Here is a 71,589-nt window from a genome sequence, read left to right as displayed (position 1 = left end):
TTGGTAAGAAATGTACGCATTATCCTGCCCATGCAATTGTAACCCCTCTGTACAGTTTGTTCACAAATAAAATAAAATAAAATTAAAAAAAATAATGTGGTATGGTCTTTTCAATTTCTATGTGTTTAGTTTTTTTTCTTGATCTAATGTAGTATTAAGTACATGTCTTTAAAACACTGAATAGGAATAATGAAGTCAGGCATCTTTACTTTGGCCCCAATTTTAAAATAAAAGCTTCAAATATTTTCTTAGTATTATTTTTATTATAGTAGTTTGTTTTATTTAAGGCTGGATCCTTTTCAAAGTCCCATACAACATTGTTTCCTGTTCATTGCCCGCCTTCCCCCCCTCCCCCCAGCCTTCCATCTTTTGATTATTTCATTGCTCCTGACCCTCCACTTTTTCTTTAAACTTGAACTCAAGGTCTCACACTCTCAGTTGGCTTTTTGCTCAAGACTAACACTCTTATCACTTAGGTCATACCTCTATTTCTGGCTTTTTACTAGTTAATTGAAAATAAGAGTCTAACTTCTCTGCCCAGGCTGCCTTTGAACTGCAACTTTCAGATCTCAGCTTCCTGAGTAGCTAGGATTACAGGTTTAAGCCACTCACCTGGCTAGCCTTTGAATTTTGAAGGCACTTTCTCAAGCCCAGGAAGCTACATACTCACATAATGGGTTGATTCCAGATAAATGTGGGGAATATCATATGAATTAAAGGCCAAATATGTTTCATTCAAAATATGTTTCTGCAGTGTTCATTCCTTATTACTTTCCCCAAGCTAGCCCCTATCTGGCCACACTAGATCCAATGCTGTTACAGATTGTGATTTTAAGATGTGTTAACTTGGTTAAGTTTCAACTACATTTCCCAGAATTCCTGTCCCTTACCCTTGGCAAGGCCTCAAGAGAACTTGGTGTGAGATTTGGATGCCATCAGTGAAGTAGCTGCCAGGATATTGTGCTGGTTCTGCAGCTGCTCATGTGTGTTGTGGCCAATCTGCTGGCTCATGGGGATGTGAAGCTGGCTTCTGGCAGCTGCTGCCAGATCTCGTTCATCGTTGCTGAGTCCCGAGCCTGGCACGTGCAGCTGTACAGTGAAGGGTGCAGACAGCTTCTGCAGCTGACTTGTGCAGCTGAGAAAGCACAGAGACAGGGTGGGCTGCAGGTTGTCATTTGTGTTCCCATTTGTTCTCATTTGGCTTCACAGATCCCAGTTCATTCTCTAGTTTCAGTTTCTCCTGTTTGAAGTTCATCCTTGTTTCTGCTGGTCCTGCCAGACCCTTCACAAATGCCTCTTCATCAGCTCCCTCTACTGCACCATCCTAGTCCTGGTGATGCATGCTGCATTCCTTCTCACTCACTGTGATCTTCCTTCCCACCTGCACTCCATAAGCCTTCTCCACCTGCACACATTTGCTGTCTCTCCCTCTGCCTAGATAAGCTGTATACCAATACCCTCATACTTCTTCAAGTGTCCATTCTACTGTTTTGTTTGTTTAGTATGGGTATTGGGGCTTGAACTTGGGGACACTCTCCTTTGTTTTTCATTTTTATTTTTCCACTCAAGGCTGGCACTATGCCAACTGGGCCATACCTCCACTTCCAGCTTTTTGCTGGTTAATTGGAGATAAGCCTAATGAACTTTTCTAAGCCTAGGCTGGCTTGGAACCGTGTTCCTCAGATCTCAGCCTCCTGAGTAGCTAGAATGTAATCTTTCACCAAGATCAACCTTTCCTTTTGAGCTCCGAATTTCCTTCCTTCCTCCTCTCTCAAGGTAATCATCCTCTCTCCTTCTATCAGTAACATTATCTGTTTTGAAGTGAATCTATTATCTCAGCTTAAAGCACTCTCAGCTATTAAGATTTAATTGCATAACTCTTAAGCACAGAAGTATCTCCATTGTCTATTTCCTTTTCTGCTTCCACTTATAGTGCAATACCTCAAAAAAATTATCATATTTCCTGATTATCACCCTCTCACCCCAGATTACTCTGCTGAACTACTCTAGGTTGTCTTAGAATTCTATTGAAATAACTCTTGACAAAGTCACAGCCAAACTGTCAAATCCAATGGTCCTCATTTAATCTCAGCAGTTACATCACAGTTGGCCTCTGGGCACACATGTAGGGATATAAATGTCTAGGTTCGTGTGTGTGTGTGTGTGTGTGTGTGTGCTTGCGCGTGTGCAGCATTTGGCGGCAGGGTGCAGGCAAAACCTCCATTTAAGCCGCTAGAGGATTTGTCTGTTGCTAGCAACTGAAGGTTTTCCTTTCTGGCTTAGCAAATTTAGTCTTAAAAAAGTCTCAAGCAGGGCTGGGAAAGTGGCTCAGTGGTATAGTGCTTGCCTTGCATGCATGAGGCCCTCAGCACCACATAAACACAAAAAGCCAGAAGTGGCACTATGTCTCAAGTGGTGGAGTGCTAGCCTTGAGCTGAAGAGCTCAGGGACAGTGCCCAGGCCCAGAGCTCAGGCCCCACGACCACCACCACCACCAACAAAAAGTTTCAAGCAGCCGCATGCTGGTGGCTCACGCCTGTAATCCTAGCTACTCAGGAAGCTGAGATCTGAGGATCACAGTTCAAAGCCAGCCCAGGCAGGAAAGATGGTGAGACTCTTATCTCCATTCAACCACCAGAAAACTGGAAGTGATGCTGTGGCTCAAGTGGTAGAGTGCTCACCTTGAGCTGAAGAGCTGAGGGACTGTGCCCAGGCCCAGAGTTCAAGCCCCACGACAGAAAAAAAAAAGTCTCAAGCAGGGCTGGCAAAGCACTTGCCTAGCAAATACAACGTCCTGAGTTCAATCCACAGCACACACACACACACAAAAAGACAAAAAGTTAAAAAAAATTACAAAAACTCTCTTGCAAAGAAAATGAATTATAGTATGTGTGTGTGTGACTTGAGTTGGGAGTCCTGCTGTACGTCCTCTGAGTCTAGCCTGGATATTACTCTGTCCAGTTCACTACACTTCAGAAGTTATTTATAAATATGAAGTGAAGATGTTTTATCTCTAATACTGGTGTTCTATATTTAACAAATTTTGCTTATTTCCTCTCAGGTCATGCATAAAATCAAGAGCATGAACACAACTTCTGATTTAAAATAAAACTACAGATTGAATATTTTTGCTTGAGATACTAGAAAAAGGAAGATCAGTGTCAAAATGATTTCCACACTGATGATCACTTTGGTACCTATGGCTATTGTGCAATATAGGAACCCATGACTGAGACAAGAGGTAGTAACCATTTTCTTTGTGAAGTTCTTTCTGTACCATACCAACTAAACATATACTTTGGCAATTAAAAAATAAATAAATAAAAGGGAGGACTTCAGCTTCCCAAAGTTAGATTAAAGGTATTTATGTCTTCTGCTAAGTGCAACTAAAAATATGGAACATTCAGAATAAGCTGCTAACTTTGTCAGCAATTTGTTCCAGCAGCTTCAGGAAATTAATACATGTGATGAAGAAAGGGTGAGAGCTGCCCAAGCAGTACCAAGGAGGTCTAGCAAAACCTCACAGAAGAGTCAGTGTAGTGGCATGAGTCCCCCCCCCTGCCCCCCCCGAAACCTTCTATAACCTAGAGGTACAAACAGAGTTGACAGAGCTAGAGGTACAAAGGGAGAGTGCTGGAGCATTGGCAAGGAAGGCGAGGAAGTAGAGAAACTTAGTAGAGAGTAGACAGAGAGGAAAGAGGGAAAGCGACCAGAAGAAATGAGGGAGAGTAACGAACGGAAGAGATGTCCTGATAAGATCAAAGAACGGACATAGTTAAAAATATCAAAACAAAAGAGCTGAAAAAAGTCAGGTTAGGTCAGAAAGAACTGAGAGGCAATTAAGGTAAATAGGCTCAGGTATGGTCATGGAGGAGCGTGAATAAAATGCAATAGAGACAAGGTAAAAGCAGGGCATGTCCCAGGTTCTAGAGATGGTACTGTGATTAGAACGCTAATTGGTCATTTGAGATCTCTTAATGGGGTCTTGTAGTCTTCTCAGTTCTAATGATAGATCAATAAATTTTGTAAAAAGACTTAAACTGATGTAATTGAGTTATTTTATGAAATAACATAGCATGCTTAGAATGCCTGCATGGTTCTCATATGGCAAAACGGCCCGCCACTTATTCCTGTGAGCTACAGACAGGCAGTTTCTAAGGTAAAAAACAATCTGCACCATCCTTTCTCCAGACCAACTGCTGTGTTCAAGTTTGAACATGCATACAAACCACCTATGCATATATGATATGCCTACACAAGTTCAGTATAGCATGAGTACCATCAAATTTACACTACACTGTCCATTCTAATAATACATAAGATTTGAAGCTGGGCTCTGGTGAGTCATGCCTGTAATCCTAGCTACTCAGGAGGCTGAGAACTGAAGATCAAGGATCAAAGGCAGCCCAGGCAGAAAAGCCCATGAGGCTCTTATCTCCAAAAAATTACCAAAAAAGCCAGAAGTAGAGCTGTGGCTCAAGGGGTAGAATGCTAGCCTTGAGCAAAAAAGCTCAGAACAGTGCTCAGGCTGAGTTCAAACCCCAGGACTGGCACCAAAAACAATAACAGCAGCAGCAGCAGCAACAACAAAAACAAAAACAAACCAAAACCAAAACCCAATCAAAATTGATTAATATCATTGTGGAACAGACAAGTGGGAAATACCAGTTGAAATAAATTGGTCAAAGTAATATGATTATATTTCTACATGACAGTATAGCAACTACCACAAGACATATATGGTCACACCTATTTATTCTTGCCATTTGTATGGATTTTTGCTTGTATAGAATATTTACAGGTGTAGCCCATGATTGCTGGTTGAATTATGAATATGTCTAGATTCAGTAAGCCAGTTTTGTTTATGTATAATTGATATGAAATCAATTGTATGTCTAAAGCATACAATAAACCCAGAAACGTCATGAAACTCACTTACATCAAGAAAATGAAGCTGTGTCTGTTACCATCCATTATTTCCTCCTGCCACTGCCACCCACCCTTCCCATTTATTTCCCAGAAGCCAGTGATGTGTTAGGTTTGCATACTGATTTTATGTAAATGGATGCATGCCAGTATGTATATTCTTTTTGAGATTTATTCTATATATATTTGAGATCATTTTAAGCTTATCACAAGCTCATACCTTTTTTATTCCTAGTGTTCACTGTGTCTATTATCACAATTTGTTTATACATTCATCTGGTGAATACTGGTGCTATCTGAAGCTTTGGGCTAATACAAATAGAGCTGCTATGAACATCTTTATGTCAGATGTGATGGTACATGCCTATAATCCCAAATCTGGGGAAAATGAGTTAGGGAGATTCCAAATTCAAGGCCAGCCTGGGCTACATAGAGACCTTGTCTCAAGAAAAGAAAATACCAATGTCTGTGTGAACATATGCCTGCTACTGTAAATAAATAGGCATACAATAGGCAAATCATATGGCACAAACGTTTAACTCTTCAGAAACTACTAAAGTGATTGTGCCATTATGCACATACTGTGAATAGCTTAAAGAAAACAGGTATCTTGAAGACATTAAAAAGGGAATTCAAGACATTAAAAAATATGCCACCATCAAGATAATGCTAAAAAATAACCTTAGGCATGATAAAAACAGAAGTTAAAATAATATAAGCTATAAATTGGGAAAGATGAGTACACCTGTCAAAGGCTTTCTATTAAGAACACAGAAAGAGCCCAGGCCCTGGACTGAAGCTTGCCCCAGGACTGGCACCAAAACAAAAGCCCAAACAAAACAAAAACCAGAAAGAGCACCATAAATCAATAGTAAAAAGAAGTCTTACAATATGAAAGTTAGCAAAAGATATATGAGTAGTTAAACAGAATAAGCAAAACGCTGAGTAAAGGTTAAAGAGCTCACCAACTACAATAGCGAAAAGAAACACAAATTCAAACATCCAAGACAGTATTTCAAGCCTAGATTGGTTAACAGTCGAGAATATGGAGCAACAGAAACTCTTACATACTGCTGGTGGGAGACTAAATTGACAGAAGCACTTTGCTAAATAATTTTGCAATATCTAGGCTACAACAGAAAAATATGAGTATTTCATGTCCTACTGATGTCCTAGAAGCAGCATCAATTTCAATAATAATTCAAATATAATAATGATTTCAGAGCTGCTTATATCAGTGGTAAATCTATCTCATTAAGAAAAAGGTTGTACTTGTAATGTTTTCTTTTTTTTAAAAAATATAACTATAAAAATAAAATATAAGCCGGGCGCCAGTGGCTCACGCCTGTAATCCTAGCTACTTAGGAGGCTGAGATGTGAGGATCGTGGTTCAAAGCCATCCTGAGCAAAAATGTCCTGCCCAGGCAGGAAAGTCCATGAAACACTTATCTCCAATAAACCACCAAAAAGCCAGAAGTGGCGTTGTGGCTCACTTGGCAGAATGCTAAGCCTTGAGCCGAAGAGCTGAGGGACAGCAGCTAGGCCCAGAGTATAAGCCCCATATACAAAAACAAAACAAAACAATAAAGCAAACAAACAAACAAAAAGCACCAAAAAAAAACCCCTAAGACTTTTTTTTTCCCTTTGCCAGTCTCAGGGCTTGAACTCTGGACATGGGTGCTATATCTGAGGGGTTTTTTTGGTTCAAGACTAATGCTCTGCCACTTGAGCCACTGCTCCACTTCTGGCTTTTGGGTGGTTTATTGGAGATAAGAGTTTCACGGACTTTCCTGCCTGGGCTGACTGCAAACTGTGATTCCCAGATCTTAGCTTCTAGAGTAGCTAGGATTACAGGTGTGAGCCACCTGTACCTGGAAAGAAATCTGATTTCTAAAGAAGCCAGAGGCCTTGTATGCCCGAAGCTCTTTCTGATCCTCAGCCCTCAGCACCACCCTCTCTCCTCCTGCCTATTAAGTACACCAGATACCATAAATATTAGTAAATACAGTAAACACTTATGGAGTGTGTATGATGTGAATACTGCCACATGGACTTTATATTTTTTTACTCTAATTTTTGTCTACCCTGAGATCAGTACTTTTATTTTGAATGTTACAGATAAGCAAATGGAGATATACAGAGGATGATGTGCCTCAAGTTTCCTAGCTAGTAAATGGTGTAAGTACAGGCAGGTAGGCTGCACAGCCTGTCTTTTTGTGTGTGTGCATGTGTCAGCACCGAGGCTTGAACTCAGGGCATGGTACTGTCCCTTAGTTTTTTCACTCAAAGCTGACAATCTATCACTCCAGCCAGTTCTACTTTTTGCTGGTTAACTGGAGGTAAGAGTCTCATGGACTTTCCTGTGTGGTCTGACTTTGAACCTCAATCCTCAGATCTCAGTCTCCTGAGTAGCTAGGATTACAGGTATAAGCCACTGGCCACAGCATATACTTTTTTTTTTTTTTCCCCAGTCATAGGGCTTGAACTCTGGGCCTAGGTGCTTTCTTTGAGCTTCCCTTGCTCAAGGCTAGCACTCTTATCGCTTGAGCCACAGCGTTATGTCCAGCCTTTTCTGAGTAGTTTATTGGAGATAAGAGTCTCATGGACTTTCCTGCCCAGCCTGGCTTTAAACTGAGATCATCCCAGCCTCCTGAGCAGCTAGGATTGATTACATGTATGTCACTGGTGCTGGCTCACAGCATATACTCTTAAACAGGAATCTTTACTACTAACTGGATAGTCCACAAGAAAAGGTATATTAAGAAAATGTAGAGCTGGGCACTGGTGGTTCTTGCCTGTAATCCTGGCCACTCAGGAGACAGATTTTAGGATTGTAGTTTGGAGCCAACCCAGGCAGTAAAGTCCATGAGACTTATCTCCAAATAACCACCAAAAAACAGAAGTGACTCAAGTGGAAAAGCCCTAGCCTTTAGCAAAAATAACTCAGGTACAGAGTATCCATGTCCTGAGTTCAAGCCCCAGGAAAGGCATGTGTGGGTGTGTGGGTGGTTATAACCCCCACACATAACACCCCCCCCACACACACACAAGTAAAAAAAGAAAACATAATCTAAGAATTATTTTTAAACTGAGTACAAAACTGCCTATTATACAACATAGCCATGGTAAAAAATTTTTTTTAAAAAAGAACAAAACCAGAAATGGTACTGCCACAAAAAAATCATGTTGGGCCAGGTGCCAGTGGCTCACACCTATAACCCTAGCTTCTGGGGAAGCTGAGATCTGAGGATCACAGTTTGAAGCAGCCTGGGCAGGAAGATCCATGAGACGCTTTTCTCCAGTTGACTACCAACTAGCTGGAAACAACCCCCCAGGCCCTGAGTTCAAGCCCCAGGTCCTATATACCTCTCCCCAAAAAAGTCCTTGAGACTCCATCTCTAAAAAACCAGCCTAGAGGCATGGCTCAAGTGGTGGAGCACGAGCTAAGCAAGCAAAGCCAAACAATTGTGAGGCTGAGTCTAAACCTCAGCATATTTTATTTTTTTTAAAAAAAGCAATGAATTAGTGTAAGGATTCAGAACTAGGCTCACAGCTATTAACTACCTGACTCTTGACAAAATGCCGAAAATGTTGGAGATACGATAGCCTCTCCAATGAGGTGCAGAGTAACTGAACATCACCTTTTAAAAACTGAAAGTAGATCTCTATCACCCTGTACAAAAATCAGTTCAAAATGGAAAAAAAAATCAGTTCAAAATGGATCTCAGACTTAATGTAAGACTTAAAACTACCACTGAAAAATACTTCAAGGTACAGACTTTCTGAATTGGACTCCAAAAATTCAGGAATTAAAAGCAAAGACTGACAAATGAAGTCGGGTCCAAGTAGCCAGCCCACGCTGATGAGTCTGAAAGACTTCAAAATAGCCACCAGCTCCCCACAGAAAAGTCTAACTGAAGGAGTGGCTCAAGTGATGAGTGCCAGCAGACTAAGCAAGGTGAGCAAGGCCCTGAGTTTAAACTCTAGCACTGGGGGGGGGGGGGGGGGGGGGGGGAGGAGGAGACAAATGGGACTGCATCACATTAAAAAGCTTTGGAAAAAGTTTATCAAAGCAAAGGGCCTACAGCAGAGTTTAGTGGTCTAAGTCTACATTTCCATCTATGCAGGAGGAGAAGGCTAGCTGGGACAAGAATTCACATGATACTATCTTAGCAGAGGTAAGAGGATCTTGGGTTTGGGGCTATCGCTAGGCAAAACTACAAGACTGACAAAATCAAAGCAAAAAGTGCTGGGACAGGCCTCAAGTAGTAGAACACCTATCCAGCAATAACAGGCATAAGGCCCTGAATTCAAACCCCAGTTTAAAAAAAAAAAAAAGAGGGAAACAGTCGACAGCTATTCATTTGAGAAGGGATTAAATACCCAGAATATGTAAAGAGCTCAGAAAAAATTTTAAACACCCCAAGAACTAAAATATCCAATTAGCAAGTGGGCAAATGAGTATTTCTAAAAGAATAATTATAAATGACCAATAAGCCAGAATGATGTGCCCAACATTCCTTAGCCATAAAGGGAAATACAAATCAAAATACCTCTCCTACTCAAAATGGCTGGAGAGGATGTGTGTGGAAGGAATTACCCAGTTTATAGGCCAGCCACTATAGAAATTGGCTCCTCAAAAAACCACAAGTACAGCTACCACATGACCCTGTTATATCTCTCTTGGGACTGAATACCCAGAGGAATCAAAGTCAGCAGAGATGTCAGCACAGGGATACTTCCACATTCATGTTTATTGAAGCAGAATTCATTCACAAGTCAAGCTATTGAATCAGGCTTGGTGCACTACAATTGATGAATGGATAAAGAAAATGTGGCATCATATACATTGTTATTAGTCATAAAGGAGAATGAAATAGTCATTTCAAGTAAATAAGTGGAACTGGAGATCAAGTGATGTGAAAAAAGCCAGATTAAGACTAAGAAAGACCAATAGCACAGGTTTTGTTTCACAGGGGAAGCTAGATCTAAAGAAAAAATAAGAACATGAACATAAAAATGGTCTGTTTGGGAAGGGACCCAGCAGGTGGGAGGGGAAAAAGTGAGGGGAACAGGGAATATGATCAAAGTATATGCATGCATATATGAAAAGGTCATACTGAAATATTTTTTAAAACTGTAAGTTTTTTTTTTTTTAAGGGTGTAGGAGGAGGTCAGGACTCATCTGAGGATTGTGATTTGAAGCCAGCCCAGGCAGGTAAGTCCACAAGACTTATCTCCAATAAACTACTTAAAGAGCTGGAAGCTGTGGCCCAAGTGATAGAGCGCTAGCCCTGAGCAAAAGCAGCTCAGGGACAGGGCCTAGGCCCCGAATTAGCCCAAAAACTTGCACATGCACTTGCCTGTCTGCGTACATAGAGGTGTAGGAGGAAGATAACGAAGTTATAAAAGTGGTGACTATGATCAAAATCTATTATATATTGGAATTATCACAGGGAAACCCTCACATTGTGCAATTAATATGCACTAATTAAAAATAAAATGAGCCACACACTGGTGGTTCATGCTTGTAATCCTAGCTGAGATCTGAGGATCTCAGTTCAAAGCCAGGCAAGGGCAGGAAAGTCCTGCGACTCTTATCCAGTTAACCACCAAATATAATTTTTTAAAAAGCCAGAAATAGAGCTGTGGCTAAAGTAATAGAGTACAAAAGCTCAGGGACAGTGTTAGACCCTGAGTTCAAGCCCAAGGTCAGCATCTAAATAAAAGGCAGGCAAGCAGGCAGGCAGGCAGGAAGGAAAAGCAGAACCAGTGTTCAAAGCACTTTTGTCTTGTTCTTTTCCTTGTCAAACTCTTAAAAAAACATTTTTGTAATTCTGTTTCCTGCTTTAAAAGTCAGTTCCATTTTGCATTGCTCATGGCTTAAAGAATTATTTGTAATATATCAATCAATGTGCATTCTTTCTTTCAACTTGTTTATTATTTGTTGTGTAAAACATATACATTCTCACACTGACATTTTTGCAACAAAAATAAGGCAATCGCAAGATGTGCTTCACATATAAACAATCATCTTGTAAGAATAGGAAGTTGGATCCCTGCATAACAGAAAGATCATGAAGCAAAATAATGAATAAGCACTGCATTCAGAATATACCCAAATGTGAGTGAAAGACAGTACATAAGTAAAACTCACTTAGGTGCCTTTATGATGCATAATTCCTTAATCATCCATTTGTGAAGTAACAAATAATATCAATAAACATAAAATCCAAATTGCATTTATTTTCATAATATCAATGCTAAACTCAAGTAGCAACTTCATTGACCTTAAATTTTAATGTTTCAAAAGTAAAAAGGTAATCTTAATTTTCCTTAACCCCCTAAAAAGGGTCTGCAAAAAAGAAAAAAAAAGGTGAAGATGGAGTTAACAAAAGATAGAAAACAAGTAAGAGAATGCTCACATGGAAAAACACCTAGCTGAGCAATGTTCTTTTTATTTACACAGTAAGCCTAGGAAACCCCCAGCATAATGCAAGTGTGAATCTCAAGTAACAGAAGTGCTAAATGAAATTTGAAGTCTCTGCTCCTAACAGGGTTTTTAGTACTCCCATCAAGTACAGCAGGTCATTTAGAAAAATAGAAATAAAAGTTACACCTTGTCTTTGCAATTAAAAAATTGTATAACATGAACAATGCTCAGACATAAAGTTTGAACTAATTTTTTTCTAAATGATTTATGTAATCAAGATTTCCTTAAACAAAGACAGGTCTTAGGTATATGATCTGTACAAACTTACAGTAGTGTATATAATATTCCAAATATTTTCTTCCTATTATGAAATGAGAATGTAACTGTTTTCTGAGTGAAGCAACACATTATGGCTTAAGGTGTAAATACTTTGGAAAGCAAACAACAATGAAAAAGTTATTAATTTCAAAATGTGAATCATCTCATAATAGGCCCCTGGACTTTCAAATTTACATGTAAGAATCAATTTACATCTTAAATTTCAAAGAAAGGCACTAGTTTCATATAAAAAGCAGCAAAATTTAAAACCCACCAATTTATTGAAAAAGCCATTACTTTTATTAGGAAGAAACAATGCTACTCAAGATGTTGGCAACAGGTTTTAGTATAGACACATATTTCCCACAGTGTAGCTCTCCCTTTAATTACATTCCAGCTGGAGGTGACGCACTTCCTGTGTGGGAGACCGAAGGATTTGATGGACTATGTAGGCTGGTCTCCTTGTATACAAACCAAGCATTTCCTCCCCAAAGGATCATATTCAGAAAGCCAAAGATCTATGAGAGAAAAGTATGTATGAAAATCTAAGATTTACTTAGCAGTTTGCAGTTTTCCTGTAATATTAAACTTTTTCAAGCAGTACATCATTACTTCATTTTAATACCACATACAAAGAATTTTTTCAAAGGCTATTTCCAATGTATAAAATTTGGATAACAATTTCCTCTAAATAAAGCTAAACCCTACACATCAGTAACATATAGAAAGATACCTGATTTTTTTTTATTTTCCCATGATCATTAACAAAAAGATAGGATTAAATTTGAGAGACCAGAAACCTGCTTTTATCCTTTGTAGATCTGTTGCTTCCGAGTGAAGTGGAACAGAAGGGAGTCAAGCTTCCTTCTTTCAGGGCTTTCATCTTTCTGCCATTCAGAAAGGTTATTAATCACCCTTATGCATCTTCTCTATTTCCTTTCTCCCCTCTTGCAATCCCTCCTACTCAATCCATAACTTTACAACCAACCAACAAAAAATTAAGTCTTCCTAAATAAAATAACCTATTCAGCATACTAATGTATTTAATAATAAACATCTACAATTTGGTTAAATAACAAAAATATTTAATACTTTATATGCACCTAAATTGTACATTTAAGAAACCATAAGGGTAGTGTTTGCACATATTATTAAGTGAAACTTACAGGCCAGGCTCTAAAGTCAAATCTAGTTCAAATCTTGTCTTGCCATTTACCCATTAGGGGAATTAATATAAGGACCACATTTTTTATGTATAAAGAAGTTAATTAATACTATCTTCCACATTCCTTTTAGGATGCCTGGATGGCTACCAGGTAATTTCAACAGAAGTTAGCAACAATTTTTAGTGTATTCCAGGTGGATTTAGTGTATTCCTTGTGGATTTTAATGAGACATAAGATTCAATTAAGATCTGCTCAAACCTTTACACAGGTAATAATGTCAAGAAACTTTCCTTCACTGTTAAAACTAGGACTGACAGTTTACTATAAATAAAAACCAATACATATATCCACGAATTAATGAAAGCCACTGCTTTCTTAAATTACTAGTAAAGTTTTTCTTATGCAAAATTAAAAGTTTTATAATAAAACAAATATACAATAAATACATATTACATATACAATACATATTAAATATTTATATATATAAAATCTTTGTGTCCCTATCTCCATGCAGAAATTCTGCTACTTTTTTTCCAGTTTTCCTTTCACTTTGAAATAAATGTACTCCATTTACCATAAAAAATTATATAAATAATGTATACATACCACAGACACATTTAGGGATCCCATAGAAGTCACAGAGCCAAAAAAACACTTCACATCTGTGTGACTACAAGGTGCAAGTTCCTGAACAATACTGGGTCCAGTTGCTATTTTAATATCTGTAAGAGCTTTAGCCCAGGCCGAAGAGCTTACCAACCACAAAAACGTGGCAATAAGAGTAACAATGAAGTCCTAGAGTAAAAGTAGGTATTAATCAACGATCCATCTACTAAATTGCAAATCAATGATAAAAAACTCAATTACATTTAATTTTATGGTAGTGAGAAATGTCCATGATAGTTTATTTTAAACTCTTCATAGTAAACAAGGGCACTTAAAGATACTAGCACCATGCCTGAGATAGAACCATCAACAAGACTTAAGTCTAAGTATTTTTATAGTAGAAACCAAGGTTTAACATAGCTGTCACCATAATCTTGCCTCAGCCATGTACTCTGAGCGTCATACCTTACACCATGCCATAGCTGTAACTATATTCCTCATAATCTCTTTTAATCATCCCAATCTCAATCCCAAAAGTCCTTTTACATATCCTTTCCAAATATCTACAATTTGACCATATCACGTTTTTTACTGTTTCACTCAGGGCTTCATTTCTCTTAATTATATTCTAAGTTATAATCTCTTACATGTTCCCTCAACTCCCTTATCCTTCTCCTGCTTCCTCATACTGTTCTAATTTAAGTTCTAATTTGAGTCAAATCTAATTCTCCATGAAATGGATAATGAAATGGGAAAAAAAAGAACTAGATTTTTTTTTTTTTTTGGTTGCCACTACTGGAATTTGAATTTAGGGCCTTATGCTTGCTCAGTATTGAGCCACACTTCTAGCTTGGCCTTTTTTTCTCTCGATATGTTGGAGATTGTTTCAGACTTTTCTGTCTAGGTTGGCTTTGAATCACAGTCCTCTGGATTTTAGCCTCCTCAGTAGCTAGGATTACAAGTGGGAGCCACTGACTAATGACTATGAAATTTAAAAAATATTCATATTAATTAAAAGGACAAAAGAATCTCTCTTAAGATGCTTTATTTCTAGTAACTTTCTAATGAATCTATTGCTGTTTATTACTTCCAACAATATAATTGAAGGTTTTAATATTTTGGATAGTTGCTCATTGCACAAACAAGACAAAAATGGGGAGAAAAAATTTTCTCTTTACTTAATCTGCTCTGCTAGGGAACGATAGAATGTTATAATGGTTACGAAGATTTAAATAATACTTTAAGTATAAATTTACATAAAGTTTAAGTCTCTTTTTCATTTTGGTCTTCCTGTAAATTAATGATCAAAGTGAAAATTTATAGATTTGACACTACTCTAAGCATATGAAATATTCAAGGCTATGAGCTTTTACACATCAGCAACCAACATTTCTACAAGCTCAGAAATGGGTTTTAGGGTCAGGGTACTTGGGGGAGGGCTCATTCCTATGTTTCTAGCTACTTTGGGAGGTTTGAGGAGAGGGCAGAAAAAAGTTTGAAAATACTCTTTTCTAACAAATAACCAGCAAAAACAATGTCAGAGGTGTGGCTCAAGTGGTAGCTCATCAGCCTAGTAAGAATTGAGTCTAAACTCCAGTTACCCAGCCCACACCAAAAACAAACAAACAAAAATCTTAAGGACTTACCTCCAAAATGTACATTTTAAAAAATAAACACAATTTTAATTATTTAGCTAGCTATCTTTTAGTTATTTAGAATAATATTTTTTTTTTTGATGGTCGTGGGGCCTGAACTCTGGGTCTGGGTGCTATCCCTTAGCTCTTCAGCTCAAAGCTAGCGCCCTGCCACTTGAGCCATAGCACCATTTCTGGCTCTTCTCTGCTTATGTGGTGCTCAGGAATCGAACCCAAGGCTTCATGCAGACGAGGCAAGCACTCTACCACTGAGCCAACTTCCCAGCCCTATTTAGGTAACAGAAGCTATGCTATTTAGCTTTCCCCTTTGGCCAAGACAACACTGAATAAACACTGTGATTAGAAAAGACTAAAACCAAGTTCTAATTGTACAAACATAGAACAATGTTCATTTTGCCTTTGAGCTCTCCACTAATACTGGTCCTCTTAAAAAATGTAGATCTCAGAGAAGAGGAAAGTAATATTATATGTAGATTTAAAATGTCATAATAGAAGCATTCCTAGGAATACCTTAGTACAGAATTGAAAATAATACTTTAAGAGTATAATCTTGTTAAATAAACAGTACCTAAAAATTAATGTTGTACCTGGTTATATTTAAAACTTAAGTATCTTGAAAAACCAATTGTATTTATGGTTAAATTAAAAGGAGACTTTCACAAGATTATTTGCAATGATGAAAACAGAACAATGAATCCTATTGAAATTATTTTGGGAAGAGAAGAGTGGTAGAGGGAGTAAGATTGCCTGGAATACATTGTAAATATATGGAAATGTAACAGTGAAATTTCACCTAATATAAGGTAACCAAAAAAAGTAGAATTCAAAATTTAATTTAGAAGCTAGACATTTACAAGTAAGTCCTCATTATATGTCACATCAACAACAACAAAAATTATAGAATAAGTATCTCTATGGTCACTAACTCATCACTAAGATACAAATTACTTTTTATTAATTAACTAGTTATACAAAGAGGTTGCTATTCCCTGTCAGGTTGAAAGTACAATGCATCTTGACCCTTTCCATTGTTCTTCCCTTAGCTTTCTTCCTGTACCTACCCTCAAGTTATGTAGCTGAATTTTTATATAATGTACATTGAGTTACATAGACTGTATTTGTTCTTTCCTCCATTTATGTAATCAAAATTACTTTTGATTTCCAAAACTAAAGAACTAGATCACTGTATACTGCTATCAGATGTCTAGAAAATTCCTCTATAAAATGTCTGAATATACTTCTGGATTTAATAAAAAAGTGATCTGGGGGATGGGGAGAAGAGGTAATACAGAAAATATCTTCTAATTATAAAAATTTAAAGACAAAACAAAACATAATTATGTGATCAATCAAGTCTCTTAAGATAAAACTTGGAAGTCTAAATGTAGACCTAATTTACTCCTGTTGAATAGCACTGCAAATTAAGTGGTTGATGTCCATCTTTTCTGACAGCTCCTTAATAGCCAAGAAATACTTTATGAAAATGTCTTTATGTTTTTACAAGCATAAGAAACACTCTGCAGTATAAAAGTTACTTTATTTGTTACTTACCATATGTATTCTATGATCCAGGCAGCATAAAATAAGTAAATAAAACCTGTTAGCTAAGAATTTATTTTAAATCTGTAAATTATTAACAAATATCAGGGTTTTCTCATAGCTATAAATGCCTATTATCTCAATGCCTGTCTTCCTTTCAAGTTAATAGCACTGATATTGACTTTGAAGTTTTACTTTTATAGTAGAGCTTACCTCTGGATTTGTCACTGATAATCCAGAGCAGAGTCTATTCCCTAGATCTCAGAGCTTATTTTACTTCTAGTTCAGTAGCTCTAAGAAGGGCAACAGGAAGGACTCCAAATCCTTACTTGACATGTCAAAGATTCAAAATTAGCATATGGGTATCATTAATAGTGAATATATAAAGAATGCAATAATTCAGATATGAATTAAGGAGTTTAGCATGAAAGCAGTTATACATGATACATAAAGGGTTCAGGTACAAAGGTATTCCAAACATGTAGACAGTGAGTCAGATTTGACCTGTAGGGATCTGCTGATTTCTGATACAGACAACTAAGCTCAATAAGATATTACAGAGGTATAAAAAGGGTTTTAGGAAAAGAGAAAAAAAAATGTAAAAAGTAGAAACATTGGTATGACCTGTAATTCTTCAAGTTAAAGGTATTATTTTCCACTTTATTTTTCTGCTACTGGCAACCTAATAAGCATTCTCACATCTTTGAGTTTTTGTACACTGAAAACAAATTTATGTGGAATACAAAATAGGCTAAAGGAATTGAGCTGAATTTAATAATGAGAGATAGTTCAACTGCATTGCAAACACAAAAATGCAAAATATGTTGAACTGACATGCCAAGAATTTTGACGCCTAGAGTCTGTGGCTCATGCCTGTAACTCTAGCTACTTGAGAGGCTGAGATCTGAAAATCACATTTAGAGATGCTTATCTCCAATTAAACAGCAAAAACCCAGAAATGGAGGTGTAATTCAGGTGATACAGCACCAACCTTGAACGAGAAAAGCTAACGAATAGCACCCTCCAAAAAATATCAACTCCAGGAATAAAACATATTCAACTTCAAATATAACTTTGCTTTAACCACATGCAAATCATTTTTGTATAAAAAGAAATAAAAAAGGTGATTACTTACAATCATTGGGAGTTTACGACTATCCCGGTATATGTTCGTGTAACCAATATAAAGCAGAAGGGCAGCAATGCAGTACAAAAACACAAAGACTGCAAATGTAACAAAGAATTGTGCAGAAGAAGAGTAATCGCCTATGAGAACATGACTTTTCCAATCTATATTACACACATTTACATTTGGAGGTGATTGAAACGATGCTTGATTCAACCTATCAAAAAAAAGGTTCAAATAAGTATATGAATTATTAGACCCTCCCTAGCCAAAATAGAAATACTTAAACAGAATACTGAAATGATGTTAAAAAAAGAAACTCCCTAGATACATTAAAGCATTCTCCTCTAAAACAGAGAAAATTTTAAATTAGAAACTTTCTCCTCTAAAGAAGGGAGTTTAAGTATTTAATTAAACTAAAATGTTCATAATGTACATAAATTATGTACATGTACATAAATTATATTTGGTAACTGGTTTATGGTAGATTGAAATTCATCTATATTCAATCTACCATAAACCAAATGATGGACACTATTTCCCTGAAATAAAAACCCCACCAGATTAGGACAGACTGCAACAAATATTTTACAATCTGAACATATTACATTTTAAGAGACAGAATCTATGTAACTAGGTCTAAGAGAGCCAATTACAATAACTAATATTTTAATCCTAGGTTAATTAGTTGCTAACTGAAAATTTACATTACTTTAAATTGTTCCCATTTATAAACTGTTACACAGGAACTGTAACAGAAAGGATAGGAGATGGGAAGGCATATGATAACCATCTTTCTCTGTCTGTGTATGTGCAAATGTGTGCCTGTACTGGGCTTGAACTCAGGGCCTGTGCTTTTTTGCTCAAGGCTAGTAGTGCTGTACTATTTGAGCCACAGTTCACTCCAGGATTTTGGGTAGCTAACTGCAGATAAGAGTCTCACAGAGGGCTGGGAAGGTGGCTCAGTGGTAGAGCACTTGCCTTGCATGCCTGAGGCCCTGGGTTCGATTCCTCAGCACCACATAAGCAAAAAGAAAAGAGCCGGAAGTGGTGCTGTGGCTCAAGTGGTAGAGCGCTAGCCTTGAGCTGAAGAGCTGAGGGACAGCACCCAGGCATAGAGTTCAAGCCCCATGACCGGACCCAAAAAAAAAAAAAAAATGTCTCACAGATATTCCTCCTGGGGTTAGCTTCGAACCAATATCCTCTGATGTCAGCCTCTGGAGTAGCTAATAGGTGTGAGCCACTGTGCCTGGCTTTGATACATCTCTAAGATTATATTTAATCACAAAATTCTTAAATAGTGATATTTCCAATTTGCTGGACAGGAAATTAAGTCTCAGAGAAGTTAGTAAGCCTTAAACGTTCACTTTTTGTTTCAGTGTAGAAAGTACAGTTTTATACTAGGGATATAGGATTCTTCATTTCATATAAATACATGCCATAAAGCTATATAAAGAATTTATTACTCAGTAATGGCAGAAATATGATAAAATTCCATAAATTCTGTTTGCTTCTCTGCTTATAATTTTTCACTTTATGGTGATAGAGCATTTCCAATCCAATGTGGGATGACAGAATAAAAATGTCAAGAGAATGTATGGCTATGAAAGTTTCTAAATGCTTACTTTGTTATGGTTCAAATGTATGTTCCCCAGAGGCTCTTGTGTTGAATGCTTGATCTCTTGTTATAGTGGTACTATTTTGGGAGATTTTGGAAACCTCAGGAAGTAGAGCCTAGTCTAAGAAGTAGGTCAATCGAGATGTGCCTTTGAAGGTTATACCTGGTCATCACTATCTCCCCTTCTTGTCTGCCATAACTTCCTCTATCTACCACAACGTCCCAATGTCATCATTTTCTGCTTAAATGACTGATATGAAATTATGAGCCAAATAAAAGTCTGCATTGAAATCTAATATTTTCTATCCCCCTCCCAACAAAAATGGTTGGTAATCTTTAAAAAATAGGCTAGCCTGGACTCTTAAAAACTCTTGCCTCAGTCTACAGAGTGCAAGAATTACAAATTAGTGAACCAGCAAGCCAACTCAATATGTAAAAATCTTAACTCAATATAAAAGAAAAAAAAGCTGCTAAATTATTAAAAAGCAGTAACTCACCTGAATGGATAACCAAAAGCAGCTGTAATGTTAGTTTTATTGCTAGGAAGAGTAGAACAAGATACTTGGATTTCTGTTTTGCCCTTAAAACCTCCACAGGTAGCAAAAGCAAAGATGGAAGCAATCTACATATAAAGAGAGAGAAAGAAAGAGAGGAATCATTATTCCATTCAAAACTAGGGTTGTTATTTTTTTTAACATTTTTAAAATTATTATCTTTAAGTAGTTGTACAAAGAAGTTCCCATTCTACAAAACAGTATATGAATACAAGGTATCTGACAACATTGTCATCCATCAACAAGGGTCATTATTAAAAGTTAATTCATTAACAATGCACAAACTGTTAATCATAAACTAAATGTGGACAGAGCTACATTTAAGTTTATTTGCATTAAAGATATAAAAATATAGAAAAAATAAGTTTATTTTCAATCCTCATCAAAAATGACTTTGATTTTCCTCCAAGTAAAAGAGAAATTAATAGGCCAAGTTATATAATATTTATTCATACTTCAACGTATCCACTAAACATGAATATGAAATATTAAGCTTCATCTATTAATATCCAAATCAAAAGGGGGGGGTGAACTGGAGGTTATTTTTATTGAACCGAAGTTATCCATAAACTGTTAGCTTCTATTTCATAAAGTTGTGCAGTCCCATGCCAGCTGCCATGATGCAAGGATACCCAGGTGACTTTTGGAGACTTATGTGCCATCTGCTCAACATGACTAAGCTGGCAAGTGGAACCTCTGAGGTTACATGAAATCCTTAAGATGACTACAACCCTGGCCACCAGACTGACTACAACCTTAAGAGAACCTGAACCCAAACCACCCAGCTATTCTGCTTCCAGATTCCTATGCCACATAAACTGTTAGATAGTAAGTGTTGTTTTAAGGTGCCAAGTCATTCAGCTCATTTATTTATTGATTAGTTATTATTGATTACATAATTCAAGGACTAATTAATTAATCAATGGTCCAAATGAGCTGCAAACTTAAGGGTAAAAAAGTCTTTTTTGGGGGGGAGGGAGACAGTATCAAAGTTTGAACTACGTCTCACACCTGCCAGACAAGTAGGTTACTACTTGAGCCATGTCCATGGCCCTTTCCTGCTTTTAGTTATTTTTCAAATAAGAGCTCATATTTTTTCCCAGGACAGCTTTGGATTGGAGCCCTCCTATCATTATGCATCTTGTGTATCTAAGATTATAGTCACATAGCTTACTGGTTGAAGTGGGGGGTCTCACTAAATTTTTGCCTGGGCTAGCCTCAACCTTCAATTCTCTCAGATCTCCTCCTCCCAAGTAAGTGGGATATACACCACTGTTTGTAGTCCTTAAAAAGTATTTTTTAAAAAAATCTGTGAGGGAATAATTTCTTACAATTTTTTAAAGAAGCACTTCTATAGAAGATGGTTAATTTCAACTACAGAAAAAAATTAAAATCAAAAGTTTTAAAATGTAAAACAAGTTACAAATTAGGTGAAAATATTGGCAATAAATGCGTAATGTGTACTTAAGACATGTACATGGATGTTCACAATGACACTATGTCAAAATATGGAGGAGAAAAGCAACAGGAAAAGTAACAAAAATACAATAGTATATTCTTACAAAGTGAAGTTACATAGCAAATAAAGGGACAGGAACTATAACTACTTATGTCAATATAGATGAACTGCAGAAACCCAATACTTAACTTACAGAGCATGAAACTTTTTTTCATTTTTGTTTAGATAGTGTCTTGCCCTGTAGCTCAAAGCCTTGAACTTCTCATGTAGCCCAGAGTAGCCTCTAACTCCAAACCCTGTCCTGAAGCCAGCTTTTAAAAGCTGTTTATTTATATCACTTATGAAATTACTTTTACTGAAGCCATCATTGTTTTCATGAGGTCTAACCCAACAAACTTCCTCTCATTTGCAATCTCATTCTAATCATCACTCTTTTTTTGGCATGGGCACTAATGCTTCAGTGTCCAATAACACAGGCACCAGCTATTTGTGGAAACAATATTTTAAATGTTCAACCCATCTAAGTGTGATGTGTTGTAAGTATAAAATATACACAAAGTTTTAGCTTTTTTTTTTTTTTTGGCAGGGCTACCTTGGCATGATGTCACATTGATCTGAAATAAAAGTGTGGCCATGGAACCCTGGCTTAAATGGATTTCCTCAATGGTTTTCTAGGCCTATATTAAGATAAAAACAACCTCAAACTTAAACTTGTTATAAATGATCTATCCTCAACTTTCTCTCTCTAGATTTCTCTGCACTATATTCCCTGCCAGATACTGTATCATTCGGTCACCCTGTACTACTTAATATTTCTAAAACAATAATATTTATATATTAGATATGTTCTACCTTCTGCTAGGAATCTCCCATTTTGAAATAAAAACATCTTTGATGCGCTCATTTAATCCCATATTTTTTCCTGGGCTGCTGTGGACATTAGCTCTTACATATAAAATCTACTATAGGCATTTTTTTTGTGTGTAATTTTACCTTTTCAGGAGGCTGAGATCTAAGGATTGCGGTTTGAAGCCAGCAAGGGCTAGAAAGTTTGTGAGACTCTTATCTTCAATTAACTAGCAAAATGCCAGAAGTAGAGCTCTGGTTCAAGGGGTAGAGTGCCAGCCAGCTTTGGACAAAAAGCTAAAGGACAGTGTCCAGGCTGTAAGTTCATACTATTGGCATGCACCCAGATACACAAAAGCAAACCACTAATTTGCAATACAAAAATCAATGAATAAAGGGAATACTGTACTATGTTATTGAGTGCTTTTTTTTTTTTTTAATACTATTGCCTCTACTGCTGGGCTGTCACATCTTTACACCTGGTTTCACTTGAGATTTTAAAAACCTACTTAGCAGAATGCCTGACACACAGCAAATAATGAGTAAAATACCTGCTTAATTCAGGAAAACCATTCATTTCTAGTAACTCTAACTTACTTCATTTTGATCAACTATAAGTTATATACTGGCTGCCATTAGGGAAACCTGGTCTATAGATATACAGTACCTCAGATATATCTGTATAGTGCTTCCAGTAGGGTTTTTTGCATATGTGAGTGTGCCAGTCCTAGGGCTTGAACTCAGGACTTGAACAATGACTGTCCCCTTGAGCTTTTTTGTTCAAGGCTAGCACTCTACCAGTTTGAACCACAGCTCCACTTTCCACTTTTTTGTTAATTGGAGGTAAGAGTCTCATGAACTTTCCTGCCTAGGCTGGCTTTGAACCATAATCCTCAGATCTCAGCTTCTTGAGTAGCTAGGATTGCAAGTGTGAGCCACTGGCTCTGGCTCCAGCAGTTACTTTTAAAATCTGTGATGTTTTACATAAAAAATTTGGATTTCTTTTGAATGTGTATGAATGTGTAAAAATGGAAAAGTATAAAATCAGACTCACATTCCTTTTTTTTTTTAGTGAGCTGATACCAAGATTTGATAAGGGTCTATTGTTCTGGCTCAGTTTGCTTGTTACTGTCTTAGAAACCCTTCCCAGGCATGTTACTAAGCCATTCATACTACTGCTTTTTTTTTGGTTGTGGGGCTTGAACTTGGGGCCTAGGTGCTATCCCTGAGCTCCTTTTGCTCAAGACTAGTACCCTACCACTTCAAGCCACAGCACCACTTCCAGATTTTTGGTCCTTAATTGGAGATGAGTTTCACATCAGGCTGGCTTTAAACCATGGTCCTCAGATCTCAGCCTCTTGGGTAGCTAGGATTGCAGGTATAAGCCACTAGCTCCTGGCTTACTACTGTTTTTCTTCCAAACATCTTGCTCATCCATTTACTTTACAAGGAACATTCTATAGCATTTGTTTATACCCTAGTCTGAAATGAATATTGGTATGATGATTTATATTTCCTTGCCTATTTTGAAATTCAATATCCCATTACTTCCCACCCATGAAAAATTACGGAAACTTACTGACATGAAATTCTATCTACAGAGCAACTAGGAAAAATGCAGGAGCAGAGTAATGGCAAGCTTCTTTTCAGCTTGAAAGGTTCCATATTCATCAAGACAGCCTCAAGTCTGATGCCTTTAGGCTCACCAAACCCACACTGCATGACTTACCACAATACTTCCTCATTTGTGCAGCGATCTGTAACCACAGGACTAATATATAGAAAAGAATATTCCATTTGCTTATGTATAAGATGAAAATACTCAAACGTCTATTTATGCAGTTTTATATTTAAATATAAAATTAAAGCTTCAAGGCAATTAATATAGCACTAAAACCCATGCGAAGGTCTAACAGGCTCATTAGTCAATACAAGGTAAGACATCCCATTCAGGGAAGGAGTGTTTATGTGAGTGAGACAATTCTGAAGGCTTAGGGGATAAATTATGTAGTTATAACTAAACTAACATTTAAAAAATGATTGATGGCCTAAAAAATGTCTACAAAGAAACTACAGATTGATAATACACACTTTAATGTACAAAGGAAAATGCAAGCCTCATTACAATGTAAAAGCAGATTCTACTTAAATTATGAGAAGTTATCAGAAAAGTATTGAAATCAAGATTTCAAAATATGAATGAAATTTAGTTTAACTATACAATATGCCTTAATATACTATAATATTAATTTGTAAATCTAAATTATACTTGCATGCAGGAACACTACAAAATTTTTTACACTGATAGAAGCTCAAGATGAGAAAATCTGAGGAGTGCTGTTATTCCCAATTAGTTTTATGTCCTAAAGCCAGAGTTACAGTTGATACCTACACTCTGATCTTCCCGAGGCTCTACTGGGAAACACAATTCATCTAATTTATGTATGTCATTCACATCTTTCTATTTGCAGGATCTTCACTGCTATTTCTTTTCAGCATTAAATTTAAGTCACCTACTTACATTTCTTTCTGCCCAATAGTTTATGAAAATGATATAACTGAAATCTTTGGAAACAGATATAAAAGTATATAAGATGAGTATAGCCTGTTTTTATTTAATCAAATGACCAGTACTTAATACGGATGTTTCAGTTCATTCCCACTACATAATGAGCAATGCAGTCCCAAAGTGTTTGTTTCAATCTTCTCTCACCATTTATAAACTACAAGCATAGGACATTCTAAACAATCTTTAGTACAGTTTCATAATTCTGAAATGTAGGTTGTAAGCAATAACTGCTGGAGTTTCTGCTAAAAGTTTTGTTCTAACAGCCATTATACACTGAAAACATCTTTATGTCATCTTTATTCCTAAGAACTTTTAGATTAAGTATAGAACTACAAATCTTCAATGAACCTACGTATATTTTAAAATCATTTTCAGACTTTTACTTTTATGGGTTTGAGTGAATTAGTATCTTGATTGTTTAGCTAATTGTCATGAAATAAGCCTGTCATAGCACAGAAAACCAGTGGAATTTACTTTAAGTAAAGGTTTTGTGTGTATTTTTTTTTGCCAGTCCTGGAATTTGAACTCAGGGCTTGGACACTGTCTCTGAGCTTCTTTGGCTCAAAGCTAGCACTCTACCACTTGAGCCACAGTGCCACTTCTGGCCTTTTCTGCTTATGTAGTACTGAGGAATCGAACCCAGGGCTTCATGTATGCTAGGCAAGTACTCTCCCACTAAGCCACATTCCTAGTCCCTCTTTGTGTGTTTTAGGAGGTCTGTAGGGTCAAATTGACTCCCCTGCCCACTTCTATCTCTGTGTAGTAACTTTATGGTCATTTCTAGTTGGCCTTCTGAGTCTAGTTCCCCATTATCCAATCTACCAACACATAAAAATATTCAATTGTCATAAATCCAGATCAGCAAGAAACTGGTCAAAGTCTTTGCTGTTAGTTGGCTGCACTTTTCTTTCTATTCTTCTAAGTACTCAGCTCCAGGTAAATCATAAAATCCAGACTGTAAGCAGGTGAGGCTTTTTTCTGTTCTGTTTCTGGTCTCCAATGATGTTTACCTTATATTAAATCAACAGTCACTGAGAATTCTTCAAGAGTTCATAAAGGCCAAGAATGTTTTCATAATGATACCAAGTTATTATTTATATTTTCCAATATGTTGGCATTTGCATTTATTAAGCAAACACATTGACAGGTAAAACTCACTAAAGTGAGAATTAGCAATAGTATCAAATTGTATTTAATTGCCATACACTTGAAATTAAAAAAAAGCAAGCAAGCAAACAAGCAAGCAAGCAAGCTGGGCATGGTGATATGTGGCTTTAATCCCAGTACTTGAGAGACTGAGACAGAAAATGAGTTAAGAGGCCAGACTGTGTGGCTACTTAGTGAGATCCTATATTAAAGTACTCTCCCCTATCTTGCCCCTGCAAAAAAAAAACCCAAACCAAAAAACACCTAGTTCACTTTAAAAAGTTGTTTTGTTTTCCCTTCAAGTACTAGAGTTTTGAATTTAGGGCCTCAAACCTGTTCAAGTTGCTTGCTTGGCTGGCACTCTACCACTGGAGCCACATCTCCAGCCCATGTGCACACGGGCCTTTATGTATGTGTGTTTGTACACACTCCACTCCTGGGCTAGGAGTATAGGGATGCACCACTGATGCCTGGCTTCCAGCCCACCTTTTGCTGATTATTATGGAGATGGGAGTCTCAGACTTTTCTGAGTGGGCTGACTTCAAAAGGCAATCCCTTCAGATCTCAGCTTCCTGAGTAGCTAGGATTACACATATCAGCCACCAGCATCTGGCCTAAAAATGTCTTTGATGAAGCAGTAAAACTTATTATTATTAAGCCTTGACTCGAGTCTTAATATTTTGTGTAATGAAATGGGAAATGAAAATAAAGATTCTTGCTTTATACCAAAATATAACAACAATATCACCAGAGAAACCATTTAAGCAAGAGAGTTTGAAGGTGAACATGTCATTCTTCTTCATAAACATTACAAAGTTTCTCTCATCTTCATGTCAAATAGCAATCTACTATCATGGTCTTTATTTTCTTACCAGGCATTGATTTAGCCTTCTATAATTTGGCTTCTGATTTCACAGAAGCTGCTCTTGTTAAAAGCCAGCAACAGACTCTTGATTACCAAAATCAAGTCCTAATTTTACTTAACCTTTCACTCGCACCTAACATTACTGAGCACTATTCTCAACCATTCTTTCTTCCTTTTACTGGCAAGATATCTGTGAAGCTCCAGCCCATACTTGAATTGTAAACACTAGGTCTATTCAATTGCCACCAACCTGATCTATCAACATAATATATCTTTATTTACACTTTCCAAGAAAATCCCCCCCAATCAAGTCACTATTAACTCAAGTAGAAATATAGTAATCATCCTTAGAGTCCTTCATAACTCTTCAAACATATTTTAATTTCTAAATCCATTTATCCCTACAATTAATTTTAGATGATTTCTAAAGCAACTGATCTCCTTCCAATTCTAAATCCATTCTTTTCATTTTCACTGCTGACAAAATGAAAATTTCTAAAAGGCAAATGTATTATTCATTTGGGTTCTGGACTTAACTGGACACCATCTAACACCCCACTATTCTATCTGGCAAATAGAAGTTTTCAATAATAACTCCAAATGGGTAAGTCATGTGAAACCCCAAACTCAAACCATTCTCTCTCTCCCAGTCTGGTTCCAACCAACTACTCAAACAGAGCTCTCTATCCAGCAACTTCAACTTTTCACTCCACTAAAATTTAGATTCCTTCCCCCTGAAAAGCCACTCCCCATCCACTAAGTGAACAATCATACATCAAGTGTTCTCTCACCTCAAAGTTCTCCCTAGTCTGATCTCACCTTCCGAAAGCATCTACTATTTTCTGCATATACTTTTACTATAGAATTTATTACATGGCCTTTTTATACCCTTCAATCTAAAAAGTTCAGGAGGAAAAACACTTTTATTATGTTGTATCAGTGTTTCCTACAGTGCTGGGATATAATACATATTAAAGTATTTGTCAGATAAAATATTCACTATATCTGGGTTGAGAATGTGACTTAGTGGAAGAGTGCTTGCCTAGTATGCATGAAGCCCTGGGTTCGATTTCTCAGTACCACATACAGAGAAAAAGCTGGAAGTGGTGCTGTAGCTCAAGTGGTAGAGTGCCAGCCTTAAGCAAAAGAAGCTCAGGGACAGAGCCCAGGCCCTGAGTTCAAGCCCCAAGACTGGCAAAAAAAAAAAAAAATTCAATATATCATTCTCACAAAATTATCTCCTAAGTAACAAAAAGTTGTTCAAGCCAAATATTGTATATATAAATATTCTTAAGAAGCTTAAAAATATTTTTCAAAACACAAAACAAATCCACTTATCACCAGTGCTTTAAGATATTATGGTGTCTATGGTATTTTTAATTGGCAAATAATAGAGGCACAATATAAATCGCTTCTGTTTAAATGCAATTCTAAATTATTATCTTCAATGAGACTAAAACTAGTAGGTATGACTTTTTCTTAACCTTTACATTTGATAAGCCTTGTTACATAATGGGATTTCCTTTCTACAGCTTTGTTTTTGTAAGCGCAAATAACTTATTTTATATTTAGACTTGGACTCGGGTCCGTGTATATAAGTTCGGGAACCTTTAGCTATTTGCTTGTAATCAGCACTATTTCCATTTTCAGAAAACTTTGGAGGATTTTTGTAGAAAATCGGGTGAAGAAGATTTGAGGTTGTATGGAAGTTTTGGGAAAATGGAAGTACGAATCTTCAACTTTATGTAAAAAATAAAAAAGCAGCAACAACAAAGGGTGAAGAAGTCCCAGATGTACATTTCGCTGATGATAAACTCAACTTGCCTCCACATTGGACAGAGGTCAGCTGCCTATTACTATAGCTCTGAAAATCACTAAAACATGTACCGGGCCATTGAGTTTGAAAGAAATATGCAGCGCTTGGTGAATTCACAAACTACTCCAAGTGGACTGAAGATTACTAAAGACTTATTAATAAGTCTCCTCTGATGTTAATGATTGAATGTCTCCAGGAAAGGACTAAGCTGACATTCCACGCAAGATGTTGCCTGCCAGTACCTAAAACAAACCCCGAGTCTATTCTTGGCTTGTTGTTAAATGAACCGAGCTGAATATATGCGCTTTGTGCAAAGGCCTTTTCCCTGCTTCCTTGACCCAGACAATTTTTAAACTCTGAGCCAATAAAGAACAGAGAGCTCGTCGGCTCTCCACCATCACCAGAGGCTGGCTTCCAGGCGGCAACGCGGAACACACGCGTTGGCCGGAGGGTCTCCGCAGGCCCCCGGGTTTCGGTTGGACCACAGCAGGAAGTCTTCTCTTCCTCTGCGGGAGGTGGTGGGGCCCGGGAGAAATGTGGGCTCCCGCTTCCGAAGGCGCCCCGGAGGGAGCCCGACGGGCCGGCGGGCTGCAGGGCGGCTCCGCTTGGGCCGTGCAGTCGGGACCCGGCGAGGCGCAGCCGCCCGGACTCGTGACTCCTCGCCACGCCGGGCCGCGGCCTCCGCCCGGCTCCGTCGGGGGCGGCCTCGCCCGCGCGGGCTGCACTCACCCACTCGAGGACCTTGATGAAGCCGAGCGGCTCCTTGAGCGGGTTGAGGTTGATCTGGAAGGCGGACATCCTCTGAGGGAAGGAGGGAAGAGTCAGGACGCGGGCGGAGGAGGAGGGGGACCCGCACGACCGCGACTGGAGCAGCCCAGCGGCGAGGCAGGGCAGGTAGGGCGGGCGGGAGGCCTCGGAGGCCCGGACGGAGTCGGCGACCGGCGGGCGGGCTCGGAGCTGGAGAGGGTGGGGGGAGGACGGGACGGGGCGGCTCGGAGCTGGGGGGCGGGACGGGACGGGGCGGGCTCGGAGCCGGAGGCGGGGACGGGATGGGGCGGGCTCGGAGCCGGAGGCGGGGACCGAGGCGGGGCGTGCTCGGAACAGGAGGCGGGACGGGAAGGAGCGGGCTTGGAGTCGGAGGCGGGGACCGAGGCGGGAGGAGACGGGACGGGACGGGACGGGGCGGGCTCTGAGGCGGACGCGGAGGCCGCGGGGTGGGGAAGGGGCGGGGCGGCGGCGGTTGAGCCCTGAGCAGAGCGCTCAGGAGGAGTCGGAAAGGGCAGCTGGGGAGGGACAAGGGCGGGTCTAGGGAAAAGGAAGACTTCCCCCGGCCGCACCTGGCTGACCCCGCTGATCCGCTGGCGAACCAAGTATAGGTTGGACGCCATGCTTCGAGCGCCGCACCTCCCTTTCCTGAAGCCCAGCCCTCGGCGCCCGTCTCTCCTGCGCACGCGCACTCCCCAGGTTGGCGCCTCGCTTCCGGTCTTCCGCCTAGAAGCTCCTGCGTTTGCGCAACCCGCGAGCTCCTGTTGCGCACGCGTCCTTGCGCTTCTCCCGGCTCCTACTTCTCTGCTGTGGGCTCTCCGTACTTTGCCCAACTTTCTAGGTGACTTTGTAAGATGTTGGTAGGTAAAGCCGCAATGCAAAGCCTGTGGTGTTGCGGCTTTTAGTGATAATGGTAGTAAGTTATTGCAGAGCAAGTCTTTTGCTCTACGTAGTGTATTGTACATGGAAGAGGTAAACTAAGTTTCATTAAAACAGTTATTAGGATGAACTATACAACTTGTGGATGGTGACGGGAAGGAAAAACAGAAGTAAGGGGTGTCCAAAAAGAAATGTACTCATTACCTGACCTACGAAACTGACCCTTCTGCACATCAACTTTATAATAATAAACATTTAAAAAGTTAGAGCAGATTAGTCCTTGGTTTCCCACCTGCCCCAATCCTTGCCTCCCTGCTGAGAAAGCTGATTTAATTTTCCCTAGGCAGCGCTTCCTTCTGGTACCCGGAATGGGAACCCAAGCTGGTGGTCATTGGCTTTCTCAGTTACTTGAAATGTGCTTAGCTGGCATAGTGGCCTGTTTGTGTATATGATAAGATGGTGAACACTGTGTAACACTTAGCAAACAAGGAAAAAAGGACATTAGCTCCCAGGTACATACCTGACTACTAAGGTGCCTCTGGAGTTATTCTATGGAGTGCTAGTAATCCCCCACTTCCTGTTTTTCTCCCTCTTTCCCTCTTATTTCTGTACAGTTTGCTTAGTGCCTCTTTTTTATACTCCTTAGCTCGTTTCTCAAAACTTTTATTCCTATTTTGTTAAGACTTGCTGGGGTTGGACTGGTGGATAGTAGAATTATTTAGCTTGAATTTCTCAGTCATAAATAATTAAAATTCTGGTCTAAATGTTATTTCAAAATTAAAAAGACACTAAAGGATTAGAAAGATATATATCTGGCAACTTTTGCTGGCACAAGAAGTTGAGACAGAAGGATGACTTGAGCTCAGAAGTTCAAGACTAGCCTGGGTAACATAGCAAGATCCTATATCCTTAAAAAAAGAAAATTAACAAAGGTTAGATTTTTAATCTATTATAAATTAGTAGACCAGTTATTTTGACTTGGACTCCTCCTCTGCTGCCTCCTCCTCTCTTTCTAAGTGTATTGAAGATTTCAGAAACTGGAATGGACTGGGTCCTTACTCAACTTATGGGCTGAATTTTTTGTTGCCTCTCTGCTTCTTTAAGTAACACTTTCATTTACAGCATAAATAAAATGTAAGAACATGTAATTTTAAGTTTTCAAGTATTCATATGTTTAAGCCTAAAACAGGTGAAATATCTATACAATATATACAAAATATTTCATTATTTTATAATGGAACTGTTTAGTTATTAATAGCATATACACATATGTGGTGGCTGCATCTTCAAAATTCACTCTTTGAGCCTCTAGCACAACTTGAAAGTAGCCACATTCCAAAAATCTATAATTCCCCTGAGCACTGGGAGATAAAAGGCCTAAATTAATAAATGGATCATTTTATTCCAGAAGTCAGGATAGCTTTCCCCACCAGCACTTCTGGGGCACAAACAGGGAGATACGACGTTCTGAGAGAGCAAGGAGCTCCCACCCACAAGCATTCAAAGGTAGACCATTGCTTCCAACCTGCTTGTGGGCAAAGGTCAGTCCCTCTTCCAGATAATCAAATAGCAAACAAAGGACAATGGGGCCCCAGGAGGAGGGAGTTTTATGACTTCAGGGTTTTCCACAGCATTGGCCTTCAGGTTAAATGGCAAATTTCTAGTTTTACAGTTTGGCCTTGAGCCCAATGGTCAGGCTATGGATGCCTGTTTTCTCTTGTGGTGTGGGGTACCAATAATATGAATTCATTCCTATATGTATTCAAGTCAACACCATTGAACAAGAGACCCAACTTTAGGAGAAAGTAAAATGAGTGCCTATAGTTGTTACTATTTGCCAAGCAACTTAAAAGTGCTATGTCCTTGAATCAAGGCATCCAGCCAGTGATGCGGGAGTTAGTTATATATAATGTATAACAAGTTTTCCTAAAACTTAATTTGGCTGGTCAGCAGTATAGGCTGAGCTAGCCTTCTGGTTGTTACAATGGTTAGTTGATGACTGATAGGGTGACAACTTGAGTGAGTGGGCTGGACTAACCTGGAGTACCTTGGTTCTCCTTGACATGCTATCTAATCCTCCTGTCTGCTTATGTGGGCTTGTTCTCCTGGAGAGAGCAGGGTTCATTTGGCTTCTGGGGTATCACGGTATGCTCCCTAGAAATCTCCCAGCACTGGCAGGTGACAATGGCCAATGCTGCAGAGGAGCCTCCTAGGACTCCTAGGAAGAGGAGGGGCCTCTCTTCTGCTTCTTGTCTGCTTTTTCTCCTGCTTGTTGTTCAAGCCCACCAGTGGAAGGCCTGCTTGTTGTTTGTGTTCAGGACATCTTGTGCCTAGAGTATGCTCCTTGAACTTTAAGAAGGTCCCTTCCTTGGCACTGTGTGAGTAGTTTTTAAATATAGGACCACTTAGCCTGAGCAGAACCACATCAGGTCTTGTCAGGACTTATTCTCAGATCTGACTGGGCACTGAGGAGTATGACCCTTCAGTGATATAGTGCTATGCTGCCAATCAGGTGGGCTCAGGAGGGCCTTTACCTTCCTGAGAAGGAGTTGGCAGTTGGCTGGTAGAGCTAGAGTGACATTTGTCAGGCAACAAGATAGATGTGATTTAAAAAACAAAATCTCATACCAGTATTTCAGCAATCATTTTTCTTTGAAAGCACAATTCTGGAAAGAATGCTTGGATGACTTTCACATTGACTAAATCCTGATTATTTCCCCAAATCTGAGGAAACAGGCAGGAACTTTTTGTCAAATGTTTCCCAGAGCCATTCTGGAAACAAATACTTTTAATGCAAAAGTGGCTCAGCATGACTAAATTGACTACATAACTTATCTTTGTTTCACTTTCTCTTTGCTCTTTACAAAACATGTGCCATGCTGCGATGCTTAGGATTATCGATGTCACAAAGGGTAGACTAGAGCTATATTTAGGCATATCATATCACTGGCTACTATAATAGTCCTTTGTTTTTCTCAATGGGAATACAAGGTTTTGTGCATTTTATTGGCAAGATAAGACTGTAATTCATTCCCAGTTAATATTTTCCCTTTTCATTGAAAATAATTTTTTTTAAATCAACAACTTCAAATCATGGGTTTTGTTATGCATACAAATAGGTATTTTTCTTTTCTTGTAATGAATTCAATAATTTAACAATAACTGTACAACAGATTGCCTCAATGGATTTATCAAATTAATCTTAAAATAATTAAACCAAAAATAAACTTTTAATTTTTAAATAATTTTGACTTACAAAAAAGCTGCCAAGTACAGTTTTGTATACACTTAGCTCAATTTCCCCTAATGCTAACATCTGATATAACCATCATACATTTGTCTAAACAAAAAAATTGAATGTTGGTATAAAACTATTGACTAAACTATAGACTTTTCAAATTTCAGTAGTCATCCACTAGTGTCTTTTTTTTTTGCTGGTCCTGGGGCTTGAACTCTGGTACTGGGTACTGTCCCTAAGCCCCTTTGTGCTCAAGATTAGCACTCTACCATTGAGCCACAGCACCACTTCTGACTTTTTCTGAGTAGTTTATTGGAGGTTAAAAGTCTCACGGACTGGAGGCTGGGAAGGTGGCTCAGTGGTAGAGTGCTTGCCTTGCATGCCTGAGGCCCTGGGTTTGATTCCTCAGCACCACATAAGCAAAAAGAAAAAAGCCGGGAGTGGCTCTGTGGCTCAAGTGGTAGAACGCTAGCCTTGAGCTGAAGAGCTGAGGGACAGCGCCCAGGCCCCGAGTTCAGGCCCCATGACTAGACCAAAAAAAGAAGTCTCACGGACTTTCTTGCTCTGGCACTTTGTGAACCTCAATCATCAGAACTCGGCCTCCTGAATAGCTGGGATTAAAGGTGTGAGCCACCAGTGTTGGGCTTCACTAATATCTTTTTACTGCTTCAGAAAACTACATTTAATTTCATGAAGCTTTTTTATTTTTATGTTTTTATTTTTAGTGTGTGTGTATGTGTGTGTATGTGTTGGTACTGGGACTTGAACTCAGGACTTCATGCTGTTGTTTAGCTTTTTCACTCACAGCTGGCACTCTACTGCTTAAACCATCTCTGTAGTTCTCAGAAGGTCTTTTTTTGAAGTGTTATTCGGGAGTGAAGGAAAACTACTCCTGAACAAAATCCTTTTCCATTTGTAGCAATTTGAAAGAACAAAGTACTTGAAAAGAATGGCCTTGATCCCAGAAGCCACCTGCCTTGTGGCTACTGCATAGGTGTCAGTGTTATGTCAGTTGCCTGTGGTTCTTTTGCTTTGCTGAGTTAGGAATTATGGGTAGGTGAAGAGAATCATTCTAGTGTTGGCAGACCTGGGCCCTTGAATACACAACCCTTAGGAGCTGGGAGATCCAGAGGCTCATGGGCTTATATCTCTTAGAGCTTGGAGCCTATTGTTCCAGGCTTTAGCAACTAGAGACTACTGGCCCTAGGCACTCAAGTTGGAATTTTTTCTCTGTGCTTTGACTCCAGCAGCTGGGCTTTGCAGCTATTGTAATCCTTGGCTTCCAGTAGCAGTGGGCAGCAGCAGCAGACAGCAAGCAGCAAGAGGTGCCAGCTTCTAGTGTTCCATCTCTCATAAGCCTTAGGCTCTGGGGCCCTCAGTCGTACCGTGACAGGTTTTAAGTGTTGGGCCAAGGCTATTAAGATCCTCAGCTCTTGGCAATGGCTGGGGTTACAGCTCTCAGGCTTGGGTGTCTTAGGCTTTGGTCCTTAGGAATTGGGCTGCTCTCTGGAATTCGTACAGGAAACAGGACCCTCAGTTTCTCTAAGCTAAAGCTCCTCACAGCTCTGTTCTCTCTATCCTCATCGTTTCTTCCCTGACTGCTGTCTGGAATCCTTCAGCTGCCCTCTCCTTGCCACTGTGGTCACTGCTGCTGCTGCTTCTGTCACTACTGCTGCTGATCCACCCTGTTGCCCACTCAGCCCACTTTACTAATGATAAAGATCAAAACTAGGCAGAAAGGACCACTGTAGAGAAGCCTTTTATTGGGCCTAATGTTGTGATACAGGGGACCAGAGACATTAGGAAAAGGATATCTCCTAGCAAAGCCATCCCAACAGCCTGCTAATACAAACAAAGGGGAGGTGGCAAGGGTGTGGGCACCAACCCTGGCAATTCTTCATGTGTGCTTGCACCAGTCACATGCCTTCTGCTGGGCCTCAGGGAAGTATTTCTGGCCTAGGTGGAGATAGCTGCAGGGTCATCTGGAGATCATCAAAGCTTGTGATAGCACAAAGTCTAGCACGAGTAGTTTGAAACAGTCATGGCTGGAACAGTGCTTCAGGAGCTAGAGCTATGCTTTGGCAGCAAAGAGTTGGGGTTGCCATGTTGCTTCTTAAAGAAATTGAAGAGTGTTCAGAGAAGTTGGCACTGGCATAAGAACTAGCATTGGCTGATCGCCCTTTGCTTAGGGCAGCTGGAGCACTGGGAAAAGGTCAAATAGCTATTAGGGAGCCAAATGCCCAGGTCTCCCAAATCAGTCTACTTAAAGGAACAATAAACATTAAAAGAGGTACTTACAATAATAAACCCTTATCATAAACAGTGATGTAACAGTATACAACAATTTTTAATAGTGCTTATCATTTTATTAAGCTGGGCCCATGGAGAGTTTTTTCTCTCTAATCTATCTCATCAGTCCCTGCCCTTCTTGAGCTCCTGAGACTTGGGTCCAGACTTCAGGCTGCAACCTGTTGTACATATGATGAATCTGCTCTGACAGTCCTGCCCCCTATCCTGCCATCATTATGTGAACTATGAGCTTCTAGAAATCTCTTATGCTTCTGCAAGGGTACATCTCAGTGGTTAGAAGCACATTTGTGTTGTCAGCTCTTGGGTTTAAACCGCACCTCCACCTTCTGACTTTCAGTGAGAGTTTAACCTCTCTAAGTTCCATTTCCTCAGCCCCATTTTGCTATAGTGAGGTTTAAATTTTATAATCATAAGATCTTCCGCTGCCTGGTGCAGAGGAAGAACTGAATGAATGCTATTCATTGCCACTGTGTTCCAGAAATCTCCCAGTCTCCCAGTTGGGTGTGTGACGTGTAACAGACTTAGTACTAGAGCAAAACTATTTAAAGACAGACAGTACTAGAGCAAAACTATTTTAAAAATCACTTTTATTTATTGGTTAGGGAAAGTTAGTGTTACAAAGATTATTCCATTGATAAAATGAAATAAATATGTAACTTGAGAATTGAATTCTACAGAGCAAAGAAAAGGCAATTTTTCATGATGATCACTTGGGGCAAGATCATTTTAATCATGTCTCTAGGGATCTAATTTCAATCTGTTTGGTCTGAAGTGGGCTCAGTTCTTAGCACTGTTTCAAGCTTAGCTCACAATTAAGCAATGAACAAATAGAGAAAATGTTCTAATTTGTAGAGGTTAATTATATATTCATCATAAGTACAGTAATTTGGTCTCTAAAGAGAAAAGGCTTAATGTAGAATATCTATTTCCTAATAACATAACTTGGCTTTTGCATAGTGTTTTGTACTTTTTAGGGAACTTTCATGATCATTTTTTCCCACAGATCCTTGAGTTAAAGGAGAGTGTCAGAATTATGATCCACATCTTGATAATCTAGAAGCTGAGGCTCAGAGGGAAGAAAGCATGTGAGGAAGGCTTTCTAGAGGAAGTGACAGTGCTGGAGCTTGAGACATGGCTAAGTATTCTCCAGGCAAGATGCTGCAGCAGGTAGGATAAAGTTATAGAAGGGCAGAGAGGTCTTTACTGGGATTAGATTCTTCCATTTGTTTGATGCTGTGCTTAAGGTGGGTAGTATTAGAGACACACCTTATATGGCATGCTAGAAGTTTAGATTTCATTATCTGGCAAAGGAGGGTAACAGGTTAGATTTTAGTTTAGGAAGGTCACTGGCAGGAGTGTAGAAGGTGAAATGGGAAAGTCTTTAGTTGGTGCATTCATAATAGTTAATCTCCAAATCCATTGATACAGGGATCTCAGGCCCCAGGATGGTGGCAATGAACAAGGCAACTAAATTGGCACCAGCAGCACAATATTGCTTAACAAAACCACTGGCTCCTGCCCTGGAGCATTAATCACTAATTTACTTTGACTTACTTAATCTATATAGTGAGGGCATTTGTTTGGAGCTAGGTTATACGTGCTGATTAACATCAATGGAATACTTGGACAACAAATTAAGACTTGGGAATGAAGACAAATGTGAAGATGTTGTAGGCTGGTCCCAGAATCACACATCAGGGTAGCAGAGTTAGCAGGCTGTCTCAGCTATAGAAGCAGCATCAGTATGGAAATTGTTGGATTCAATTTTGATCTTCTATCAGATGTAATTATTCAGAGGCCTTCCATATTTTTTACTGCATCCCTGGAAAGGATAGCAACCCCAAAGATTTATATGGAGTTTTCAAGTTTAATACTATATTATACTTAAAGATCTCTCTTTAAATCAGGTGGGAAGCAAAACAAAATGTTCACCAGTTCTATTTGAATGGCTTGTTTGTCTTCTGCAGTAACACAGCAAACTGAGTTCCTGCCAAGGAGAGAACAGCAGTGTGATAGATCTTCTGGGCAGTAAACTGGGCTGGACAAAGTGCTTCATTTTAAACATGCTGGGCAGGAAAACCCTACAATCTGAACTCTCAGTATCTAAGAGTGGGAAGGCCTGTACCCACCGCCTGGCTCTGACCTTATAGAATGTATGTCAGAATCATATAATCTTCTGAGTAATATAACACTTTTTAAAACATATCATTGATTTAGCCATTTTCTTTTCTGGTCCTGGGGCTTGAACTCAGGCCATGGGTACTATCCCTGAGCTTCTTTTGCCCAAGGCTAGCATTCTACCACTTGAGCCACATCTTTACTTCCAGCATTTTCGTCAGTTAATTGGAAATAAGAGTATCACAGACTTTACTACCCTGGCTGGCTTCAAACCACAATCCTCAGATTTCAGATTCATGAGTAGCTGGGATTACAGGCATGAGTCACTGGCACCAGTTAGGGTGGCCATTTTTAATGGTGGATCTTCCCATTCCATGGAAGTTTATAATTTTGTCCACTACAGCAGTCTTCTTCTAGATATGATGTAAAGAGGAGAAATAAAGAAGTGATTGACTGGAAGCTGTCCAGAAAAATATTAATTGTGATGAAATGATGACAAATGTAAATTTGTATATGATTTCTCTGGGCATCAGAAGAAAGTACTTTGCATCCTAAGTTGGTTTCTGGGAAGTTAAAAATAAGTGTAATTTTACTTTTAGTACAGTTTGGGTTCTGGCCATTTAAAGGAGTCTTCTGGTGAGCCTGTTTGTGATAATTTTTTGTTGTTGTTGTTTCATAGTTTTGTGCTGCCACCCACCTCCCACTGCCCCAGAGAATTGAAGCCAGTAGTAATTACTGATAAACTTTATCCTCAACCCCTGTCCCCACCCTGCTTTTTCTGAAGACAGAGTCTAAATAGCCCAGTTGGGCCTTGAACTCACATCTCCTGCCTTAGTCTCACCAGTGCTAGGATTACAGGCATGAACCATCATGCTAGCTGACTTCAGTTTTTCAGAGCAATAGTCATTTGTAATTTTCTTGCAAATTAAATAAATTTATTTTCTTCAGTAACTGTTATTTTCCTTGAGGAACAAAAAGCAAAAACACACTGGGCTGAGATCTGAGGATCACGGTTCAAAGCCGGTGCAGGCAGGAAAGTCTGTAAGACTCTTATCTCCAATAAACCACTAGAAAACCGGAAGTGGCACTGTGACCCAGGTGGTAGAGTGCTGGCCTTTAGCTGAAGAGCTGAGGGACAGCGCCCAAGCCCAGAGTTCAAGCCCCACAACCCGCCCCCCACCAAAAGCAAAAACAAACAATCCCACTGCTTAGTTTTCTTCCTTGTTTTATGTAAGTCCATATATCTAATGAAGAGACACTGGGGAATTTTTGGCTTTGGCTTTGTAACCAAGGTCAGTGACCACCTTTATGACAGGAGAGTGAGAAAAGCCTATCACAGACACTCTCAGATGGAATCCCCCCCTCCCCCCACACTGTATTTCATACTAACCTTGACATGCCATCATGGGGGAACAGCTTCACATTTTAAAATACAAACACCTGGAGATTCATTGCATTAATTAGTACTGAATGTGTGTGTGTGTGTGTGTGTATTCCTTCTGGCAGAAAAAATAGTAATGAGTATGACAGGAGTATTCATGTGAGATCATCTTGGAATCTGGGCACAATCCCAGGAAGGGCAAAGTTGCTAGCTGCAAAGAGGATAATGAATGTCTGGTAAGCTTGTACAGAAGAAAAAGAAAAGCAAGGCACATGTGCATATTTAGTTAAAATGCTTGACAATCATTTGAGAAGAGAGGTCTGAACACTTCATATCTTATTTCCAGTGTTTATTGACCACCTATATGTGCCAAGAACTTTGCATTACATTCTTGTCCTTAAAGAGTTTACATTGTGTGTGTGTGTATTAATCCTGGAGCTTGAACTCAGTGCTCTACCACTTGAGCTACAGCTCTACTTCCAGCTTTTTGATGGTTAATTAGAGATAAGAGTCTCATGGCCTTTTCTGCCCTAGCTAGCTTTGAATGGCAATCCTCAGATCTCAGCCTCCTGAGTAGCTAGGATTACAGGCCTGAGCCACCAGCATCAGACAAGGGAGAGCTAGATCAAAAACAAAAGATAACATATATTTTCAAGTTGTGATGAGTACAATGGAGAACAGAAGGTGTACACCTATTATTTATTTCTTGCTCTATACTTGTTAATCCTGCAAAATCTCAGTAAAACGGATAAATTGGCAAGGGCTACAATCTTCATAGTCTACCTAGTCAACTACTGTTGATTTAAGTGCTATGTTTAGTTTTAAGACCTTTCCTCTATTTGCTATTTCCACTCTCCATCATGATACCCACCCTTGTGCTATAGTGCCAGAAATTTCATTGTTGAGAATTCAGGTTGCCTGACTAAGGAGGATTTAAAAAGAGAAAGGTGGTTGGTGATGGAGTGGCTGGTGACAAGAAGGAGAGAGAGGTATATGGATATTTCCAGAACCCAGAAAAAGTATGTAAGAAGGTGAACAAATGAAGTAGTGGTATTCACAAGACACTATGTTGAAAATGAACTGTACAGCTGATGGGGGGGGGGGGGGAAGAAAAACTGGAAGAGAGCAAAGGAAGGGTGACATTGTCCAAAAAGAAATGTACTCGTACTGTAACCCCTCTGTACATCACTTTTATAGTAACAATAAAAGTTTTTTTTAAGTATGTAAGAAAACTGAATGCAAATGTTCTAAATAGGAGAGTGAACTTGTGCCAGCTTGTGTGAAGAGAAGAAGGGGAGAAGGAACAGAATTCTTCCTCAGAACCCTTCTTTATAGTGTAGTGTGGAGCATCTATGCAGGAAGCTGAAGAGCCGGTCCTTGAGGTGCTGATGGCCAGTATTAAAGGGCAACTGTACATGTATACTGTGATAGGCTGCATGCATAATCCTGGCCAGTTCCAAAGAAAAGCATGTGATTACTAAAGCCATTAGTAGCTGGAAATCAGGTGAATAAATGGTGTTATTTATAGAACAAGAATAACTGTACTGTTGTTAGTAAGATACAAAGAACAGTGTAAATTATGTTTATGGCTCATTCTCATATACCTGCTAGTGAAAGGCAATAAGATGTAAATTAAGTAAAGCAATGAAATAAAACTGCTATATTCTCCAGTCTTTAAGTGGCACACATTTTTATGTCTGCTCAGCATCCCCATTGGGGGAAATATGCTCCCTTTCCACATTCCAAAGCATTCCTGTTCATGTGACCTCATATAGTGCTTTGTATGTGATCTAGGTTCTAAGTATGTATCCCCACTGGCATATAGTCTAAAATCTCTAGAGGTCTGGAGTAGCCTGGATTCATCTTGCCGCTCCTTGGAGGGAATCAACTTGATGATGAAGCCAAGCAGAGGCAAACTACCACAATGGACAGGGGGTAAGGACAAAAGACACGTCATCCACTCAGAGGGAACTTTGTGTGGATGAAACTGGGTAGAAGGATAGTCTACCAGCCTCTTAGAATGAACTGCATAGAGCTATGACTCACTCTTAGAATCAGTTGTCCTTGTCATGAGGGACCGAGCTCTCCAGGTAAATTTACACTGATAGGGGAGCAATGATAGTAAAGAACAAAGCTGAGACCTAACTTAGTACTATGTGCCTTTGAGTAACTTCAAGGCTAGACTACACCTGCCCATCACCCTGAAGCCTTCTTGTGCCCTCTGGTGTTAGCCTAACTTAACCTGATTCTCCTGGGGGAAGTGGAGGGATATAAAGAAGAAATAAGAAGCCTGAGGGTGCCCAAAAGGCAACATGGTTTTCTTGTCTTTCCCAGGCATCAGACTTTCCGATGTTAGAATTCAGGGTCTCTACCTCCCACTGCATCTTTAGTCCTAGTCTAGCTCCAGAACTCAGAAAGCATTCCATTAAAGCATTGAATGAGTGACTCTGATGTGGCAGATAGAGACAGAGGACTTGAAATATGCAGCCTGAGAAATTCACTGCTTTGCAGTAAACTGCTGCCCCTCCAAGCATCATGTAAACATGTAAACACCCAGAGCAGATATAACAAATTTAGCTGTCAACCAACAATTCTCATTTTCAGCAGTTATCAGAACAAGAGGGACTGTAAAAATTGGATTTTAGAGAACACTGTTAGTGTGATAGAAAGGACATAGATTTGTGTAAGCAATTTGAAAACCAGTTTGCATTATCTCCTAAATCTGAACATTTATTTTAATATGACCCAACAATTCTATTCCCAGGGAGGGGCCCAAGAGGCAGTTATGTGGATGTAAAGCTAGACACATGAAAACTAGTGTTCCAAGCTGCTCTATTCATGATGCAAAAACCTAGAAACAAAGTAAATGCCCATCAAGAGGAGAGAGGATTATACATTGCCATGTGTTTGCACAACTGACTATTACATGGCAAGAAAAACAAATGAACTGTACTAATTCACAACAGTGTGGGTAGATTCCAGCAACAGAACAATAAACACTAAGTGAAATAAATCCCAACTTTGTACCATATGATTTTTAGGATTAAAAACAATGACTATAAAATATACTTTATAGACATTCATATATGTACAATAAAACTATATTTTTTTAAAGTAGAGGAACTCTGACTAGAGAGGGATGAGGAATAGAATGTGGGACTGTATGGTTAGGTAAGTTTATGCCAAAATTCTAACTTGTGTTTGGGCACTTTCATTATTATGGATGATGAGATCAAAACCTGAGAACAAGCTTAACTAGGAAGCCTGGGTTCTCTAGGAAATTGTCTAAGGCTGATGCTGTATAGGGACCATGCAACTTCAGAATGACAGAAGTGAAGAGAGTGAGGTGAGGCAAAGAAAGTTGGATAAGTTCTGTCTCTTTCCTCGAGCCTTACTCACGTAGAATATAGTATTTCTGTATGGAATAACTAACTTCAAGCGTTTGGGAAGGAATTTTTTTAAAAAAGAATTATATAATGCAACCAGCAGAATCTTTGGCACCTAAAAAGTGCTCAAAAATGTTATTCCCTTTACCTTTTACCCTACCCCCTGGCATGAGGCATATTTGCAACACCTGTGGAATGGGGGTAAACAGGCCTGATTACATTCCCCTCTTCTCAACCACCCTTCTTTTTTCCTAATCGTGGATGGCTCAAGGGGACTGGGACCTGTGTTGCAGTGTGAGAGAAAGACATATTTCCTTTCCTAACATTGGGCTCTCTTCTGTGCTCTTGGTTTGAAAAAGCTGTTGAGTTTAAAGAGGAATCCCAATGAAGCTAAGTTCTCTCTAGGTAGGAAAATATTTTATCACCTCCTTGAGAGAATATTCTTTAAATATTTGCCCAATACTTGTCCTGGCACCACAGGACAGGCACTTTCCCCAGTATGTCAAGAGTTGGGTGTGGAGTCCTGAGGTTTCCAGTTTATTTCAGAACCATTCTTTCTCCTTGTGGCTTGCTACCTTGGCAGCCTGTTCACCTGGTCATTTCTTTTATATGTTCAGTGCCTCTCAAAGGGTAATTAGGTCATCCAGATCTCTTGCTAGAAGATGGACTTCACTTCAGAATTGTGGTCATTGAAGATTATTCATGTTGCCAGGCACTTGTGGCACACTCCTATAACCTTAGCAGTTTGGAAGACTGAGCTCAGGAGAATGAAGGTTCCAGGCAGAAAAGTTTGTGAATTCCAGCCTGGGCAGAAAAGCTTCTTAACCAGTGGCTGGTGGCATGTGCTTACTGTCCTAGCTACATGGGGAGCAGAGAGGAATGAACTTTCAAGTCAATGAAGGCAGGAAAGTTCATGAGACCCTATCTCAACAGAAGAAACGGTGTGGTGGCGTGATAGGAAGCCTAAACTATGATATGATAGCAAGCCTAAAATAGGCAATGTAATAATCAAAATAGCCAGTGAAAATCAGTGCTGGAGAGGTAGGTCAACAGCACAGCACCTGTTTAACAAGTGTGAGGCTTTTATTCGAAAATGCTATATTGCCACATTGTGTGTGTGTGGTGGTGGTGGGGGGGGACAAGGGAAGCAGAAGAGTATCCACTTTGAGGCTGGGGATGTGGCTCAGTGGTAGAATGAGTGTCTGGCATACACAATGCCCCAAGTTCCATCCCCAGCACTGGAAAAATGTGTGTGTGTGTGTGTGTGTGTGTGTGTGTACATTTCCCAGTTTAAACCCTGATTTGTCTTACATGCCTGTGTCTTTTCTAGTACCGCCTTAGGTTCTTATGATGAAACACCAATAAATTCATACTGCTTTTTTGCTGACTAAATTTGGTATCCCATAAGTGGACTTATTAATTTTTAGCTTTAGATGAATAGCTTACAGTTTTCTTTCTTGAAGTGAGGTGGGGCAGAAGATAAGCTTTCATAATCACTAATGCATATTTTATCTGTGCTTCAACTTCAAGGCACATTTGGAGGACAGAGAACATTCTTAATGCTGGATTGTCTCTCTTCCTTGGAGCTAATCTCATGACCTCCCACAAACACGTAGAAAATTCTAGAGGAGTGGCACTTCTCACATATTTTTTGGCCTTTCCTTCCTGGCGTACTTCCTGTCCTAGTATACAGTTGGCCCTGATTTCCTCCTAGAGGGCAGAGATCAAGAGAGTGGGAAGTGATCTAAAAATTTTACACTCTGTACAATATGTTACTCTAGAAATTATCCTCTGCCTGTCCTACTTAATACTTCATGAACACACCCTGGAATTTGACTACCAGAACTTCCCTTCACCATCTTTGATTCTTTTTTTAAATTTTTATTTTATTGTAAAGATGCTGTACAGAGGGGTTACAGTTACAGGAGTAAGGGAATGAGTACTTTTCTTGTCAAGCACTGTTACCCCTCCTTTGTTTCTTCCTACTATCCCTTCTCTCCCTCACCTCCCTCACTCCTCCCCCCTCCCCCCCACACCCCCACCCCTGCCACCCAAGTTGTAAAATTTACTTCAACATAGTATCTTGTATCATTGTCATAATGGGTCATCCTGTATCCTTGTTTCAGCATTTTGTTATTCCCCTTCCACTCCCCAAATTAGATAAATGTATAAACAAGATGCAGGGGACCAAAATCAAGTACAGTGACAACAGGAGATATGCCATAGGGGGAAGAATATACAAAGGAAACAAAAAAAAACATTAAAAACAACAACAACAAAGAAAAACCTCTTGCATCCATATCTTAGGATTCATTTCACCTTGATTATTTTTTTTTAAAGATCAATACACTCAAAGGACTGTCTGTTCTAAGTTGTCATCTGTCTTAATGTGAATGTCCTGGTAGCTTGCATCAGCAGTGGCTTTCCGGACAGCCAAGGCACAGTTAGGACACAGAGAGACCTTCTACTTTCATGGGATTTATGCTGGGCCTACTTACAAGTGATTAGCAACATTTTGATCATGACTCTTACTCTGTCTCTTTGCAGAGTTATTTCTTGCTTTTAACTTTCAAATTAGTAGTGTTTATTTATAGATGCAATAAAAAATACAATGTAGATGAGCAAAGTCAGCAGAGGTCAGAAAGCCCATGAAAAATAACATAACAGAAAAGTGGTATCCAGAATACACTATTTTAAAAAAGTATCAGTAATAAAATCTTGAGCCAGGCACAGTGTTTCAAATCTGTAATCCTAATGACTTGGGAGATAGAGATTGGGGGGACTGTGATTCAAGCTCAACTGAATCATAAAAGTTTGGAAGACTTCATCTCAACCAATGGGTGGGCATAGTGACTTGCGCCTATCATCTTAGCTACAGGGGAAAACACGGTGGCTGGACACAGTGGCACATACCTGCCATCTTGTGACAGGGGGAAGCACAAGTAGGAGAATTGAAGCCCATGCTGGGCCAGGCATAAAGGGAGATTCTACCTTGACCATAACCGAAGCTAAAAGGGGCTGGAGCATGGATTAAGTAGTAGAGCACATGTTTTGTAAGCAATAAAGCCCTGAGTTCAACTCGAGTTCCAAAATCAAAAACAAACAATATATATCATGGGATTCTTTCCTTTTTCATGCATTATTTTATTGTTATTATAAAGATACATAGGGGTTACAGTTACATAAGTTGGATAAAGAGTACATTTCTTTTGCCCTCCTTTTCTGCCCGTTTTTCCCTCCCATCCTGACCCACAAGTTGTATAGTTCATTTTCAACAGTGTCTAGTGAGTATTACTGCTGCATTTGTTCACCTTTTGTCACACAATTTCTGTGTCCCCCTGATTACCCTCCCAAAGACAGATAAACAAACAAGAAAAAAGAATAGAAAAGAGAACTGTAACAAAGAACAAACAACTTCATTTCCTGGAGTTCATTTAGATGAATATTATTTTATATGACAGATGCACATAGATATTGTGCCTTTGTGTTCCACTGCTAAGAATGTCTTCCTTTGGTCTCACTGCGTGTGAATGCCTAGAGACCTGTATAGTTTATTATGTCCCAGTGTTTTTTTTTTTGCTTTTTGTTTTTTAACCATCCAGTATATTTATTTGCAGATTTATAGGCACAATTTAGCTACCACAAATGAGGGAAATCATGTAACCTGTTTCTCTGGGTCTGGCTTACTTCATTTAATATAAATTTTTCCAAGTCTTTCCATTTCCTAATGAATGGTGTTTAGTAGAATTTCATTGTGTTTGTATACCACATTTTCTTGATCTATTTGTTCACTGAGGGGCCTCTGGGCTGATTCCCTATCTTGGCTATATCATGACATTTTCTAATTTTTTCTTTCACTGTTTTTTTCCTGCCTTGTGATATTGGTCAATCTTTTATGAAGGTCTTCTTTTATGAAAGTCAATACCTTTAATGTAAGGATGTCTCTTGTAGTGGGTAAACAGTAGACAGTTGCTGAATCAAACTGAAAGATCCCTTTGTGTTGATGGGTCCCTTTGATTACTAGTTTTCTCTGGGGATTATTCAGAAGTTTGTTTTTTTTAAACTGAAGATTAAAAATGTGAGAGTTATGTCTCGTTTTCTTTTACTTCTAATATGATATAATTTGTTTCTTTTCAGTTTGTCTAGACCCATCTAAAAAATGTTCAAGAATTGGGTGCAAGCAATAATTACTATCTTACTGTTCTTTCTAGTTTGCAGAGCAACTTTTTATACAGTTTTGCACTGTAAAGCTGGCATTATTATTATTATTATTGTCACAATTTTACAACATGAAGAAACCAAAGCTTGAGTTGGTAACATGACATGCCTAATTCATGACTCTCAGCATAAGTTTCCTGGTCTTATTGCTTTGCAATTCACATTGACTTTGAGGACTGTCAATGCCCTCACAGCATCATTTGTAATAGTAATGGTACAATTGCCAACATTATGAGGAATTTCATGATGCCATGTACATTCTCTTTAATCCTCACACTGATCTTTACACAGAGGCTTTATAACCTTATAATCCAGTAAACTCAGGCTCAGATATATACAGTGAGACTTAGAGAGGTTAGGTGTGTTGTCCAAGGATATATAGTTTGTCAGTGGTGGAGTCAGGTTTCAAATCCAAACCTGTTCCATTCATGTGCTTTTAAACACTCTGTGACCTTGTGGTGCCCTGCAGCAGTTCTTGAAAGCTTTCTACCTCCTTTTAGATGTTTGCCACAGCAGAAGCACAGAGTGCTTCCAAAGGCTCTGCACATAATTACAGGATATAAGGAGGACACAAAGGATGAGCAATGGAGCCTTCAGGATTTATGAGTGAGGACACAAATGATCATTAAGTATGTACTGAGATAGAAAAGCACATAGGAATGATGGCTCAATACAGGCTGCCTCCCAATTTGGTACATTGTTGAAAGAATCTGTGCAAAGTGTAGAAGGTGGAAGGCCTCTCACTTTCCCCCTTCCTCCTCCGCAGAAGCAGGTCATAAAACCTGAAGTGGTTCAGAAGATGCTGCTGTGAGAGGCACCTTCCCCATACCCAAGGAAAGGAGCATCCTTATCTCAGAAGACCCAGAACTCTCAAGAACAATCAGAACAGGCAGGCACTGATGGCTCACACCTGTAATCCTAGCTACTCAGGAGGCTGAGAAGGGGGGGGGAGGGGTGGTAGGAAATTCTGTGAGATTCTTATCTCCAATTAACCACTAGAAAACTGGAAGTGACCCTGTGGCCCAACTGGTAGAGCACTACCCTTGTGCACAAAGAGGCTCAAGGACAGTTCCCAGGCTCTGAGTTCAAGCTTCAGGACGAAAGAAAGGAAGGAAGGAAAGAGAAAGAGGGAGGGAGAGAGAAAGAGAGGGAGGAAAAGAGAAAGAGGGAGGAAGGGAGGGAAGGAATGAGGGAGGGAAGGAAGTAAGATAGGGAAGAAAGGAAGAAAGGAAAGAAAGAAAAGATAAAAGGAAGGAAGAAAAAAGAAATATAAAAAGGAAAGCAAGAAAGGGTGAAAGGAAGGAAGAAAAGAAAAAAGAATTGGCAAACGGGCCTTAAATAAGTGTCCCACAATTAGATTATACTATGTCATCATCATTGTCTACGATTTCATTCTTCATCAAACCTACTATAAGAAAACAGCTTTAACTATTTCTCCAAGTCTTCATTTCCTTGGAAAGGTTCTCATGACTATAAAATGAATATTCAATAGATGTATGTGACTTCCTCTTGTTAAGCTGTCTTTTGTTATAGGGGCCTTAAGCCGTGAATTTAGGAGGAATGAGGAAAAACAATTCTTCCTCTCCTACCATGGCAAGTCATAGAGAGAGGCCAAGGAAAAAGCAAAGAGCAACAAACAGGACTAAAACCAGAGGGCCACATCAGGGACTTACCATGGATCTTCTGTCCTGAGTCATTTGCCTTGGATGGCAAGATGGCTTTGCCAAGGAATCTGCTATAATTTGGGTCTATTTGAGTCCTCAGTGTCTTCTGAAGGCCTGGGTGCTGGTGCTAGGGAGGTGGGGCATGGTGAGAGGTCCTTGGGTCAGTTGGAGGCTGTCCTTGAAGAGAACTTTGAGGTAAGTATTTTTGCTTTGGAACCCTCCATCCCCTCATCCATGATGTTTTGCCACAGGCCTAAAAGCAATGATGCCAGTTGATCATGGTTTCATCCACTAAAACTGGGAACCCAAACAGTGCTCTTCTCTTTATAAGTTGATTGTCTCTGGTATTTGTTAGGGTGATAGAAAGCTGACTGAGGTGACATTCCTTACTAACAATGATCCAGTGCTCATTGGAGAGTTCAGAGTTGCTAGTTGGGTACAAGGGAGTTCCTTGAACCCCCAGCCTATGCTGAACATGGCCAGAATAGCCCAGACTGAGGATGGTAGAACCCTCTGCCTAGACAAAATCCTGCACTAAGTAAATTCTAAAAGATAAAACTCCTTTCAGTTAAAAGCCATATACACATGAGCGCTGCTTAGAGTTTGATTAAAAGCAATAAAAAACAATTCCCCAGTTAGCTTTGAAAGATATGTAGCTCATTCCCTTGTTAATTAAAGATGACAGAGAGTTAGAAGTGGGGGTGATTAATGAGAGAAGGTCTGAGAATGAGGCAGTTTGTTTAAACTCATAAAAGGAAACTTCCTGGGTATGATGGTGTCCATCTGCAATCCTATCACTCAGTAGACTGAGCAAGAGGATTGAGAATTTGAGGCCAGCCTAGACTGGCAAGCCTCTGTGTCAAAAATAAAACACAAACTCAAAGAAACAAAAACAATAAAAAGCGTCCCCTTGCAGTTTGGTTGGAGAATCAGAGTCAGTCTCTTTCATCCCCCATCTCCCTGGGAAAGCAATGGGCAGATTTTCTTCCCATCCTGGCTCCTGTTCTGAGTCCTAGCTGAGTACTTGAAGCAGCTAGGTTGATTCTTTACCCATCCACCCAGGCCTGGGACTTTCTCCAGCATCACAGTAGGTGTGGCCCAGATTCTGTAGTTCGAAAACCCACCTGGGTATTTGTGAAGTGTAGATAGCACTGCTGCGCTGGAGGTTCAGAACCCAAACCACGTGAGTCCAATCAATCCTCCCACCGTTCTAGTGAGGCTGGAGGAAATGCACACTGTAGCCTGAGTTAAAAGAGAGGGAGGCACAAAGAAAAGAAGCCCTTTACCCATGTCAGATGGTTGATGAGCAATAGAGTTGGGGTAGGAGCCACCCCTTTTTTGGTCTTGGTCTCCCACACTTTTTCTGTGGCAGCATATTTATAACTTTAATTCTTCAGATAACTTAGCTTTTTAATGTAGCAGGCAGGAAATCTCTCTTTATTAGGCCACCCTTTCTAAATAAACCCTGGGCTACTATTTGAAAGTATTTCCTGGTATTGATGTACAAATACTTCTTTTCTAATCTTAGCTCTTTGCAAGTCTGTGCAGTGAATCAGGGAAATTTCCTATCTGTTTAGAAGGAGTCAAGGACCAAGTCTTTTCTCTCTGTATAAAGTAGAATATACACACATGCCATCAATGTACGGGTGAAGGTGGAATTCAGACCTAACTTGTCTCCGCTTTCAGTTCAGCATGTCTGCTGTGGGAACTAAAACAGTTAGTTTTTTGCTGAACCTAGAGCTAAGTCTCCAAGGAGGCCTGGACTGGAAAGGCCACCTGAACTGAGACCTACTTCAAGGTGTGGTCGAGTTTCCTGATCTAACTAGGTCAGTTTGGTTGTTTATTTTTGCTGTTTGATTTCAGGACACAGCCTGCTTCAGTGAGCTGGCAATTCCCAGACAGCACATGGTCTGAATGACAGGGCCAGGTGTTCAAGAACCTCAGTGCCTATTATTTAATTGTGTTCCTCCCCCAGCCTCATGGTTTATATATGAGGTTTTGTGTGACTGCTTTCTATTTTTAACTGAAAACATGCTCTGCTCAACTAGAATTATGTTCTTTAGATGCTGCCTATACACATTGACTCCTTGGTTTGCCAGGAGTGCCAAACTGGGCTATACCATCCCAGCCATAGCCAAGGAAACCCCACAGTAAACCGTGCTTCTACAACACCAAGTGTCAGTTGTGTTCATAACTGTCTTATGAGAAAGTTGGTGTGGCCATTTCAATCAGCTTCTCTCATCTCTACTCCTGACTCATCCCAGAAAAAAACAATCCTCTGAGCTTTTGGGGCTGGGGAGGGGAGTGGTATTAAAAAAAGCTTCAGGTGAAGTTTAATCTTGAAATGAGTCCTAATGAGGCACCAACAATGTGCTGCTCCTTGTAAGGTGTTTTCTCAGATCCCAAGCAGGTGAGGAAGAGAGATGGTGTGACAGAGAATATATCCTGTGAAGAACCCCTCTGAAGTTTCTGTAGGGTCATTCATTAACCAAAAGTAAATACAAGTCCAACAGAAGGTTCTGGAAGTCTAAGACTCCTTTTGTGTAGCAAATCCACCATAGTCTCTGAAAAAGCTACCTTTAAGGAGTCAGTGCTTCATACTACAATGATTGAGATGACCACAGAGACTATACACTCTGCAGAACCTAAAATGCTTACCTGACTATTATAGAGAGTTTGAAGACCCTGTGCTAGGCAGTTAGCATTGGTCACCATGTCTTGGTAATGTAAGGTGAGATCTGTTTGCATTGCCTCTGTAGAGTTAGGCTAGAGTTGGGAGAATAATGCCTTGGACACACAAGATCAAATGTGGCCTTGCTTTCCCTGTGGATTAGCACCTAATCCTTGGAATGTTTCTTAGAAATTGAATCTACTGGTTATGAGGACATAGAGAGGCAATTATGGATGAAACAAGTCTCCTATGGTCTATGTTCCACAAGTGTGGTCAGCAGGGTCCTCTCTTGCCCTTAGCCCTTGCTGCTTACCTCCAGGCAAATGGGCCTGCTCTTCAGCGCAGGAAATATAGCAGCTAAAAGGCCTTCACCCCTGGAGTTCTGCAAGGGGCTTCTGTGATGCTAGGATTTCTAAAGAGGATGTGCATGTATATATATCATTGACTTTGAAATTACTCTTCTTGAGGCTGGGAAGGTGGCTCAGTGGTAGAGCGCTTGCCTTGCATGCCTGAGGCCCTGGGTTCGATTCCTCAGCACCACATAAGCAAAAAGAAAAAAGCCGGAAGTGGCGCTGTGGCTCAAGTGATAGAGCCTTGAGCTGAAGAGCTGAGGGACAGTGCCCAGGCCCAGAGTTCAGGCCCCATGACTGGACCCAAAACAAACAAAAACAAAGAAATTACTCTTCTCTTTTGTGGTGGTATTAGGATTTGAACTCAGGGCTTAGTACTTGCTAGCAGGGACTCTACTTCTTGAGCCACATCCCGTCCCTTTGTGCTTTATTTTTCAAGCAAAGTTTTATGTTTTTGCTTGTGACAGCCTAGATCCTCCTACATATGCTTCTCATGTAAATGTGGCCTAGTAGTGTGCCCTGTTGGCTGAGATGGGGATCATGTTAATGTTTTTCTCTGGCTGGCCTTGAATCCTCTAATCTCCACCTCTCAAGTAGCTAGGATTACAGTGAGGTAATGCTGGTCTCTACCTCACTTACTTTTGATGGCTCCTGGCATTGAGCTGGGCTTTCAGCCCTGGTGTCTGTATTTTATACAGGATAGAATGGATTTGGGCAGATATGCCTCCCAAGGAGCCCTCTCTCCAAGGGCCTTCATTTGCAGGGATACCAGTCTGCATGAAAGGTTTGGAATGTAGATTTTCTTTCTTTCCTTCTTCCTTCCTTTCTTTTTCTTTCTTTCTTTTCTTCCTTCCTTCCTTTTTTTTTTTTTAAAGCTGGCATACGGCCCAGAGTTCTGTTACTAAAAAGGGAAGGAGAAAAACAGACCTTGAGCAGATCACAAGTAGTCTCACATGATCTATTAGCTCCATCATTTGTAAAATAGATTCTTGAAAACTCAGGAAATCAAGGCCCCGTAGACTCACAGAGAAAGCAGCTGCTTCATAATCAGTGAGGGTCAGGTGTGTGGACTTGCCACTGGGGAATCCATTGAGTCTGAGTAGTCCATAGGTTCAAATGGGATCTTCAGCACTGGCCACCCCATGGAACTCCAGGAGAAACAGTATTCAGAAGAAAGGAAGCTAAGGTTTTCAGGAGAATATTTTGAGTCAAGAGGAAGGTGACTTCAAGATATCACTCAAAAAGAAATGGAGCCCTCTGACAATCCCCCCTGCCCTTCCCCCCCCCCCAACCCCCTCTACCCAAGCAAGGTAAACTTTGAGCCAGTGCAGACTCCATCAGGGCTACAATCACATTGAGATCCAAGAGGCTCATGGGCCAGTCTAGCTTTGCTTACTCTCTAATTCTGGAAACTTCTGTCTTGAAATTGGAGACTTCCCCAGGTCTCTCTAATCCTGTGACTCAGCTCATAAAAAAAGACCTCTTCCTGGGAAGGCTCTCAGCCGAAGGGTGCTGGCCCTACTCTGCCCTCTGCTGGAACGTCACCGCCAGCACTAGCCTACTTTATCCTCAAGGCCTTGGCTCCTTCTCGATTGTACTATTTTTCTTTTTGGGTTGTGACAGGGAGAAGCTGCCAGGCAAGTTACAGGCTTGTGTGACTTATAACTGAATACTTAGTAAAGGCAACTATCTATTAAGAGAACCAGTAACACAGGACTGTTAAAGCAAACTACTAGAGACAGTTGCATTTTAACTTAATTAGAGCCAAGAAAGAAAGGACAGGAAGTGTCTGATACTTTAAAAAGAAATGCTTAGCAATGGCTATTTTGTGCAAGATATTGTGTTCATACTGAGCTTTTGGTCATGTAATAACCACTCAAAGAGAGAAGATAAATCCCACGAGAGGCTCAGGTGAGGGAGTGCTTAGGTTTGCTTAGAGATTGGGGAGATTTTTGGGGAGATCTCAGGAGGAAGTAGGCTATGAGTGTTCTAGCCAGGATCAGCTAGGAGATGGCTTCTGGGGAGGAAAAATAGGGTGTGTGTGTGTGTGTGTGTGTGTGTGTGTGTGTGTGCGTGCGTGCGTGTGTGTGTGTGTGTGGAAAAATAGTGTGTGTGTGTGCGTGTGTGTGGAAAAATAGGGTGTGTGTGTGTGTGTGTGTGTGTAAAGTAGAGAACTACTTAAAACTGTGCCCATATGTTTGTAAAAGATGTTATCATGTTTCCTTGGGCCTCTTAGAAACTAATTCTAGAATCTGCTAAACTTTTCACTTAGGATTGGACCCATAAAGACCGAACAGTGAGATAATATTTGGAGAATACCTCCCCTACCACACTCTAAAAACTCCTTTTTACTGTGAAATAAAGCCAAATGAGGAAATCTTGGTTATAAGGTGGATGCCCAAACACACTGCCCTCTCCTCTCTTTAGCAGCACAATTCTGTTTTTACCTTGCATTTCTTGCTGGCTTGCTTCCAGATGTGTAACCATCTGCACTGTGGTTTCAGGTTGCCTTCCCTCTGAATACCATCTGTTGTACCATTAAGCCATAAAGTCACTTTTAATCTCCAGATGCCCTCTATCTTTTTCTTTCCTGCCTTCTTTCTTCCCTCCCTTACTCTCTTCCTTCCTTCCCTCCTCCCTCCCTCCCTCCCTCCCTCCCTCCCTTCCTTCCTTCCTTCCTTCTCTTTCTCCCTCCCTGCCTTTCTTTCTCTTTCCCTGCCATTCTCTCTTTCTTTCTTTCCTTCCTTTTTCTCTTTCTTTCTCCTTCCTTCCTTCCTTCCTTCCTTCCTTCCTTTCTTTCTTCCTTCCTTCCTTCCTTCTTTCTTTCTTTCCCTCCCTCCCTCCCTCCCCCCTCTTTCTTTCTTTCTTTCTTTCTTTCTTTCTTTCTTTCTTTCTTTCTTTCTTTGTCTTTCTGTCTTTCTGTCTTTCTGTGTGGCAGTGGCTAGGGCTTGAACTCAGGGTCCTGAGTTTGATTTGACTTCCTTGCTCATGACTGGTGCTTTAACAATTGAGCAACACCTCTAGTCTAGCTTTTACTGCTTAATTGGAGATGGAATCTTGTAGATTTCTCTGGGTTGCCTTCAAATCTTGATCCTCCAGATCTCAGTCTTTTGAGTAGCTAGAATTTGGGGCCTAGGCAATAATACCTGGCTCAGCCTTTCTTTTCCCTTACATTTATTGACTGAAGAACCTGGGATTCCTGACCTGTTATTTAGATGTTTAGATCTTGTGACTGAATGTTCTAGGTCTGTATTTGTGGAGACTAAGGAAAACAGGACTAAAATATGAAACAAAAAAGCATATATTTTCAGTGTGTGATTAGAGTTAAGATATTCTAGCTTCCTTTTATTATTTGGGAAGTAAAGGATATTGGTTAACTTTAGTCCTTTTAAACCAAAACACCTTCAAGTATTTTAAAGCATTAGGATGGGGGGGGGTGGGCACAGTGATTCACACCTGTTATCCAAGTTATCTGGGGGTGGAGATCGGAGGGTCATGGTTCCAAGCCAATCTGGAAAACAAGTCAGTGAGACCTCTGTCTCAAAGAACAAGCCAAGTGCAGTGGTTTACACCTGCAATCCAAGCTACACAGAAGAGGTAGGTAAGAGATTCCTGATCTGAAGCTAACTGGGTAAAAAGTGTCAGACTTGATCTGAAAAACAGTCCTGAGTTCAAATCTGCAGGGAGTGGGGTGGCAGTTATGCCAGGCATGGTAGCACATGTCTATAATTCTAGCATTTGGGATGCTGAGGCAGGAAGATTGAGAGTTTGAGGCCAGCTGACACCCAGTCTCATAAATATAAAACAGGAAACAAATGAAACAGCTAGAAGAGATTTAAAACAAATTGGAATGGGGGAGAAGGACCAAACTTTTAGTAGTTCAGTAGAAATCTTGCAACAGCATATTTACAATCAGGGTCACTGAAAAATGAAAGGCAAGATGGAAGAAGTGAATGGATACATCTCCTTGTTTTCAGGAAAACCAGTGGACCAGTAGTTCAGTTATAAAAGAAAGAATGGCTTGCTGGGTTAAAAGCTTAAATAAAGTCAAGCTGCTCAAGGAGGTGTAAGGACACAACACAGGTACAAAGTTAAAGAGCAGAAAAGTTGGCTACTGGGAAGTGATCGCTCTAAACTTGCACATACCCAACCACACAGCATAGTAACATTGAAAGGAAAATGACAAACTGACTGGAGGAAAGTGACCAACCTATTGTCATAGTACAAGATTTTGGGCATGCATCAGTTTCAGTAGGTTTTGGGGCATGCACACAAAAAGCAGTGAGATACAGGAGGTTTTAACTGCATGATTGGCAACTGTGATACATTAACATAGAAGTAAAATGTGGCATGCACATTTAAATACTTTTTATTGTTATTATAAAGGTGATGCACAGAAGCATTATAGTCATATAAGTTAGGTTGGGATGCACATTTCTAAGACATTTAGAACATTAATAAAGTTGCTCACATGCTACATCGTAAGTCTGACTTTTAGAAAGTAGGAAGATTTGGAGTTCTATAGATCATGCTCCTGACAAGATTTCATTATAAGGTATAAACCAGTAAACTGTGAAAAAAATAGATCATTCATCTTTCAGAAACAAAACCCCTTTAGCTATGCTAAGCAGAGAGGAACTTGACTCTGGGATTCAATGATTACAAAACTATTGGAGGGAAGAGAACTAAGCTTTTAGGGGCTTCAAGAGATAAGATCCAGGATGTGCCTTCGGAGGAGAGAGTCTTGGCTTTTATCAAGTGGTGGGCTGGGAGGTGGGGGCTGTGCACAGGACCCTTTGGTGGTACGGGGGGGCACTGGGAATGATGAGATTGAAGAGACCACCAGGCTGTCAACCCTTTCATACTGCTATAGTAAAATAACTCGGAGTGGGTAATTTGCAAACCATGGGAAGTATTGCTCATGGTTCTGGAGTTCACAGAGAATTCGGGATCTGGAGATGGTCTTCCCTCATAGCACTTTCTAGCTGTGTCCGTGTGTATGCAAGGGGCAAGAACAGGGTGTCTCAGGCCTCTCCAGCAGGGCATGGATCCTTTTTTGGGCTTCTGCCTCCATAACCTCATCATCTTGGAAAGCTCCCAGTCAACACCATCTCTCTGGGGCTACCCCAACTGTCTCCCCACAACCACCACAATAGCTGGGTCTATACCTAAGGTCAATGGAATCACCATCAAAACACACCAAGTTCAGAGGCTTTTTAATGACTTTCAGAAACTCACAGGACAGATCATTTGGATGATAAGCGAACCCTCTGAAGGAACTTATTCCAAGAAGAGCTGATTTTTTTTAAATAGAGATCTCCCTATTTTTAAATGTTGGCAACTTTTAAAATATTCTTGTCAGTGCAGGCAAAACACAATATGTCTGCAGGCTGGTTTCGGCCCCCAGTCTGCCAGTTTGCAGCCTCTGATCTCAGCTTTCCTAAGGAGTCCAAGTCCTAGTGCAGTGAAACCCTACGACTGAGTTCTAACATGAGCAGCATTCGCTGGTGCAATGAGGAGGTGCCGGCATGCATCGCCAGGGGTGCTGTGGAGGTCTGTAATCTCCAAGTCTGACCAGCACAGCTGACTGCACTGCTCCGGAATGAGGCTCAGCTGCAGCCCTGCTTGGCTTGCAGAGGCCTGGACCGGGTCACCTTTCTCAGCAGTCTCCTAGATTCTTTTTTAGTCTTTGTAAGACCTTCTATTTTCTTTCTATTCAGAAATGTACTTTTTTTTTTTAGTGTTTAGGTATAATAGACAAAAAGGTGTATATTTAAGTGGATTTGATCACTTGATATATTGTGTACATATACATACAACAGGATGATTTGATATATGTATGCCTTATAGAATGACTAAAACTATGAAGTTAATTAATCCATGCATCACCTTACATAGTTACTGTCTTAAAGGGATGGCACAAAAATTGTACAACTTTACGAGATATAAATGTATCAGGTTTCTATATATACATATATACCGGGTAATGTTCAAATGTCATTTGGGGCCTCCTTGAGGGGCCATTTGGGACCTTCCTCTAGAGAGGCCTGTGGAGGTGCCTCCCGGAGCAGAGCAGGGCAGGCCTGTGGAGAGCTGAGAAGCATGCAGAGGAGGAAGGGAAGAAAGGGAAAAGCCTTCCTCTTTGGAGGTTTGGAGCTCTGGATCTTTGGAGGTCTGAGGTTTGGAGGTTTGCAGACTGACTTATTTGGTGGTTTACCGACCAACTAATAAAGGTCAGGGGTTGCCTATTGGAGGCTTGGAGGTTTAGTGGTCGAGGCTGCTCTTGGTTCTGGGTATCTGGCCCAGGACAAGGTATCTCAAGACCCCTTTCTGGTGTAAATAGTGTAAATAAACTTCTTTTGTCCACCTTTCACTGTCTGTGCCTCAGTGGATTGTCTTGCTCTCCGGAGGTCATAAGTTTCAGAGGCCCCAGCGAGATCATCCATCTGGACGGCATCTGGCCTTGGCCCCAGGGAAACCCCCCCCGTAGGTGAGTATCTCAGCCCTCAGGGGTGAGAGCCTCCCTTAAGTGTCTGTTTCCTGAGGACCAACGTGGACAATAGTCATTTGGGAACCCCTTAGGGGTGAGTTTGGGCAAGCCTGCCAGCCTGATTTTGGGATCTCCTTGAGAGGTCATCTGGGGCCTCCTTAAGAGGCCATCTGGGACCTCCCGTGGAGGTTATCTGGGACCTCCTTGAAAGGTCATTTGGGCCTCCTTGAGGGCCATTTGGGACTTCTTCTGGAGGTCATTGGGAGCTTCTTCAAGAGAGCACCTGGGAGAGGTGGGCTATGTGGGTTGAGTGTCTGTGGCTATTTGTCTGTGTGTGTTTGCTTATAATTCTATCCGTGTCTTGTATATACCTCTGCTTACTCCTTTTTTTTAGGATAGGAGAACAATGTCCTAAAGTTCTCATAACTAAAAGAATCTTCTCCCCCAGTGTTACAGGATCCCACAGAGGTACTATCCCTCCTATTCCTTGTCATCAGCACCTCCAATGTTAAGTTCCCCCCATACTAGAAGTAGCTCCTTGTACCAGCCTGAGGCGGTACAAGGTGGCACAGTCCCCTTATTACCCTTGAGACAGGCGCATGGCGGAGATGGTAGGCAAGTCCCCTTTCTAGTGTATGTCCCCTTTACAGTTAGTGACCTGAATAACTGGAAACGGTAAAATCCATCCTTTTCTGCAAAACCCCAGGGGCTCATCTCCTTATTATGTTGTATGGTACTCTCAATTATCGGGATTCAGAGATGCCACAATTCAAAAGGTTGAATTTGGAGTATTTATTAAAAAGCCGGTGAGTGCATGGTGGACGCCTGTCTCAAAGACCAGCTGCCCAGAACAGAGCTAACACATGGTTTTTAAAGACAAAGACACGTGCTTGAGGTGGAGACAAAAATCTTAACCAAAATGTCATACATAGAACAAAACAAGCTAAATGAGGATACTTATTCCTAATAAAGTGAAAATACAAAGACAAAGTGAATATACTTAACTATAACAAAGTGATAATACATAGGCTAAGTGACTAGGTGGAGATACTTAACTCTAATAAAGTGATAATTCAGGGGGACAATAAGGGACAATCAGGACCCCAGTTTTCTAAAGGAAGCAGGAGTTTTCTGGAACCTATGACAATTTTTACAATCCAAAGAGTGTCCCCTATAACCTCCAGAGTTTGGAAAGTCCTCATCTACAATTAATAGCATGATGCCAAGATGGCATCCCAGTTACTTAGATTCAGTATCCATATTTCAATCAGAGACAGTATTTTTCACACAGCAGCCCACCTGGGATGATTGCCAGCAACCTTGACATGTGCTTTTCACCGGCACGGTGCCTTGAAGGCAGTCCTTGGGCCAGATAGTTTACCCACTGATGACCCAGTCCATTTGGAGCCAGTCTTTCCCCTGACTTGCCCAAGCTGGCATTACAAGCTGGGTCATAAATTGCTTGAACTCAGGGCCTGGGCACTGTCTCTGAGCCTTTTCACTCAAGGCTAGCCCTCTCCCACCTGAATCACAGCTCTGCTTCTGGCTTTTTGGTAGTTAATTGGAGTTAACAGTCTCATGGACTTTTCCTGATGGGGCTGGCTTTGACCTGTGATCCTCAGATCTCAGCCTTCTGAATAGTTAGGATTACAGGCGCAAGCCACTGGGACCTGGCGTGGTAGTTTCTATTTTTAATTTTTGGAGGCACATTTATACTGTTTTGCATACTGGCTGCCCTAACTTACATTTCCTCAGCAGTGTGAGATGCGTTCCTTTCCCTCCAGCATCGTGTGTCTTCTGTCTTTTTGATAACAGTTATTCTTTTAGAGCAGATATATCATCATGGCTTTGATTTGTGTTTCACTGAGGATGTTAACCACGTCTTCCTTTTAAAGTGTCTGTTTTGACGTATTGTTCATTTTTAATTGAGCCCTTAGTCAGATAGTTAGCAAACATTTTCTCTCTCCTATAGGTTGTCTCTTCACTGTTGATTTTTTTCTTTGCTCTGCAGAGCTTTTTAGTTTGGTGAAATTGTCTAATTTTGCTCTTGTTTCTATACTGTGTGTTTACTTATTTTATTTTTTCCATGCTTGAAACTAAATCCAGGTCTTAACACATTCTAAACAAGGGGTCTGCCACTGGGCTGTACTGCTTGTCCATAAAGACAATGATCTTGAGACAGGGTCTCATGAACTTCCCAGGCTGGCCTTAAACTTATGATCTTCCTGCCCAGTCTTTTGAGTAGCTAGAATAATGTATATCTACCACTATGTCTGGCTCCTGTGCTTTTAAATGTAATTTCAAATGCATCCTCTTTGTACCATTCCCATCAGATCCAGTAAAAACAATATTGATTTGATGCTTCTAGATGCTCTGACTTCAAGTAGAGAGCATTATGCTACTGAAGGCCAGTTTAGGTCCCCGAATCCTCCTCAGCCTCCAGTTCACCCACCCTTATTAGGAGAGGCAAGAGAATAGTGACTCAGCCCGGACTTTGGCACAGACTGTTCTGTTCGTTCAAATCTTGCCTGTACCACTATACAGCCCTGTGACCTCTCCACATCTTCATTTCTCAGTGGTAAAATGGGAATAAGACAACAGAAGCCCTGTTCTAAGGGCATCCACATTCTAGTTGTGAAAAACCAACCATTAAAAAAATAAAAAAGAAAGACTGTGTGGCTCAGATGGTAGATCACTAGCCATGAACAAGAAGGCTGAGAGTAAGACTCCGAGTTTAAGCATCAGTAGAGGCAGATTCTGCTTGCCCATCCCTGGGTCTGGTCTTGGCTGTGTAAGTGGTTTGGTGGATAGAAGGAGACAGGAGCAGAGATGCTTCAGTCTAGAATCAGGCCGGAGTCAGTGTGAGCTATGTGCTTCCATGTACTTTCTTATTTCAGTAAGTGTCATGATTAGGATTCGATTCCAAATGCAAAAACAAAGGCATGTGGAGCTGAGCTCAATTCGGCCTAGATGACTCCATCTCTTGTGACTACAGATGTGTGAGTGAGCCCACACAGGCCAGCCAACCTGTCCAGCCAAACATGGCCTAAATCAGACAGCTCCCCATGAGAGAAGAATCAACAAATGGGCATTGTTTGCAGCCTTTGAGCTCCAGGTGACTGGCATAGGCAGTTCCTTCTTTTTAAAGTCTACTCTACATTCTGTGCATTCATTTTACTTTTTTTTATTTTTTATTTTTGGTCTGGGTACTGGGGTTATGATTCAAGGCCAAGACATTCATCTTTAGCTTTTTTTTTTTTTTTGCTCACGGCTGGTACTCTACTACTGGAGTCACAGCTCTACTTCTAGCTTTTTGGTAGTTTATTGGAGATAAGAGTCTCATGGGTTTTCGTGACCAAGTTGACTTTGAACTGTGATTTTTTTCAGATCTCAGGCTCCTGAGTAGCTAGGATTATAGGCATAAGCCACTGATGTCTTGCTGTGCACAAACATTTAACCCTCATAACAATTTTGAAGCAGGTACAGGTCATACTCAGTTAAAAGAAGTTGAATGAAATGGGCATTGGATATAAAAATATAAAGAATACAGCACACTATTACATCTTCCCTTCCTTATTCTACCTCTCAAAAGTCTTGTCAAGAATTCTGTAGAAGTTGGGCACTGGTGACACATGCCTGTGATCCTACTCTAGAGACCGAGATCTGCAGTATTGCAGTTTGAAGCTGGCCTGGAGAGAAAAGTCCATTAGACTTCATCTCCAGTTAATCATTAAAAGCCATGCTGGAGGGATAGCTCTAGTGGTAGAGCACCAGCCATGAGCAAGAGAGAAGTACGAGGCCCTTGAATGAAAAATATTAAGTAGGTTCAAAATTACAAGGTGACAGGTTGAATGCATCTGAAACTGTGCCAGTTTGATGATATGCTTGCCATTTTATTTTGGACTAGATTATCTTATCTTGAGTTTTACAGAAGGTGGGGCCTGGATTGAATCCTTCTTATAAAAAGGCAACACGATTATGATCTCTAGTTAACAGGCGAGGGACATGGGTGTGAGGAGGTTATGATTTTACCTGGTTAGTAAGTGGTACTGATGGACAGTACCAGAAGTCAGAGGAACCCAAATGCCTGAAATGCCTTTTTTTTTTTTTCGCCACAGGACACAGTTCAAGTGCACCACCTGTAGGTGATTCTAAATCACTCAGCTCTGGCGGAGAGATCCGCTCAGGCCTAGCCTACTGTGAATCCTGTGCGCTGTGTCACACTCCTTACTTTCTAGAAATTTAAGGCCTGGGTTTGGCGTATTTTCTGTGGCTTTTAACATTTTCCAGCTCTGCTGCACTTTCTAACCATGATCATTAACACTCCCCACAATGCTGCTTTTCTCTGATCTCTCCATGCGTGCCTGCTCTTTTTACTTTGTCTCTTTACTTTGCTGCTTTGAAGTAACTCCCTCTGTCCTTCCCTCCTTTTTTCTTTCTCATTCTCCCTTTGTCTATCTCCCTTCCCCCCCCCCCCTTCTTCCCTTTCCACAACTCTGTTTTCCTCAGTTCTTCGCAATAGTATTCTGCTCCTTGGCTCCTATGAACTAGGCTTAATTAAATACAGATGAGGTCTCTCCCCAGCCCTTTCTAGGCTCCTATGAACTAGGCTTAATTAAATACAGATGAGGTCTCTCCCCAGCCCTTTCTAGGTGCTGCTGTCAGTTCCTGGCCCTTTGTTGCCCTCTAGTGGCTTCATCTGGCTGATGTGTTTTGCACTAAACAGTTGGCCCCTCAGTTTCCAAGGATGCTGGTAATACCTGCATTTCATCTCTTGACTGGCTTCAGAAAGACGCTTTGACATTTCAATGAAAGATACAAGGTAAATTAATAAAAACTATTTCGGAGAGCAAAGGAATGTTGATCTCCACTTGAGCCCCATTCTAATGGACACTTTCCCCCCTGCTACTGAAAAGCCAAATAATAAGTTCAGCAACAATTATTTCCTGAGTACCACCATGTATCATCTACTCTGTATGTATTTGGTTATGGGTGGAGGAAAAGTGTCAAACTCTTGCATCATAATACTATATAATACTATATATAACACTATAATAATACTGTCTAGCCGGGCACTGGTGGCTCACGCCTGTAATCCTAGCTACTCAGGAGGCTGAGATCTGAGGATCGCGGTTCAAAGCCAGCCCGGGCAGGAAAGACCGTGAGACTCCTATCTCCAATAAACTACTAGAAAACCAGAAGTGGCGCTGTAGCTCAAGTGGTAGAGTGCTCGCCTTGAGCTGAAGAGCTGAGGGACAGCACCCAGGCCCAGAGTTCAAGCCCCACGGCCGACAAAAAAAAAAAAATAATAATACTGTCACCGTAATACACACACACGCGCACACACACACACACACACATACACACACAAAACAATCTTACATGACTTAAGGGCAAGGGAAAGCTCTATTGCCCTACCTAACCACAAGTACATTTTTACCACTTTTCATAGTCCTGGCTTGGTCAATTTTAATAGGATCAGAGAATCATGAGTTAGGTAATATGAGATTTATGGTAGCTAACTAAAGATTGTACCGTGTGTAAATCCAATTTTCTATAGCAGAATCTAAAACAATTGTCCCAGTTTCCAGACTAAGGGTTACATGATAGTAAATCATTGTCCAAGGTGATTTGAGGCCAACAAAGTTTTATGATCAAGCTCCGACTTGGCTAAGATTTGTACTTCGGTGTTTTGGAGACTAGACATGTCTTAGTGTCCTAAGAGCATTTTTATTGTCCTCCATAGCCTTAATATCTATTGTTGGATCACGAAGTCTCTGATTTCAGCTAGAGCCCTGACCAAGAATGATGCTGTGTCTGTTTTAACACAGATGTAACAGCAATGACCCAAGTTGGAGACTATAAGGGGTCTTCTGCTCTTGTAAGGCAGACAGTTGCCGAGCACATGGGTAAACCACTGCCCATATCACCTCCATTAACTATTTAGAAGAGGCCACCCCTCATCCTTCCAGGAGAATGAATAGTCAAAACACTACTGGAGCCAGGCCCTGGCTCATGCCTATTACCCTAGCTGCCCAGGAGGCTTGGAGCTTCAGACCTCATTGGGCAGGAAAGTCCATGAGACTCATGTCTCCAATTGACCAGCAAAAAGCCAGAAGTGGAGCTATGGCTCAAATGGTAGAATGCCAACCTTAAATGAAAAAGCTAAAGGACAGTACCCAGACCTTGAGTTCAAGCCCCAGTACTGGCACCAAAATAAAACCAAAAAGCAAAAACAAAACCCAGCTCACTACTGGGCCTGTTGCCTGCTGACACAGCTAGCTTATCCTGCAGGTACCTGGGCCCTGCCTGGGGTTGCCTGGCCCTGTGCAGGGAGAGGCTGGGAGCATCCTCAGCTAGGGCTGGTGGAAAGTGGGTCCCTTTTTCTTGCTATGCCTTGCAGAAAGCAGGCGACCGCAGACGACCTAAGAACTCAGGGCTTAGGACAAGGCACCTTCTAGAAGGATGAGAGTGAGTTTTCCTTTGTCTATATGGGAAGGCTGAGATGCTGAACCTCTACTCTTAGATTTCCAGTGAAGGCCTCAAGTCCCCTCTCCTAACTGGATGGGGCCCATATGGGCTCTGTGGGGCTTGAACATCATCTACGTAGTAAACTTCTCTTAGACTTTCTGTTTACACAGCGAGACCTGAGAATGTGATGCCTGGGCAGAGAGTGGACTACACCTTTGTGGGTATAGACAAAGCTTAATGGAGCATCATCACACGCTTAAATACAGCATACAGGTACAGAAGGAAAATCTTCAGTCATGGGGCAGGAAGTTAACCTTAAACAGTTTTACGGGAATGCAGACCACAACCTTGAGTCAGTGAGCGGGAAGAGTTAATTGTTGTCAACAAAGGTGAAGCAGTTCTACTGATCAAAACCTACAAAGAGGTGCTCGCTTCGGCAGCGCATATAATAAAGTTGGAACGATACAGAGAAGATTAGCATGGCCCCTGCACAAGGATGACATGCAAATTCGTGAAGCGTTCCATATTTTTTCCAAAGGAGGAGGCAACAATGCTTGATAAGAAATGTACTCATTACCTTGCTCATGTAATTGTAACCCCTCTGTACGGAATTTTCACAATTAAAAAAAATAAACTACAGAGTAAGCAAGGTGCAGGTGGGCTCCCTTAGAAACACAAAAGGGAATACCAAGGCATTGTCCTACAGGATTATTCGGAGGATGAAGGGCACTTTCCCCATATCCTCCACCAAAGTCATGGCCTTGGGCATCCAGGCTGTTGCCCAGACTTGGAAAGAGCCTCTCCCCCTGTCTGCCCCCCCATCCCCCTTGGCCCCCGCCCCTCCCCGACAAGGCTGCAGCTGGGTGCTCCGACCATTGCCAGGACTGTGGAGGAGCTTTCTCCTCGTTCACCAGCACACATACCTCACATAGCACACAGATCCTCAGGCAGGAGTCTGTGTCTCCGACATGAGGGTACATAGCAAGTCAAAGTTTGACTCTGTTCTTAATTTTTAAGCTCTACAAGTATTGTAGTTCCTGTTAAGTAGCACATTCAACTGGATGTCAGGGGGCACATGTTTGCACTTTAAAAAGTTACACCCGGGCACTGGTGGCTCATGCCTGTAGTCTTAGCTACCTAGGAGATCTGAGGATTATGGTTTGAAGCCATCTTGGGCAAGCAAGCCCATGAGACTCTTCATCTTCAGCTAAGCACACAAAAAAAAGCCGGAAGTGGAGCTATTGGCTCAAGTGATAGAGCACTAGTCTTGAGTACAAACTTTCAGAGAAAGCACCCAGGCACTGAGTGCAAACCCTAGGGAGACAGAAATGGAAGGATTGCAGTTTGGGTACAATGTGAGCTAGACTCTTATCTCAATAAAACAAGCCAGGCAGGGTGGTGCGTGCCTGTCATCCTAGCTATACTGACAGGAAGATTCACTGTCTGAGGCTAGCCCTGGACAAAAATAAGACTATATCTGAAAAATAACTTAAAAGAAAAAGAAAGAGAGGAGGGCAGGACATGACTCAAGTAGCAGAGTGCCTGCCTGTCTAAGTGCCTGAGTTTAAAACCTCAGTGCTGCCAAAAGAAGTCACTGAAAACCGTCTCTAAAAATGACATGTTTTAGGCAGTCTATACACAGATGATATATTTATAAAGCATGCAGTACATTTGGCATTTTCTCTCCTTGATCTGAGAGTCTGGCAGACAGTAATACTGTCCGCCATGATGGTGCTGAAGAAAATGTGTTCTCAGGAGAACGGAAGGGAAAATTCTCCAGTCTCACTAACATCTACAGTATAATTTATTAGAGACACATGATAGGTTATCTTTCTGCTAATATTATACAGATGGGCGATTATCATTTTTTGCATTATTTGTGCATAGTTACTCTTTTCATTTAATTGGTATAGCAAACAAGAAGATACCATAAACCAAGTTTCGGGGAGAAATTTTGTTATTCCTCACTTACTGGGCTAACCTTATTTTCCTTTCGATCGTTCCATTTTCTTCCCCTGCTTTTCCGTCTGTGTTCATGGTTGGGTGTTAATAGCTTGTCTAAGCTAATTGCGCTCCTCATGGTCTAATTCTATGCACTGTCATTTTTGGCAGTGGAATTCTGAGCCTGGCATTCTTTCACACCGACAGCCATGCTAAATTAGCTGAGAAGAATATCAGAATGCTGCATTTTTATCGTCAGGCAGAAAAAAAAATCCAAAAATATCAGCAAGGATCACAGAGGACATGAAGGGTTCTGCTTGGCGCCACATGTTCCTTGCAGGGAACACTTGTTCTGAGGCGCTCCCCCTCACCTGTCTGGTATTATTGGTGGTGGGTTTATTATTGTATTAGCAGAGGGCTCTTAGAACTGCATAGGATATGAAAAAACCTAACAAACAGATCTCCGCAAGGAGGGAATGTGTTGCCTCTCATAAATGAAAAGATCAAGAAGTTTCTGGCTCCAGAGGCTCCAATCCTATTGGAGGAGGCTGGCTCTACAGTAGGTCTCCATGATTGTAGCCTCTTAGTATTCCCACATCCTGGATAATATTCTTCCATGGTTTAGACCTAGAGATTTGCTTCTAACACATAGAACATGGAAGAAGGAAGAGCTGTCATTTCTGAGATTGGATTGGGAAAGGGCTGACTTCTGCTGTCTTGCTGGCTGTCACACCCAGAGCCCCGCATCTCAGGAGACTCCAGCTGCCATGTTATGAATTGGTCTATGGAGAGGCCCAGGTGGCAGACACTGATTCTCAGGTCAAAGCCGGTGAGGACCTATGCCCTGCTGATGGTCATGGGAGAGCAGCTCTACCCCCCCCCCCCAGGGGAGGGCTGAGAGGACTGTGGTCTCCTCCAGCCTCCTGAGACCCTGAATCAGGTCTACCCGGCTAGGCGTCCCTCTGTTCCTGCTCCACAGCAAAGTGTGCACATTTTGGGGGGTAACTTTTCTGGAGCAGTAGATAATGACCCCTGCTGGGCGTAATGACCCCAGCTCCCTGCAGGGCGTATCTTAGTTGCCAAGGCAGTCTCCTCATGAGCTGGCAAGGTGGCATCGGTGAACTCCAGACTCATGGCCTGGCTCCCTTCAAGAGTAATGGCATTCTCCTTTCAATCGCTAGAGACAACTCTCTGGGATTGAATCTCATAAAACAGGCTTGGGTCTCTTCCCATTGGTGCACTGGGCATTCATTTCTTTTCCTATGTGCTGCCCACTCTGATAGTTAGGAAATCTGTGAGAAATTATAACTGGAGAGTTGAAGAACAACACAAGGAGCTCTCATATAGGGCCTCTGTGAATTTTCTAGCTCAGCCCCAAAGCCACCCCTGGACTTTTCAGCCGCTTGGTTTTCTTTTTTGCCATAGGTGAATGTGTTAGGTAAGAGTCAGCTTTCTGACACTCTACCAAATTCACGTTAGGGCGAGCAAGATGATGTTGGCTCACAGTTTAGAGGTTTCAGGCAATGACCAGTTGGTCCCATGGCTCTTGGCCTGTGGCAGTAAAACATGGCAGGAGAGGAAGAGGCTGGGGTCCTGACATCTCCTTCAAGGCCGTGCCTCTAATAACCTGAAGACCTCCCACTAGACTCCACCCCTCCATAGGGATTCCCAGGGGACCAAGCCTGTAACACATTTGTGAATTCCAGATCTAAATGCCCCATTTATTGAACTTGATGGAAATCCAGGAGGTAGGATTAGGAGGGCACAGATGACCTGAAGTCAATTTATTTATTGGTGATTATTCTTTCATGACTGCTAAGAGTCATTCTACCACTGCAGATATATTCATCAAGGAAAATGTTCGTGTTTATTGTATTTATTCTTCTTTACAACCAGGCTTTGATTAGTTTTTATCAGCCTCCTGGGCCCCGTGGCTGGCTACGCTCCTGAGCTCATAGCGCATGGCATGCTGATGGCAAGCGACAGGGCCCTTTGCAGAGTTCCTCCCAGAGGGAATATGCTGGGCCTTTCTCTGGCTGCCCTCCAGAGGTAGTGGGAAAACGTCATCAGCAAAGGCCAGGGCTCTAGAGTTCAGTCTCGGCTTGGCTGTTATAAGCTCTGCTGCTCTGAGTCAGAGTTTGTTATGAAGTAAGGTAAGGAGTTTAGCTTCACATTGCTGTGGTAAGTGCTGAGCGGCACAAAGTATATACTATTACACATAGTTCTGGAATAGAGCAAATGTTTTCATGATTTGTCAAAAGAAGAAATGTTTCAACATCCCTCCGCGAATTAGAAAGCAAATGTAAAGGTAGCATTTCCGATAATGATGGAATTAAGGAAGCCTGCCTCTTCTGAACTAGGGGTTCATTTATACTGATCTTGTCATGAGCGAGCCTCTTTCTCCTTCTCTTCCCATGAATGCGGACAGACCTCATCTCTCCACCATTGTGCCTGTCCCGCCGTGTAACCACTTGGCTTCTTACTGATGCCTATATCTTCCTACTGTGGGCGCATTTATTTTCCCTGCTAGTCTTGAGCGCTCTTCCTCCCCCCCCGCCCCCCACTCAGCTGGATGAGCATTGTGTTGGATGAAGAATTTGCCCACTTGATGAGCAGGCAGGCCTGCTGTCTGTCACTCAAGACACGGGAAGAGCCTATGGAGAGATCCCCGGGCATGCCGGTAGAATCTGCTTTGTCTAGCACTCACCAACTAACCAAGTTCTATTCTCAGTCAGCTGTGGATGCCCCTGACTGTGCTAGTTTTTAATCCATGCAGCTTCATATTCTCCACGTGTATGCCCTCCAAGCCTTTTGTGAGTGCTTTGTTAAAATGCATAGCTTACATTGATTTACATTGTTATAGCAATCAGACAGGAGAGTGAAAGGTCTTGCCATTTCCATATCAACAGCTGTCTCTTGTTGGTCCCAAGAGCCAGGCCCCTTTATTACTTGTGAATCATGAGGTTGCTACTGTGTAGGAGTTGCTGCTAGTTGACGTTGTGGACAGCAGTTGGTCTTTCTAGAAGTAATTTGGTTAATTTTTCTGAGGGTGAGATCGTCTTCTTAGTGCTATAATTAGGAAGCTCCAATTCCTAGTGAGGTAGAGTGCATATTCCTATTTAAAACAATTTGGGCTTTCTTTTCTATCACTTGTTTGTATCTGCTCATTTTTCTGGACTTCTGTTTTCTTTCTTTCTTTCTTTTTTTGCCCGTCATAGGGCCTGAACTCTGGGCCTGAGTGCTGTCCCTCAGCTCTTCAGCTCAAGGCTAGCACTCTACTACTGGAGTCACAGCTCTACTTCTAGCTTTTTGGTAGTTTATTGGAGATAAGAGTCTCATGGGTTTTCGTGACCAAGTTGACTTTGAACTGTGATTTTTTTCAGATCTCAGGCTCCTGAGTAGCTAGGATTATAGGCATAAGCCACTGATGTCTTGCTGTGCACAAACATTTAACCCTCATAACAATTTTGAAGCAGGTACAGGTCATACTCAGTTAAAAGAAGTTGAATGAAATGGGCATTGGATATAAAAATATAAAGAATACAGCACACTATTACATCTTCCCTTCCTTATTCTACCTCTCAAAAGTCTTGTCAAGAATTCTGTAGAAGTTGGGCACTGGTGACACATGCCTGTGATCCTACTCTAGAGACCGAGATCTGCAGTATTGCAGTTTGAAGCTGGCCTGGAGAGAAAAGTCCATTAGACTTCATCTCCAGTTAATCATTAAAAGCCATGCTGGAGGGATAGCTCTAGTGGTAGAGCACCAGCCATGAGCAAGAGAGAAGTACGAGGCCCTTGAATGAAAAATATTAAGTAGGTTCAAAATTACAAGGTGACAGGTTGAATGCATCTGAAACTGTGCCAGTTTGATGATATGCTTGCCATTTTATTTTGGACTAGATTATCTTATCTTGAGTTTTACAGAAGGTGGGGCCTGGATTGAATCCTTCTTATAAAAAGGCAACACGATTATGATCTCTAGTTAACAGGCGAGGGACATGGGTGTGAGGAGGTTATGATTTTACCTGGTTAGTAAGTGGTACTGATGGACAGTACCAGAAGTCAGAGGAACCCAAATGCCTGAAATGCCTTTTTTTTTTTTTCGCCACAGGACACAGTTCAAGTGCACCACCTGTAGGTGATTCTAAATCACTCAGCTCTGGCGGAGAGATCCGCTCAGGCCTAGCCTACTGTGAATCCTGTGCGCTGTGTCACACTCCTTACTTTCTAGAAATTTAAGGCCTGGGTTTGGCGTATTTTCTGTGGCTTTTAACATTTTCCAGCTCTGCTGCACTTTCTAACCATGATCATTAACACTCCCCACAATGCTGCTTTTCTCTGATCTCTCCATGCGTGCCTGCTCTTTTTACTTTGTCTCTTTACTTTGCTGCTTTGAAGTAACTCCCTCTGTCCTTCCCTCCTTTTTTCTTTCTCATTCTCCCTTTGTCTATCTCCCTTCCCCCCCCCCCCTTCTTCCCTTTCCACAACTCTGTTTTCCTCAGTTCTTCGCAATAGTATTCTGCTCCTTGGCTCCTATGAACTAGGCTTAATTAAATACAGATGAGGTCTCTCCCCAGCCCTTTCTAGGCTCCTATGAACTAGGCTTAATTAAATACAGATGAGGTCTCTCCCCAGCCCTTTCTAGGTGCTGCTGTCAGTTCCTGGCCCTTTGTTGCCCTCTAGTGGCTTCATCTGGCTGATGTGTTTTGCACTAAACAGTTGGCCCCTCAGTTTCCAAGGATGCTGGTAATACCTGCATTTCATCTCTTGACTGGCTTCAGAAAGACGCTTTGACATTTCAATGAAAGATACAAGGTAAATTAATAAAAACTATTTCGGAGAGCAAAGGAATGTTGATCTCCACTTGAGCCCCATTCTAATGGACACTTTCCCCCCTGCTACTGAAAAGCCAAATAATAAGTTCAGCAACAATTATTTCCTGAGTACCACCATGTATCATCTACTCTGTATGTATTTGGTTATGGGTGGAGGAAAAGTGTCAAACTCTTGCATCATAATACTATATAATACTATATATAACACTATAATAATACTGTCTAGC

At 40.8% G+C, this 71,589-nt stretch overlaps 1 protein-coding gene across 1 annotated transcript; it reads right to left on the bottom strand.

The window, feature by feature from the left end:
* Positions 1–10,848: 10,848 nt before the first annotated feature.
* Sypl1 (synaptophysin-like 1) lies at positions 10,849–30,068 on the bottom strand. Its single transcript, XM_013034736.1, has 6 exons — positions 29,980–30,068; positions 29,372–29,443; positions 19,885–20,009; positions 17,779–17,986; positions 13,450–13,638; positions 10,849–12,195 (listed from the first exon to the last, which is right to left on the bottom strand). The coding sequence occupies exons 1-6, from the start codon at positions 30,028–30,030 to the stop codon at positions 12,064–12,066; spliced, it is 777 nt and encodes a 258-aa protein (XP_012890190.1). The 5' UTR covers positions 30,031–30,068; the 3' UTR covers positions 10,849–12,063.
* Positions 30,069–71,589: the final 41,521 nt, after the last annotated feature.

Source organism: Dipodomys ordii, unplaced genomic scaffold (genome assembly GCF_000151885.1).
Source record: "Dipodomys ordii isolate 6190 unplaced genomic scaffold, Dord_2.0 Scaffold195, whole genome shotgun sequence".
Classification (NCBI taxonomy): Eukaryota; Metazoa; Chordata; class Mammalia; order Rodentia; family Heteromyidae; genus Dipodomys; species Dipodomys ordii.
The sequence above is the reverse complement of the archived record's forward strand: the minus strand, read 5'-3'. Positions and strand labels throughout refer to the sequence as shown.

Coding starts and splice junctions, on each gene's coding strand:
- Sypl1 (XM_013034736.1), bottom strand. CDS start 30,030: ATGGCGTCCAACCTATACTTGGTTCGCCAGCGGATCAGCGGGGTCAGC. Junction 17,987..19,884: donor GCTTTTGGTTATCCATTCAG/GTGAGTTACTGC, acceptor TTTTTTTGATAG/GTTGAATCAAGCATCGTTTC. Junction 13,639..17,778: donor GTCGTAAACTCCCAATGATT/GTAAGTAATCAC, acceptor CTTTTACTCTAG/GACTTCATTGTTACTCTTAT.